Source organism: Cupressus sempervirens, chromosome 4 (assembly GCF_028749045.1).
Source record: "Cupressus sempervirens isolate cs-2001-9-10 chromosome 4, ASM2874904v1, whole genome shotgun sequence".
NCBI lineage: Eukaryota > Viridiplantae > Streptophyta > Pinopsida > Cupressales > Cupressaceae > Cupressus > Cupressus sempervirens.
Window position 1 is genome coordinate 704,221,347 of NC_143121.1, and position 72,089 is coordinate 704,293,435.

The window sequence follows — 72,089 nt, forward strand, 5'->3', positions numbered from 1 at the left end:
AACCTATGATTGGGTCTATGTGGAATGGTTTTATTGATAATGGTTGCAACTTCATGCTAAATTGAGTGATGGAGATGGGTCACCATAGATAGATGGTGAGAAATTATGAAGAGGGTTCTCCCAATTATAAAGATGTGAGGTTCAAGAGGGAAATAAAATCAAAGTACGATTTGGTTTTATTTTTTTATTTCCCTTATTATGAGATCATACTAGATGTCAAGTAATAATTCAAATTTCAAATGACATTAGTATTATGATGATGATGAGAGAAAGTGCAAAAGGGGTAGTGGCAGTTGGCACATGCTAACTAGATCGAGAAAAGACATGGGTATTCTTGACATTAAAGGAATTTATGGGTTTAATTTTGTGCAACTTCTTTTTTTACATAAGAGTGTCCATAATTTCAAAATTTGACCCTGGTCTAAAATTATGAACAGTGTGAGTAGTGTTGCGAAGATGGGGGGTGACCTACTGCATATTGAACTGTCAAAGATTGAGGACAATGCTCAGAAACCCCTTACCTAATATATGTTAAAGGAGGGTTGTTTGGTTCCACTCATGGAGGTGATGAATGGTTATGACAAGAGTTATTCACTTCAATTTGTGAATTCCTAGGAGGAAAGAAGGGTGATGGTGAATGGCATCTTGTTCCAGGTGTCTGAGGAAGTTATTGCATTGGTGATGAGACTTTTGTTGAAGGGAAGAAAATGGTACAAAGTGACAAGGGTTGAGGATGAGGATAGTTTGTGTCACTTCTTCTAGGAAGGTGAGGAACCCATTCACCACCGTGGTGGGTTTCTAAGGGAAAATGTTTCAAAACCATGAAATGAAGTGTGCTTGGTGTTGATGAAGTATATAATGCTTGAAGAGAGGTACAATGTGTAAGAATTTTCCTTAGGAAAAAATCCCCAAGATCAAGGAACTCAAGCACACACACAATAGTAGACCAACAAGGTATGAGCAGAATAACAATATCCAAAATTGATTTATTGTCATTCAATGTTCAGTACATACACACTAAGAGCGCCTAAATATAAAGGCCTCTGGAATGCTTCTAGAATTTCTAGGAGTAAACACTTGATAAGTCTTACAACAAGGCACATGTCCACCAAGAGTGGATTATCCTCCATTAAGCATAGGAGTAAGTGCAATGATGAGAGGATAAGCCTACAAAGGTGTAGCACAAAAAAAATGTTGTAGACACCATGTGCTTAATTAAGAGTGCATATAATTGTGTTGTCAACATGACAACTCAGTTAATTATGCAAACTCTAGTGTTGTAGACACCATGTGTTGAATTAGAGTTGGTAACTCCTATGTTGTCAACATGACAACTCACAAGAGTATGCATACTCCTAGGTGACTAACTAATAAATAATTAAAATAATGCATTGACCTAAGTAAACTTAAGTAAATTGTAAATAGTGAATACTTATTTACACCAACACCCCCCCTTAAGTGCAACTTAGGGGAATGCACTTAAGCTTACGAAAGCTAGGATGAAAAATGCAAGATGGGTCTTGACTACTAGGCCATGTTAGGTACCCATGTATAAATGCAATGAAATCTCTCATAAAGTAGAGAAAAAGAGAAAACCTCGTGGGAAAAACCCTCCCCCAAAAAGAGAGATGAAAAAAAAAGATGCATGGATGGATGGAGTAATCAAGACCCCCCCATTATGACATACATCAAGTATATACAAAAGAGAAGTAGAAGGACAAAACCCCATAAGAGGAAAAAGTCACCCCCATAAAAGAGAAGAAGGAAACAAGGTAGTCCCCCCCCCCCAATGTAGAATGTCGATCAGTGACAGCTGCTCCAATGCTACTGAATAATGTTCCTCCCCTTTGGAAGAAACAATGCCAAAGGTACAAATGAGATGCTTCCCTATGTGTAGAAATAATCCCAATGATGAATGGCATCTTTGAAACATGCTCAACTATCCTTGTGTCAATACTAACTATCACCTCTTCTAATACTGGTGAAAAGAACAATGTCAGATCGAGCAAGGATGAATGTAGAACCTGTCCCAAAGAACTAACTATCTCCTTGAATGATAAAGAGACCTCTTGCAACTGTTGTACATAAGGATCCACAACCATATCAACCTAGAAAGACTAATCATATAGAGAATGGATAGGAGGGTCAGAGTGAGCCCTCATAATAACTGAAGAAGATTTTACTTCACCAAAGAGAAGATGTAGATCATCAAAGATGTCTCCCAAATCTGCTATGTGTGACTCCACGAAAAAACTTGAAATATCTGTCAAGACGTCATCCACTGATGCTGAGCTGGAAGACAAGGTGTACCCTACTATGCTGGACCTATCACTATGGAAATGGCTAAAGTATTCTCCTCAACAAAGAGAACACGAATATCATTGATGATGTCTCCCACATTTTCAATGTGAGACTCCACGAACAAACCTGCAATATCTGGAAGGAAGTCATCCCATGAAATTGAAGTAGTAAGACATAGTGTTTTCTACTGCACTGAATCAGAAGCATCTATGGATGAAACTAGATCAGTAGTAGCAACATGAGCATCAGGAGGTGTGATTTCATCTGGAAAGGATGCAACTATAGCTAGAGGTAAAAGATCTTTTGGGAATGGAGGAATGTGTGGATCTCCATACATCTCCCAAAGATAGATCCAAATATCATATAAATCAGTTGACTTCATGTCATCAAGTGAATCCATAATCTCCATATCCTTATGTAAAAAGAGGGCACAACAAATGATGGAACCAGTGTCACCATTGTATGAAAGTCCTTTCGCATATGGCAATGCATTATGCTGACTAAGATAAGTGAGAACCAATTGACTCCACTGCTTATAGTTTTGTGTTGTCAAGGTAATTAAATCTTTCTCATCCTTTATGTACTAATCAATGTAGCCCCCAAAATGCAAAAAAAATGAATCAACCCCCCTGTAATGTATGATTTAGGCATTTTATAGGTAGTGCATGTACAATAGGCCACTAGTCAAAAAGTACAAGGTGGACTTCTAATTTTTCTATTTACAACTGCCTTTTGAGGTTCAAATCTTCTACTACGCACTGTAGCTTAGATTTACAACAATTTTGAAAGGTAATCAAAGCAATACAATGTAGAAAAGGCCCCAAGCCTGATTTTGTCCACAAAATCCTATAATTTGATTGCAAATCTAGAAAGTAGATGAAAAATTAAGCACTTTCAAAAAAATGGAACCTAAAAATGTGTCTAGATGAGCCTGTACAAAGCATTTCAAGTTGCAAAATATAGGATTGGATAGGTACAGTCACCAAAAGATGTAATTTCTAAAAAATCCATGTACTAGCATCACCATTGAAAAGTTTAGAAAATTCTACCCAAAATAAAAAACATCCCACCTGATTTGGAGTCCAGATGACTGAGTTATGGCATCCCAAAGTTGGATTGTCAAATCAAAACTAAATCTAGAGAGGGGTCTAGGTAGCAAACTGTGAGGTTAAGTTTGACAATCAAACAACTATTGCAGCAGTTCAAATTTGGTTGGAAATGATGGTCATACAACCATCAAATTTAATGTCATAAATTGATGACATCAGCAAAAATGGGTCCCCCATGGGTGATGTTAGGATGATGTCAGCATGGTCAAACATATATGGCCTGTGACTGGGACACCACGTGTCACTTGTGTTTTCTATAGACATGGCAGAGGGAGCCATGTGTCTGGCTAATGTGTTGACTGCATCGCAATGTGTCTTGTTGACATGGTGCATCCACATGGAGGGTTGGGACTATGTGTTGTATGCCTACATGGTTGGGCCCCTATGAAGGATGCATGGTAGGAGGAGTTTTTGCTACGTGGACCCTTACTCTGTGTGATAGGGAGAAAGTGACCAATGCATGGCAAAGTTTCTTCGGTGGTCAGGAATGTTATAGGCATCAAACTTGAAAGCTGCTGGAAGACTGGAACGTGTCAAGAAGTATTGGATGGCTAGAACGACATTGGAACTCCAAAAAACTTTGTTGGGCATTGGGGACAGACGACGAGAAATTGGCCAGAGCTAGAAATTGAAGACCCATCGATGGGTAATGCACTAGATGTAGAAAAATGGTGTTGCAGAAGGGTTTAAGGCCACTGGGAAATGAGGGTTTAGTCCCACATGCTAGGTGGGGGTGAACGCTACAATATTTAAAAAGAAAAGACCATTGATCTTAAAAAAAAGATAGGCCACTGGTAGATGGTAGTCGCAAGTTGTTGTCAGACTGTGCTGGCCAGATTTGGATGCTTCTTGCGGTGTGTCCATCAGATTTAGTGTGTGGAAACTAGAATTTGAGCTACCAAAATATATAGAGGAATATTCCAAATTCACAGTAAATATTCCTTGTGGGGGTCGGGGTTTCACCACTCGATTCGTGCAAATAAATTTCTTTGCAAGCCCTACTAGGCAAATTTTTTTTGAAAATGTGTAAAGAAAAAATAAAATACTGGTCTGAATTAAAAATAAATTATAGATCTAATAGATCATACCATACTTGAAAATTGGGCCTTTGAGTGTTGGTTTGCAAAACATTTTTGCCTCAAATTCGACCATGGCATAGGGTAGGCAAATTTATAGTCAAATTTCACCAAATCGACATTCCAAACACAATGGCGAGGTCTTCTTTAGCTCTAGACACTCCCAATGACTGCAATACTCTGAATTTGGGTCGAGGTGTCATCAAAGAGGTGTAGCAAGACTGGTTTCAAATGGCTATGTGAAGAGAAATTCCCTCAGCTTTGATACCATGTAAGAATTTTCCTTAGGGAAAAATCACCCAAGATCAAGGAACTCAAGCATAAGCACAATAGTAGACGAACAAGGTATGATAAGAATAACAATATCCAAAATTGATTTATTGTCATTCAATGTTTAGTATATACACACTAGGAGTGCCTGAATATAAAGGCCTTTGGAATGCTTCTAGAATGTCTAGGAATCAACACTTGATAAGTCTTACAACAAGACACATGTCTACTAGGAGTGGATTATCCTCCTTTAAACACATGAGTAAGTATGATCATGAGAGGATAAGCCTACAAAGGTTAGCACAAAAAATAATTTTGTAGACACCATGTGCTTAATTAAGAGTGCCTATAACTGTGTTGTCAACATGACAACTCGGTTAATTATGCAAACTCCAGTTATGTAGACACCATGTGATGAATTAGAGTTGGTAACTCCTATGTTGTCAACATGAAAACTCACAAGAGTGTGCATACTCCTAGGTGACTAACTAATAAATAATTAAAATAATGCATTGACCTAAGTAAACTTAAGTAAAGTATAAATAGTGAATACTTATTTACACCAACACAGTGTTTGCTATTACTATCATTTTCCTCTCCTAAACCATTTTAGACATTGTGATAGCCTTTTCATTCCTTTCTTTTTGTTGCATGAATTGGTTGATAGTGTTGTGGATGTGAGGGAGAAAATGACAAAAAGGTGCTAATTATACTATCCTTCACTAGGGGTTAATGTTTTGCCTATACCTTTTTCATTTGTCCCTATTACCTCCTATAATTATGGAGGTTGATATCCCTGCTATCCATAATCCTTGTCCCCTTCAAGTCCCTCCGAGAATTACTGGACCAAGGGCACCCACCCCCCAACCCTCACCTAGCAGGTCCCCTAAGGAGAGAAAGAAAAGCCCACCTGACAAAAAGGTGAATTTGGAGAAAGGGAAAGAGAAGGAACTGGTCGATTCAAAGGAGGAATTTGGAGAGGGTAGAAGGAGTTCTAAAAGATATGCAAAATTGAATGCCAAACAAAAAATGAGAACAACTACCTCACAAGAGGAGGATGAGTTAGGCTCAGAGGATATTGCGCGCGCCCCCCCCCCCCCCCACCGGTCGATTTAGAGGAAGTTGGAGAGGGTAGAAGGAGTTCTAGGAGATTGGCGAAATTGAATGCCAAATGAAAAATGAGAACAACTACCTCACAAGAGGAGGATGAGTTAGGCTCAGAGGATATCACCCACCCCCCCCCCCCGCCCACCAAAGAAGTGGATGAAACATAAGACATTAAAGTATAGTTGGGGAAAGGATGATGGTAGAGCCATGGAGGTGGGGGTTTTGGATTCGTCCATGTCAGGCTCGAGAGGGGAGGATAAGGAGGTGGTCCACATCTCTGAGTCCCTCATGATGAATATAGTGGACCTCACATAAAATTAGTTCTTAGATACGGTAGATAAGGCCCCCTCTCCTACGACGGTGTCCTCCTCGAATTGGGTGACTCCCATTGGTAAATTTATTTCTGACTCTCTGGTTTTGTAGGTTGACAACGTGGGTAGGGAGACACACAAGTTGGGAGGAAATGGTGGAAGCCCTAAATTTGGGGGTTAAGGAGCTGAGAGACAAAGTGCAGGTTCTAGAGGATAGGTTCATCCTATTGTGTAAGTTCACTATCAAGATGACTCATGTTGCAACTACTATCCTGCATTTGCTGAAGGACAACCAAGAGGAGGACTTGAGCCAAGAGGACACCAAGTTTTTGTTTGGGTTCTGGCTAAAGATTGGGAAAGAATCCTCCTCAATGGAAAAAATGAGGGAAAGCCTAATTAGTACTCTATTTCCTTATGGTTTTGTGTTTCTAGTTTTGCTTGTATTTGGACTTTTTTAGGTTTAAGGCTATAATGCCTTTGTTTAAAAAGCTCTTTACTTTTAGTAGTTTGGTTAAAGGTTATCTTAGATGGATGTCTATTAGTTTCTTTACTTATTCGTATGTTGTTACGCTGCTGTTAGTTTCTATTTTGGAGTGTTAATGTAGGTTAGGGGGTGATCCTTTATGTGGATGGTAATATGCTGGTAGTCTGCCAATTTTTTTTGCAAGGGCCAACCCCTTGTTTTGGTTGCTTAATATTTCAAAAACAAAAACAAGCATTACAAGAAGTCATTGATAAATTAGCTTTCTAACATTTATATATTTTTAAGAATGAAAGCCAAGGTTGAGATGCAACATAGAGAAAACAAAATATATTAATAAGTTGCATGATTCAACACTTCCAAGAGACATATGTTCAACATGTGAGTAACAACATGTTACTTAAGGGAGTCTTCGAGGCAACTCTAAAGAAAGTCAAAATTTTGGCAAATTTATAAATTTCCTTGCGATCAAATAAGGAATAAAAGTTGTTAGCAATTTGAGCATGTAAGAATGGAAGAAGGAGAACAAACCAAAACCAAGGAGGAGCCCAAAGTTGAGATTTAAGTGATTTAACTATTAATAACTTTTTTTTGTGCTTAGGTGTAAATCTTGTTAGTTGCTAATATGATTTTCATCATAATATAAGTTATTTGAGACAAGAAAAATGAGTTGGCATGTGGGAAAGAAGATAGAGATTTTTTTTAGGCCCAAGATAAATCTTGAAAATGCTTGCATTGTAGATGAGGGGCATAGATTGTACATTATTATAAGGTCCGAGTCTAGAGATAGAGAGGAATAGGAAAAGAAATCCTTTGGAAAAGAGTGTGCTTTATAGAAATACAAAATTAGTGACAATCTAATTATTATTGATGTACAAATGTAGTCTTTGTAGAATAAAGGTAGAGTAGCATTAAGATTTTTGGGAGAGCCCGAAAACTTGTAGAGTGCACCTTCTCAACACAGATTCCTTAGAAGGGAAATTTGATTTACAACTAAAAACCTAAACAAGTATAAGTCCACTAAAAAAGATTAAAGCTCACTATGGAGGAACATTGATTATGAAGTAGGACTTTTGAACATGACATGGCTAAGACCATGCTTTGCATGAGTGTGAATACCCTATATGATTCAATATCCAATTAGAGTACTAGTATCATGTTTATAGACCAAAAAATTGTCCTCAATATCCTTAAGAAGGTTATGTTGTTCCCTCTTGTAATGGTGGTTTTGTGCCTCTTCTCATTATGTTTAATCTATTCTTGCTTGTGTCTTAGCCACTCAATGTCTGATTTTTTAGGATAAAAGCTACCTTGTCCAAGCCTGGACAATGATTTTAGGAGATGCAACATAGAATAGAGAGTGGGATTTTTGAGAAAGAAAAATTGAAGAAGCAATATGGTAACCATATTGAAATTATGCTTGAGCCAATGAGAAGGATCAAATATAGCATCAAGGAAAGCCAATACAAAAAATAGTGGAAAGCTCTTAAATCTATACTAAAACAACCTACAATTATAGCATCCCATGAGGTGAAATCATTTTGCAATAATTTTTTCAAACAATTGATGTGCCTTGTCTATGCTTCCACATTTTTCATACATGTCTATTAGGGAAGTTGTAAAGACAATAAGTTATTTATCGCTTATCTAATAAAGTTGTAATATTGTTTCAAATCTCTTTGGCTTAGGCATGGAGGATGTTCGTGAGGTTGCAAAGACAAAATTGTAGTTGTAGAGATAGAAAAAGGGACAAATACTACCATTATGACAACATATTAATAGAGGAAATTATTAATTGTTATAGTTGAAACAAACTTGTTAGACATGTACGCCAAATGTGAAGGCACAAACATAATACATGATTTTTTTATTTTTTTCAGAATACCTCAAGGAGATGTGAACACATTGAGTGAAACATTTGCATAAAATGGATTTATGAAGAGGCCTTCAAAACTTTCCAACAATAAAATTTTTGTATGTATAAATTCAAGTTATTTTCCAATGTTTTTTGTGTGCCTCAAATGAGAGCTTGGAAAGGGTATTGATATGTGCCAAAGCATAATGGAAGGTAGATTTTGTAAAGAATTACAGTTGTAAATGCATAACAACTCTTAAACATCACACACTAAGTGAAAAATTAAGCTTGAAAAAAGTAAGTTAACTATTCAACACTTTAGCATAGGAATGAAGCTTTAGTGTGTGATGTTTAAGCTGTTTGAAAATGCACTAGTAAACATGCATCCTAGACAAAATGACTTAAAAAGTGAAATCCACTTACATAAAAACTTTTTAGGATGAAGATAAATAATCAACAAAAAGGGAAGATAAAATATCAATGGATGTAGCATCTGCAATAGGGGAAATGACCCAGTAACCACCTAGACTAAGTTTGCACACCTACAGTTCCTAATCCATAAGTCAAAATTTGCCATTTTGTTCAGTAAAGCCTATGTAGGTAAGTGAAGAGCTTAAAGCTAACCTTTCAGCTTTCTTGCATTTACGTAGCTCTCTGTATAACTCGTAGAGTGTGAGGTGCTCTAAAAGTGCCATTTTAGAACATTCGCCAAAACCTGCCACTAAGACCCCCTAAAGCCGCTCATCGAACAAATAGTTGTTTTTGCACAAATGGACCAATCAGCAACCAAGAAAACTAAAACATGATCAATAATTAGTAAATGTGCGATTGACTATTAGTATATGTGCAATCATTTTTTGGGGCTTTTTATGAGTGGTAATTGGGGGGGAAAGGTAGTAGTAGATGTGGTAGTAATACAAACATGAGCGACAATTGGCTTGTTTTCCCTAGTCTTGCATTGATACTCATATGACATAACAAGACAGTTATTGATACTTTGTGGTAGTTCTAGCTTTTCAAGATATCCAAACATTTTAAGAAAATTGTTCCATCCACACAAGTCTTTGAAATTTGAACATATTAAAATTTAGAATTCATAATAATTAAATTAAAAAAGTATTAGTGAAAATAGATTGTTATAAAGTCGATAGGCTTATTACTAGGAGAGTTGCCACTAGATTGTTCTGACTATCCAACTTAGTTGGATGCTGTAAAAATAGCTAAACAACAAAATTTCTAGTTTGCGGTGCTTGTCTTATGCTGTGAAAAGTAGAAACCATAGTAAAGAGAAAAATGTGGTGCGAAATCAATCCTCTGTTCTTCGTTGACACATGTATGTTATAGTCACATGTTATGAGACATTCATAAGAGAGAAGTACCTTATAAAAAAGTCTATTTAAGGTGTTATTGTTTGATAAAATGTTGTCTGCTACAATGGTGGTTTGTTAACTTTATTCTCATTGTCAAAAATGTCATTTTTTATTTTTTGGCTTGTTTTTAGCCCACCTCAACAATATTGGACATTCACTACTGCCATCACACCAAAACTATGAACAAGAGAATTTATTAATTAAACTAATTAAAAGTTTTGACATAAAGGAAATTGGGCTCTTCACTAGAAAGTTGTCACCTAACATTGGCAACAACAAGGTCATTTTTAGTGGGAAGGTGGTAAATATAAGAACACTAGGGAGGAGATCAATAAAATTTAAAAAATAATTGTAAAAATTATACATAGTTTGACACCACAATGTGTATGCGTGACAGAGATGTACTATGTGGGGGAGAACATTAATTAGAAAGAACTTTGTGTGTTTCTTATAGAGGATTCTAACCAAGGCATGCAAGTTTAAGTTTAGAATTTTAGAGATTCAGCTCCTCTTTCTTTTTTTATTCATATTAGTTGTCCATCTAGTTATACTTTAAGCTCTTCATTTTCACTACACTATTATTACTAAATTATTATTATAATATTTTGCAACCATATTTTATTTGATACCTAATTTAAAGATTTTTAATAGTATTTAAATTAATTCTATTGATAATGTTGGTATTAGAAGTGGTCACTCTATAGTTAACCTCATGTTCGACTGTTGTATTTAAGAAACAATACCATAGTTTTGTTACTTCTAATATTAAAAAAAAATTATAAAAGAAAATTATATTTTTTATTAAATATAGAAATAAAAAGTCTTATTTTTTTATTTTTACAATATTTAATTAAAAAAATATATGAATAAATATATATTAGAACATCATTCATCTATCATAACAAAATTTGAAATAGATCAATAGAATAACAAGTTCTCTAAACTTTTATATTTTTTGTACAACTATTGAATGTGAAAAAAATAGGACAATACTTTTATTTAACTGTAATAGTCTTTTACAAAATTGGTAGCAGTATTGCCCTCATATGAGTACCATCAGGGTTACCCCACCCATTGATTACATTGAGCTTTTAGGGAGACAAGAAAACAACCCTCATAATTTCATACTTAATGTATTTATGAGAACGTACATTGAGGAGTAATACTGCCTAATTATTGACCTAAAAATGCTTGTAAATGATGGACAACTTGCACACTAGACTCTACAACAATTTTGAATTGAATCCATCGTTGAGGATATACTTACTCTTGGTATTCTTCAACAATTTTGTTTGCATTGTCTCTGGTGTACCCATTTTATGATTTTACATTAGCACATAGAATTATTTTTTATCAATGTCTTTATTCAAATTATATATCTATTATTAGAATAAAAATTAAATTGCATATGGTGTAATCTAAAATTCTGAATTACTACATTAATTCAATCTCATATTTTCTATTAGATATTAAAACATGTGAATGCCTTGTAAATTTCAAATAAAAGATAATATTTATTTTTCTTACATATTAATATTATTACACTACATTCAATTATGAAATCTTTGGGACATTAATAATGATGTCACTAAAAAATATTTTAAAGTGGTTATATAAAAATGAACAAGGTCAATCATAAGTGTACCTTGGCATTGAAGGAGTGAAAGAGCGTCTTCTATGGTTGTAATATTAGGGTCTACATTACAATGAAGATTTAGTGTCAAGTTAGAATTTTTTCCACATTATTTCTATTAGGGTTAGGTTTAAGGATTAGGATTTGTGTCATGTCTAGGTTAAGAGGTAGAACTTGGATTAGCAATAGACTTAGAGTTGCAATTAATTTAGAGATAAGATTTTAGAATTACAGTTAGATGTAAGGTATTGTGGTTGGAGTTGGTATCATAAGTACACCATAACTCTTTTTTTAAGTATATCATTTACCTTAATTAAACTATATTCTTAGATACATATGAACAAAACCATAATAGTAATTAAATTATAACACTTGGGTTATTTTAAACCTAGCACTATTATATTTTTAATTCTAAATATAATATTTCTCTTATAGCTATAATTGAATCCACCCCTAATTCAGTTATGACATTTATTTTATATTAATTCTAAACCTATAAATTATACTACTATTTATTTTTATATTTAATTTAGATATAATGAATAGTCCTAACTTATTTATTTACTTAAGATATTTCTTAATGGAATCACATTAAACTTTTATTTACTTTAAGTTAAAATATATCTCTATGTTCATTTTTGCTAACCCAACTTATACCATATATAAGTCTAGTTCCATTATAATTCATATTTTAAAGCTTTTCTAGGGTTATATTGATAGTTTTGTATATATTAAATTACAATATTTATAATGATTTGAGGAGCCTAGGATTTTTTTTATTGCTATTATTATGTTAATGTTGAATATTTTTCACTCACATACATAGACACTCATTTCTCTATTCCTATCTCTAACTAATCTTACCCATCTCTTTACCTTTCACCTCTCTTTGTCTATATCATATTTCCTTCATCTCTCTTTCAGTTACCTACATACCTACCTACCTACATACATACCTACCTACTAACTTTATATTTCACCTTTCTATGTCTATATCCCATCATAACTTTATATTTCACCTTTCTCAGTATATACTCTATTTCCTCAATTTCTCTTTGAGCTACTTACCTACCTATCTATTTATCCCCTGTCCATCTATCACCTCATATATCTTCATCATTTTATAATTATTTATAATTGCAACAAAGAGATTGAATTGAGTTATTTTCTAAGTTATTTTCTACAATTTATTTATGATAAGTACAAAAGATGCAACCCTTAAAGATATTGATATAGTTTATTAATGAATTTGACGTAAAATGATACAAAAAGAATTACTCAACCCTTAAAGATATTTATATGGCTTATTGATTAATTTGACTAAAACTCACAACTATTAGAAAAGAAAATTTCAAAGTAAATGAAGGTTGAAGTGCATAATTATTATTATATTTCATAATTATATTCTTCACTCTAATCAATAGAAATAAAAAAATAGAGAATCACCTTTTCTATTGAAAACTCACACATCAACATTACATACCTTCATTTATATCATTTATTATTGGTAGATCATTTTTTTGATTTTATAGGGAAAAAATATCTATTTAGACAATCAATTTTTAAAAACAATTAATCGAAAGAGACAACCAATCTAATCTTGAAGAATATTCTAATTTAATATCTTGATATTTCTTATTTGATCTTCCTACTGTATAAAATCCTATATGGATTTAATTCATTTCATATAAGCTCTTTCATTTATTTCAAATTAGGATATCATTTTGATAGAAATTTTGATTGCAGAAATGGAATGGTTGACGAGATAAAAGGAGGTAATCACATTGAAGAACATAAATTTTCAAATTAGGATATCATTTTGATAGAAATTTTGATTGCAGAAGTGGAATGGTCGACGAGATAAAAGGAGGTAAATCACATTAAAGAACATAAATTTTTGAATGGAGAAATCTATGTACAAGAATTTCACTTGTTTTTTAATTGAGGCACTTACCAAATGGCGCAGCTACAATACATGTACTTGACATGCAAGCAAGATTCATAGTTTTGAAGAATATATCTAGATGTGACATAAAAATAAGCTTCAAATTGTTCTTTAATGTACTACTTGATTTTTCTATATCCAAAATTAAATAGATTTAGAGAAAATAAGATAAAAGTCCAAAGTAGAAAGTCATTCTTATTCTTTGAATAGATTATCTTTTCAAAATAACATATCCATTCAACTTTCCCTAATTTTACATCTTCAATCCCTCAATTTTTAATCTTCCACTATGCATTAATTAAAGTGGGCGCATGAGACATTCAATTTTTTTTTTTTCTCTTTTTTAAATAGAATTTATTAATCTCAGATTTTTCAAAATGTTTCATTAATTTTCACTATTCATATTTTTCTTCTTATTTTACTTAAAAAATAAAGATAAAGCTAATATATTTGTAGAAATGACTAACATCCATGTAGAACTTAGTCCAGTTTGAGGACATCTTTGCGTTTGTTGATAAACTTTTTTAGTATGAGTAGAGTAGAACTGTTACAGGCAATATTAGTTTGATGCCTGGTAAGACTTTTATTATGTTACTTCATATGTTGTTTTTGGATTGATTGCTTTTTAATTCAAAAACATCCATATATTTTGTAAGTATTGAAAAATCAAGGTATACAAATTGCTATACTTGAAAATAAAAATATTTAATGTATAATATTTACAATAGTAAATAAAATAAATGTGTAAGTTTTTAATACATAAAGAAAAAATGGAAAAAAAATTCTCTCTTCTCAGGATCTATAATGGGCACCTTGGGGATGCCCAAGAACTACTCTGATACCACTGTGATGGGCGCTGATACCACTATAATAGGCTCTGATACCATTGTAATGGGCACCGTGAAAATGCTGAAAAACTAAACCAACTGCTAATAAAGATTTTAATGTTTTTTTTACATAAATTTGAAACCATATAACATATACAAAAAGGAATTTATACAAATTGGAGATTGAACTATTGTGATGGAGAATTCCATTGATCAAAAAGTACAATGAACACAATTATAGGGTTTTAATGCAATATTGAGTGCACTCCTAAAGATCTCTCTTGTAGTCGATCATTCCCTAATTTCTTGGCACAATTTCTGGGTAGTTATATCAGATTTTGTATTTTTCGGTTTTGAACGTGTGAAAAAGGCTCTGACGATTTAACTCTGTTCGTTCACCTACAACTTATCCGCTTCTTATTTTATTATTTTTTATAACTCATCTTTTTCATCGACCCTCGTCTACTCTGATTTGTTCATCTTTTTATTGATTTTTGAAATTGTTTAATTTAATATATTATTATATTTCAATTATTACATAATTATGTTATACAATCATGAGTATTATCCTAATTTTTTTACATTACATTGTATTATAATATATTTTTTAGAAGAAAAAATAATAAATTAACTTATGTTTCATTATTTTAAATTAATATTCAAATTTATAATCTTTTGAACAATTTACAATATGATAAGTATACTGTAATTCTTAATATTTGAAAAATTGTAATTAATCCTTTAATTTAAAATATCTTTAAATTAGAATTTAGTTATAAAATCATCTTTATATTCTATATTATAATATCATATTTGATTTTTTTAGAAAAAAAAATATAGATTTTAATTTCTTTTCTCAAATATATTTTATTATTTTATTATAAAATTTCTTAATTAACTTTTAAATATTACAAGAATTCTTTTAAAATAAAATTAAATCTAAAGTAAATAAAAATTTCAAATTTATTTTTATATATGATGTATATAAATCTATAAATAAAATAAATTACAAATAAAACTAAATATATATTTTATTATTATCATTCTTTTCTATAAATTTAAAAATTATCAATTGATTTTTATGTATTATTGAATAATAATATTTAAAATAAAATTAAAAATCAATTAATAACTCGTAAACTATTTTTTATTATTGAAAAATATTTTATATAAAAATTCTATTTAATTTTTTTCAAAATATCATTAAATAAAAATAAATCTACATTTAAATATTGAATAAAAACTAAGTACTATTGTAAACATACTACAAATTAAATAAAAATACATACTACTTAAATAATCTTATAAGTAAATTAATTAAAACATGGTAGAGTGTTTGTGCAATAATAGATTAATAAAAAAAAATGTTAAACCAAGCCTCTTGACTCTTTATGGAAGAAAAAATGGTGGGACCTACAATTGACAACCACACTAAGTCAAAGCTTAGTGTATGATGTTTAAGACTACTCAAGTTTAAGGAACAAAAAAACAATATTTTGAATAGTCCATAGGTAAATGGTCATTTTATAATAAATAATAAAAAACATACTACTTAAATTTATTAATAAACTATCAAAAACTTGTTATATAAAAGAAAAAAAGAAAAAAAGAAATTATATATATATATATATATATATAACGAATTTAATTATTAAATTCTTCATTATATATGTGTGTGTGTGTGTGTGTGTGTGTGTGTGTGTAAGAATTTGATGACTGTATAAATAATTAAATTTACTAATAAACCATCATATGTAAATATATATGTTTTTTTTGCTTTTAAATTCATAATCTTTTTCAAATAATTTTTTTTTCTAATTTTCAATATTAATTTATTATATTATATATTAATATAATTTAGAATTTTCTTAAAATAAAACATATCAACTTAAGTGTTACATATATTATTAATTTATAATCATTCTTTTTATCACAAATATTTTTTATAAGATTTATTGTATATATATTGTTGATATTTGAAATTCTTTCAATTATGAATTTAGAAGAAAATCTTGAACCCCCTCCTCTCTCTATCTATCTATCTATCTATCTATATATATAATTATAAATTATTTATTAAATTATTTATAATTTCATTTTTCAATGTTAAATGGAAGGTATTAAAATGACTAAACATAATTATGACAAGGAGGGATGGATTCTAGATTTGTTTTCATCTCTCTTTTTCTTCATAAAATCAACCATAGTATGCAAAATTCCTCCTACACTAGTTTATATGTTAAACAAAACATTCTTTAATAACTAATCTTAGAAAGAGGTTTGTGAATATATAACCATATTATTATTATATCTTTGATTAAAAAAAATATTAAAAAATACTACTTGTATAGTTGGTTCACAATGTAAGTCGACTATGTTGTACTTAACTATAAGATTTCTAGAGTTCTATGATATATTGTTTGTATTTAGTACACATACTACTTTTCAAATGATATGGTGATCTTGGAGTTCCCTAGGTCTACGACTCTTGTAAAAGGTGTTAGGAAAGTAATGGTACAGAAAACACTTTTCGAAAACCAAATTGACAAGGGAATAAGCAAATAATTTTTTTTAGAAATATGCAAATAAATGAGACATAAAACATTAGACACAAGAGATGGAGAAACACAAGATTTAACGTGAGAAACCCTTCCAGGAAAAAAATCACTACCCAAAAACCTCGAGAAACTCTTATATTACAGTAAACAAAATTTACACACAACACTCTGGATTTTTCATAGGCTCCTATTGCCTTACAATCAACCTGATTTTCTTCACCACATTCTTTATGAATCTTGCAACCATTTATGCACATTGCAATTCATTGTAGAATTCGGTATAAAAATGGTTACATTACAAAATAGTCTACCAACCCAACCACCGGTAACTGACTGCAAGTATCATTGCACAAAGCACCAAACCATCTTTGTCATACCATTTTACTTGTACTCGTACTCGCTATTACCATCTAGTGGAATTAGTACAACAAAAAACACATAGTCTAGGAGTGCAAACACTTTGTACTCCATGTGCAAGTAGAGAAGACTTTTTGCACGATCCATTGTTGATGGACTCACTGTACATAGTTACGTGACTTCGTACTCCATTGGACGTTCACATTCACTATGCATGGAAGCTTCACCATATGCAAATGTGGAGTGTCTTACAATACGTTCCTCACCATACACAATTACATGACTCTGTACTCCATTAGACACTCACCTTCATTGTACACGCAAGCTTCCTTATACCCAAATGTGGATTGTGTCTTACCATATGCCCCTCACCATACACAATTACATGACTCCATACTCCATCAAGCACACCTTCATAGTATACACAAATTCATCATAAACAAATACAAATTGCATCTTACCATATGTCCCAAAGTGAAGTACATCATACAAGCTTCATTTTAGTGCATCTAGGGAAGATAGGTACTGTAGGCTCACTATATGATGAGCTCACCTCCATGGTTTAGTGGTCTCACCATATAGTGAGAATTCCCATACTTCATTATTCCAACGATCTCCCACTTAACAAAGTACGAAGTTACTCAACAAGACTAACAAGAGTTAGGGGCTTTAAGCCCCATGGAGCTTGTGCACCATTTAAAACTTAACTGTGTTCATCGACTTTGTCAATACATTTGCAACATTGTCCTGAGTACCAACCTTTTCTAGATTTACCTTTCCATCTTCAACCATTTAATGTACAAAATGATATTGTACGTCAATATGCTTTTTCCTAACATGGAAAGTAGGATCCTTTGCCAAACATATTGCACTTTGACAATAACAACAAATTGTAATTCTTCTAGCATCAGAACGAACATCAAAAAATAAACACTTAAGCCAAACTGCTTCCCAACACACGCGAGTAGGTGCCATGTACTTTTCCTTAGTTGTCAATAATGCAACTACACTTTGTCGTTTGCTCATCCAACTGATAGCACCACCATTTACCATGAATACATATGCACTGGTAGATCTTCTGTCAATGTCCCTAACCCTATCAATGTTCACATAGCCTTGAATGCTAACCGATCTATTTGATCCAACTGAGTACCTCGATAGAAAAATGCTTACTATGACATACCCTTCAAATATTTTCAAGGTTTTTAAACCTTTCTCGCCAATATGACCAAGCCTATAATGCTAGAGCATTATTTTCTTAGTAGGTAGTTTAACTTCCACCATATTTACACCATGTGTTTCTATATTAGTTTTATCAAACTTGATAGAGAAGTTATTACAACATACAAGTTCGGCATTTAACTTATAAAAAGTTTCAACGTGTTCACCCTTATCTAAAATAATAGAACACCTACTCATCTCATAACCACCATGGACAAATGTTACCTGGACTCCGACATCATTCAACTTGTTAACATCTCTCCAATCGGCTTGAATTTAACTAGTCTCTTGACAACTGGTCTAAAGTTAACTCTTTGCTTAACAGTCAAGCTTAAGTTAACTCTATGTTTCCTAAGTCGGCCTTTGATTGTTTTCCCATTAGAAAATTAGTATAAAAGGAGGTTCGAGGCCTTCATTTCATCAACTTGTCATGCATTCATAAGATCAAGCACTCAAGCATTCAAATCTTGAAGCATTCATTCAAGAAATCCCTCCATTGAAGCTCAAGGATTCAAGAATTCAAGCATTTGAAGGAGTTTATCTATTGAGATCTTATTTGATATCCTTTGTTGCACCTTCCAAGTCCATTCATCTTCATCTTCTTGATCCAAACCAATTGGTGAAGTAAGCACACTACATTTGATTAAAAAAGTCATACTAATATAAGATGAATTCATACGTCTACTTTACATTTTTGCAATTCAAGGTTAATTCCTACATTGCAATTTGCCCAAGTCAAACCCTCCATAAACAAAAAAAAAAAACCTTTTTTTATTGCAATTCATTAGGATCTCAGATTGGCGAACAAGTTGTATATTGAGTACTATTTTCATCTTTTTATGGAACTACAAAACCAGAATCAATGTTGCACAACATCTATCAAGGTCGTTGTTTGCCCAAGATTGGTGCAATTTGCCCCTGATTAGTGCAACTCACCCCTAATTGGCTCTAGGTCGGCCTTGATTTCTCTATTCAACCCTATCATTTTGACCCTGATGAGGGAGGTATCCCATGACATATTGTCAAATGATTTATGGGTTTTGTCCGCAGCGCAATTTTCAATCCAGATCATAACAATCAACCCTTTCGGAGATCATTTGACAACTCATTTTTTAGGTTTTTCACAAGGTATATCATTTCCCCTCTTTCATTTCAATACACTTTATCATTTCTTAGTTGTACATTGCACATCTACTTAATTTCTCTTCATAGTTCTTGTTAAATTAGGGTATTAAGGACCTATGTATCCTTTCTCCAACCCTATAACTATTAGATCTTTATTTGCGTTAGTGCTCCTTTATCACTCAGTTGGCACTAATCCTCTTAGATCTAGTTACCTTAGAATTGAATTGAAATGATCAATCTCTTTGACTCTCTCTTTGAGTTGGGTAAGTGTGGTTATGCAATGAACTTAGGGTTTTATTTCCTTGGTTCACATTTCCCCCTTTACATTAAGTTATTTTTTTATTCTAACAAATTGATCATAAGCTTCTTTCATTGATCAAATAATGAAGATTTAAGATATTTAATTGATCAAATTAAGAAGAATTACGATAATTTAAATCTCTTGTCCATACCAATGACCCACAATCACACTTTATACTCTAGAATGGATTAAAAAATCTAGCTAACTCAAAAATAGGCAATAGCTCTAGAAGAAATAGAAAAAGACAAAGTTTAAAATGAGTTAAAAATTTAAACAACTATCTAAGAGAATCAATTGAGAGTTTATATGGTAGTTCATATGAGTTCAAATATAGTGAGTTCCACCATATTTGAAAATTGTTGATGTAAATATTAAGAGATTATAATCTAGATCCAAAGAATGGACAATGATGCATTACATATATAGACCCAATAGTAGGGTTGATTTTAATGGCATTGGTGTTTATGATGTTTCCTTGAACCATCTATTGTATATTTTAAGTGATTAGCCATCAACCATACATGGAACACCATGGGAAAATGGTATAATATTAGGGCTCGTTTGGATCATGGATTTAGACAGGAATTATAATTTGGAGTTTGCAAAAATTTCGAATCCATTGTTTGGGTTTGCAAAATGGGAATGGGAATTTAGAAAAAATAGAATTTGGTATCCTCATTTACCCTCCAAAACAAGGATTTGGTCTTCCATCTAAATATGTGGAATTGCTCAATACCCATTCTAATTCTAATTTGTCAAAACTAAGCATTCCAAATTAATTGAAATAAATTTGATTTTTTGGCATCCACTTGTGTACAAGACTCACTTTTGCTATGCAAACATGAGCTTTCTTTATCGCTGCCATCTTTGCTCATATTTTTGTTTCCATTGTTTGCTCCCAGGTATGGTCCATTTACTAACGAACACTGCTGGGATGACATTATACTAGGGGGGTTTGGGCCTTTGTTTGATCATTTTCGACAAAACCAATAAGATATTTCAAATGTCATTGTCATTTATATAAGTTTCCAGGTTCACACCAATTTGCAAATAACATAGGGGAGACGACCCAGTAGTTGAGCATCCTCACTTCTCGCTTTTCAAAATCCTATGTGGAAATTTCAAATCATTCCCATTTTTTGATAGTAGCTTACTTGGAATGTCCCTTGCTTATAACTAAGGTTTCAGAGCCATGTCATCAAATATGATGCCACATTAGCATGCTTTTTGTCAAGGTCTCTAAAACAACCCAAAACAAAAGTAGTGCATTGGAGACTCCCAAACTTGTGCAACTGATGTGGCATCACACTATTGGTTGTTTTTTGGTAAAAGGGACACTTTTCATTCATCTATGGGTAGTCATCATTAGCAAGAACAACTTTAAAGTAACAACTATTGGTACAATCTTGTCAAAAATGTTGGATATTAAATCAACAAGTGTGGGTGTTAAGTTAACAACTCCTATCACAACTACTGAAATGTGCTCAACTACTAGATCCTCTCCCCTATAAAGAAATTGATATTTGGAACTTGATTCAGGCCAAACAATTTGAATATTCTCATGATGAACCCATCTCATGAGCACATTTATTGCAATTGAGAAATAATCTTACTGACTAGTTATATTACAGTCCTCAACAACATATATTGAAACAGAATATGCACTTTAGTTTAGTTATGCAAGGAATAATTCCAATTTAAGCAATGACTCGATCATTTGGCCTTGTATATTGAAAAAAAATCTCTACACCATAAAAACATATGGACTAGTCTAAATATTGATCTCAAAATAGAAAAATATGCATATAATCTAACAGAAAGTGAAGGATGACAAAATTTTGTATTTCCTAGGCATTTTAAACAATTTTGGACTACCTATTTCTAAGAGTTTAATGGTGGCTAGTTCGTTACATTTCTATGTACACTCTCTTGTAGCTAATTGGAGCTTGAGGAGTACTTTAATAACAGATCAAAGGGAAAGAGTGATAGTCCAAGCCAATTGGAGCTTGGGAATGGCAAAATTAGTACGCCAAGAACAGAGGGTGGAGAAGCTACAAGTTCTGCAAAGAATTAAAAAATGTTTATTCTGGTTGGTACTCCAATTCTAAAAATGTGCAACAAAATGGAGGAAATATTTTCTGACATTATGAATCCTTGATGAACCAAACAGTCTCAAATCAAATTTGCAAAACCATAATCTGGACTTCAAGTTCAAGAATCTCAAATCGAGGATTTCAAATGCCAATTCTCAAATCATATTCCCAACCAAACAGGCCCTTCAAGATTTAGAAAAGTGGAGAGGTGTTTTAACCACTACTCATGGTGTTGATTATAATCTAGTAAAAATCAAAGTGTTAATTTGAATAACTCATCAATTGAAAAAGATTTATTATCCCAATAATAATTATTCATCTTTATTCACATCAAAGAGTAAGTTCTACAAAAATCTTTTATAATTTGTGGTTCGAATAATAAACTCAATTTATCAAAATGACTCGATAACTAAATACAATAGCTTCTTAATTTTGCCAATATCATATTCTATTCAAGCTTCAAAATTTTGCCAATATCATATTCTATTGAAGCTTCAACAAATCATATACTATTGAAGCTTTGACAAATAAAATTGCAAATTTGAGTGCCGCTCCATGTTAATCACCATATTAATCCATTTCCACCCAATAATATGAAGCTAACGAGATAGCGGAGTAATAGACTAATGATAAAACTAGGTTTTTCTCAACTAAATACATTGGCGGGAAGCGAAAAGTGTGTAAGGCTTTTAAAGTTCTTGTTTAATGTTCTCTTTATTTAAAAAAGAAAGGTGAGGAAAGAGGCTACCCAATAAAGAATTCAAAACACCTTATAAAGAGCACTAAGTTTGATTAAGTTTGTGTTGGTCTTCGAAGAAATGTACCAATGACTAAGTGTACTCCATATAATTCTACATTATCTAGAGCGCTACCACTTGCATCAATTTTTCCTAATCATAAAAACTGAACAAGTGATGCTTGCTGCCATCGTGTGTTATATTGTTACATAGAATGCATGGTAGAACTTTTAGGGCCCGTTTGGTGAGCGGAATAGGAATACGTATTCTGGAATAGAACGTATTCTTGTTCTCCGTTTGGTTCAGCGAATATTTGATGGAAATTCGCGGACCCGAAAATTTATGTTTTCTAAAATTAAAAAAAATACAATAGGAATACGTATTCCAATACCACCTATTTTGGTGGAATTGCAAAACCTCATTTTTGGATCAAAAATGGAATACCTATTCCATTTTTGCTTCGTATTCCAATCCCGTTTTGGTGCATCCAAACAAGGAATTCACAATTTTTGAAATACGTATTCTAGAATACTTATTCCTATTCCGCTCACCAAACGGGCCCCCTATGAAATTGACCAAGCCAATATTTGAGTGATTTTATCACCTCATCAAACAATCTGGCCAGACGACTTTCTTTTTTTCTAGAAGAAGCTACAATTGCAATGTAATGAGAAATTGTTTCAAAGGCTATTGAAATTGACTAATTTTTTGTCATAGGGAAAATCAAATATTTCAAATGACCAGGAAGTGATGAACAAACATGCATCAAAGTTGAATTTATATAAAGTAACTAGTAATTTGATTCAAATGTATGGGGGAAAATATATATACAATGACCATACAATCTAAAACATACATAATTTAAAAAAAAAGTAAAATGAATATGCAACCTTTTCACTTAGAAAGTCCTTTTCAAGAAAAAATAAATCTAACTTAATAATGATCTTATTTTACTATTTAATACCTATGGATTAAATAGAAAGTAAATAGACACAGATCATTTTTCTGTTTATACCAACATTCATACAAATAATTTAATGGAAGCTCTCACCATTTGGTATGCTATTAAATTTAATTGTGCTCTTAGACACTAGAAAGTGTCTTTCTCTATATGACTCTTCAGAATCTGTTATTTTCGCACACATTCGTAGGCACTGGAATGACATAGTGGATTTGATTGGCAATGGGCCTCTAATATAGTGGATAGAGGACAATTACCTCCAAAAATGCTACATATGTTGGATCATTTGGTAGGAAGTGACAGGATTCTATTATGATTTTTCTTTGTTGGGTAGACTGCCCTCATTATTTGCATCTCTGTGTTTGAATCATTTGCACTAATACCTACTTTAGTTAGTTAGTTAGTTTGTTTTTTCAATATACAGAAAAAAATTACAGAGAAATAATTGAATGTTAAAGAAACAAAAAAGACATCCAACAAATAAAGAAATCACCAATCCCAACTATTAAACATAAAGAGTATACAACTTAACCAACATAAAGAGAGTTGTGACATTTCAATACATAAGCTCAACATGCACAGAACAAGGTGACCAATTCAAAAAGATGAAGAGATTTCCACAATCAGTCATAGAATTAGAGAGATGCATATCTATTCTGGATATTCTGGATTTGATTGTGTGCCCAATTTTCACATCAAACATTTCGAATCACACTCAGTGATCCATCAAACATTTCGAATCACACTCAGTGATCCATCACCAAGATGAGAAGAGCTGGAGGAGAAAAACGATATGCATCTCTCTAATACAATTCAAAAAGGTTATTCATTTACCTATAAATCCAAGATCACGTATCATCCTAGCTTACATTCTTTCTCTTTCCATAACAATAAATCTCTTACTGTCTTTCTTTTTCTTTGCTTACCAATCAATCTCAAACACGAACAGAAAATTACATACCTCAAGCTGACTGTGAGTGTCAACTGATATACTCTTTCATATCTATTCTCTGCCATACTTCTCTCTGTCATTGACAAATGTGTGGATAATAGGTTTCGTGAACATATGAATAAGCTAAATGCAGAGATTTTAGGCTTTCTTAAAATTTTATAGAGATTTTAGGGTTTCTGGATGTGTCAGCTGGACTTCCTACTGCCGTACTTGTGTGCAACCGTACCTATTGCATCCACACGTTCTTGCAATTATGGAAGTAAATGAAATAGCACACAGAATAACTCATCAAGTTCATGACTATTACAAAAAATTATGGACTTTTCAACTTCAAGGTGAACGTTATAAAGTTTATTGTTGCGGAGCTCGTAAGGTAACATTTTCAGGTAGCAAGAAAACCATATTCCTTAGTACTTGTCCAACCATACACTTAAAACTTGTCTTACTGATCCTTGTAGCAAATAGACATTGAAAATGCTGAGATGTTTGTGGACTATTGGGGAAAATATACAAGTCTACTTCAGGGCACCCTCTAAACAGCTTATATTAAATTGTAAACGTGAAAACCAAGGATAGTGTTGTTTCAATTAAGGAGCTTGTGACTCCAAGCTTCTTTGATTAGTCTCAAACTTATGTAAACAACAGGAGTTATATTAGTGATTATTATTTTAAAAGAACGAACTAATTGAAAGGTGGATACACGTTATTTTCACCACTGCATTTTAGTTCACAAACCACATTTTAATTCACAAACCAGGGGTAATCTATGACATCAATATCAGAAAATTCAGAAGCACCACACACCAACTCAATGATTGGTGCTCTTTGGTGGCCTTCTTGGTCAAGTTTGGATATCCCCCAATGACCCTTCATTGGGAGGAGGCATATATAAACTGGAGTCAGTTGAGTGCCTATATGTCCTCAACACAGTGTAAATATTCATGCAATATAACACAAATAGAGTAAGCATGATCTCTGATTTATCTAACACAGATATCTAGACTAAAACTCATATCTAGATTTATCTGTCAAATTTGCTTGGATGAATATCTTATTTCCACGGAAAAAGCATAAGCATACTCCGTGACACTATTCTGCTAAGACATGCTAGTAAGAATATTCGCTCTGTTGATTCTTTCCGGGCCCGATGGAGATATGATGCACATAGTGATTTCTTATGTCTTCTAGTGTTGCATTTTTCTGGCATGTTGGGCACTGTATAAAATTGGAACAATATTAAATTTAGAGATTTAATAGAAAATTATGCCATCCTAACAGATTCCCAAAGCAAAACAAATGTAGAGTGTAAACTGGAGGAGTCTTACCTTGGATGAATTCCCATCCCATTGTTGCTTAATCCATTTCGTAATGCATGATCTGCCAAAAAAGTGCCCACAAGCAAGGGAGCTGCAACTCCACAATTATGAAAGTTACACATCTTCCTTTGACCTTTCTTTCAAACTTGAATTGGTATAAAAGAGGATGGTCACATAGAAGGAGATAGGCTGCTTCTTTCGTATTTCCTTTATGTGTCAGTTTTGAATACGCAATTTTACATACAAAAATCACTTCTCTATAACATTTATTGCATCATGCTATTATTTTGCAAGCTTTACATCACTACATACGAAAATCCTTAACAGGGTGAAAGAACATCGAATTCTAAACTAATTCATAATACGGCAACTGAGATACATATGAAAAAGAAAAATATATACCATTCGAGATGCTTGTTATGCTTTTGTAACATAGGAAACAATAGGGTTTTTGACAAATACATGTAAGGAGAGGAGCAGAGGACTTGACCAGCTATGTCATAAGCCTATCAAAACAATGATTTCCTGATTTCAAAAAAGAACACAGGGTTTTATGAGCTTTGAATCCTTCCTCCCATGATTATATGAATAAGTCAGATGAAATGATAGAATGTCTATACTTATTGCTAAATATTCAAATATGTAAAGGACTTACACATATTTCAAGGTATCATCAGAACTATTATTTTCCATTAATCAGCTAGCACTTGAACCTAGGACCTCACATGTGCATGCTGAAGGTATTGACCACTAAGCTAGCAACCATCTTTGTGACTTGCGATTTTCGGTAGCCTCCTTATCATGGTTCAAGCATGGCTCATTTCTCCAACAAGCCACTATGTGGTGCTCGGGTTCTAATATGGCTTTGATACCATTTTATTTTTCATGGACTAGCTAGGACTTAAAACCTAGGACCTACCATGTGCATACTGGGGTGTGAACCCATTGAGCTATCAACCATCTTCCTGACCAAGCTTTTTGCAAAACTATTTATGATGGCCCCAATGTGGAGCATTTCTCCAACAAGAAGGAAGAAAGATCAAGTAAAACATATAAACTCCACAAAAGTCTCAACTCTCAAGTACTCTTTTTTAGTACTAAGATTGGAAGACAGATTCAGATTAATAATGATATCGATAACACTTGAAATCTACTTGACAGTTGATACCTAAGTATCTCTCTCTTCTAGAAAGGGTCGCTAAAATCATTGGGTATGACATAACTGGTAGACATAGAATGAAAATCATAGGATGGCACAGAAAAGTGCTATCCACTCTAGCAATACAACTCCAATTCATCATACAAGTTTTGCCAACCTACTTCAATTCTTTCCTCCTGCCAGAGTCATTAAAACAAGTACCTCTTTACAGTGTTATTTCCTTTGGAAGGAGCTTGAGGAAAGGCACCATGTCCAGGCTTTTGTAACATATAATCAAGTATGCCTCTACATGTATTGATTAAGTTATAGAATCATAAAGTTAGAGACGTGAATATAGGTAATTTCCTATGGGCTCTGAGAAAGGAAAAGGTTTCCACCATGTTGCCTAGGCTTTTTCTCCCTCCCCTATGGCTTTGGAGGTTTTAGTCTCATCAATGTTTAGTTGTACGGTTTGGCTATTTGTGCTAAAGCGATATAGTTCAAGTCCTTGATGGAAATGATGCTTGGAAGGTTGTTTCATCATTGTATTTCTATTAGCATTTCCTTTAGCTGCAAAGCCTAGACATATTAGATTTTCACTCCTATGAAGCAACCTATTCAAATTCAATGCATTTTTGTGATTGAAAGCATATGGAGGCTATCAAGTCATGGTTGATGTAGAATAATAATGAATTTCAAAATGTACTTTTTATCAACCAACAATCTCTTTGGTGGTCTCTTGATCACTTTTTATAATAGACTTTTAGCCAATGTTCCTAGGGTTCATAACCCTAAGTTTTCTTAGGGAGGTGCATAGACCATTTCTGACATTTGTCTGAGACTACTAGGAATTGTTTATATTGTTGTGAAGCAAAGATAAATTTAGAATTGGGAACCAATATTTTCTAGTATTTTCAAATCGTTGTGGAATCTATCAGTCTAGAGATATTTTGATGAAATTACTTGCACAAGCAAGAATATAATTGGAAATGTTTAAGAATTTAATTGAAATTATTTGCCAATACTTAATAATAATAAGTCAAATTGAGTGGAAAACCTCCAAAAGTCTTCAAGACAAATATAACTTGCAATATGATGATAATATACTAATCATTACATTCTATATAGACCCTAATTATGTCATTGAAACTACCCAAGCTGACCTCACAACCAATATAAAGTTATAGACATTATCATATTAATTAATTAATGGTTATGCTAACCATAAGTCAGCCACATCTATACCAATTAATACTATAGGTTAAGGGCATAGCATGCCTCTCTCCTCATAACCAATGTTGGTGATCTATTGGTGCTCCTACTTGAACACTACATCCTCTCATGATGCATTCATGTTCTCCAACTTGATTAGATACTCTATGATCATCCATGTCCATAACCTCTTACCATGTGTTTCAAAGCTTTTCTCAAGTTCTAAAAAAAATCTTCTCTCCTCATCAACCTCTAGCAGCTCTATCTAGGTAGAAAAATTTGTTTAATGACCACGTTGAAGTAGGAAGCATGCAAGACTGGATGCATTTTTATCAACCTAAATAACTCTACCTTTTGGCTACATTACTAATCTTTTATTTAAAATTTGATAAGGGTCATAAAACATAATTGAAATCTTCTTATTCTTCTCCATTTTTTTTGGGTGAAATAAATATACTTAGCTGAAAAATTTGCAATCACATAAAGATCCACACTTCTACTTCATTATGATGTTCACTAGGTTGTGCCTCATTTTGTACTATGTATTGCCTAGTTCTTCCTATTACTAGAAAGTAATTGTCACTATTGTTTATACCCTCAAGGAAGAAGTGGTGAATGGTGGAGGTACTCATATATGCAGATGATAGAGATATTTTAGATAAAATGTTTCTTTTAGCGGCACCATTACACCCACCTCTCTTATTTGTCTCAAGGAAAACAATGGAGATGGCCCTCTAAACTCTTATTCACCACCCTAATTTGACCATCTAATTGAGGATGAAAAGATGAGATCAAGTGAGTTGAGCACCCAAACAAGAGAATAAATCAATCCAAAATAACTAGTAAATCTAGAATCACAATTAATTACTACGATTTTTGGGTTCCATGCAACTTCTAAATGGTATCCATAATGTTTGTTGCTATAGCGATTGCTACAAATGGATGTGAATAATAAAAAATAATGCAAACTTCTTGAGTCTATCTGCAACAAACATGATGACATTTTAAAATATTTTCCTTCTAACTTGACCAAACCATGATAGATCTGAAACTGATCCACTAAAAATTTCTCAAATGGGAGAAGCCCAGAAGGATAATCCTAAAGTTAAACTTGATTGGATTGAGCAGAGAACAAAGAAAACAAGGGCAAGAGGAGTTTACAGAAATCATAATGGAGAGTTGTTGCACATGTACTTGGAAAATATCTATGTTTAAGTACTAGGAATAGGGCTGAGATGGATTAACTCTACGCTAGTCTAGCTTAAGAAAGGACCATTAGGAACGGGCATTGAAGGTAAAATATTTTCACAAAATTATCCTAGCTTATGATAAGCTACTTGTAACAGTGACATCTGAGAGCCGCTCCTATACAGAGAGACAAGCATAGCATAAACTGAGACTGACAATGAAATATAGAATTGGAAACCAGAAAAGGGTTTTGATGGTATGGGGAGAGAAAAATGCCTTCTACCTTTAAAAAAGCCTCCTACAAAAACATGCAATTTCAAACACTGAAAGCACCATAATTCTACTTAATGCCATTGGGAAGACCAACGTAAGAGATCAAAAGTTCACCTCTTGTGTATGACTAGTGACAACAACAAAAGAGGATGGCACCAAGTTTATTAAGAAGGTGAGGAAAAATGGAGGAAACCATTGTATGTCTTCAGATTAAAATATTGATAAATACAAACCAAGGTTACATTATCATGCAATGCCAACATACCAGATATTATGTTTTCCAGAGGAAGATTAAGTCCACGGTTCCATGGAAACAAGGCAATTAAAAGCATCAGGATCATCTGCATCGAAATACTTTGGGTAATGCCCATGGGCCTTTTTTAGTTCATCTGACATTTTGTCCTTCTATGATATTCAATTCAATACAGCTTTGAATTTTGTGAACTTCTTAGACTCCTTGAACTCTATCTGTGATTCCCACAATTCGGAAGCCTTTCCTATATACTAGTGAACCATCTGCTCTCTCTCTCTCTCTCTCTCTCTCTCTCTCTCTCTCTCTCACACACACACACACACACACACACACACACACACACAGTATCCTACCTTTCTCTTCAGCCAAATGTTTCATCTGACCTTTCATTGTGCCAAAACCCTTCATTAGCTGTTCCGGTTTTTGCTTGTATTTGTCAATATCCTGCCAAACGTTTCATCTGACCTTTCATTGTGCCAAAATCCTTCATTATAATGCTCCAATTCTTGAGCAAGCTGCTTCTCTCTGCAATCAATTGTTTTGTTCCTTTGTCAGCCATGATCAAATGTGATTCAATGAATTTCAACTGATATTCTCCCTTCTTTTTATAAGATGACTGGGCTACCACATCATGTTCTGAAGAATCCAAAATGGGGAATTTCAAATTATCAGATTCAACGAGGTGTGGATTGGAAATTTGGAAGCAAAAAGTTTTGAGTTTTTTTTGCTGTGAATCGCTGCTCTGCATCTGTGACGGGCAATCTTTAACCATTTGGCATATCAACAGTTTTGCCTTAAAAGTCACTATCCTTTGATGAGGGAACTTTATGAGCAGCAGAGGCAACAACCAAAGTTGCATGGGGGCACGGATACTTGGTTACTTTGGGTACAGGTATGGCTATTTTTCAAATAGGGGACGGGTACTTGGGCACATCAATATTTTTTATATAATATAATATTTATAGAATTTCTGAAAAAATTGAGTCATAACAATGGTTTTTCAAAACAAGAACGGGGATAAAGTTTGCAGATGTAATGTATTGTTTTCAGTTTCAGATTTGCAATATTTTTGTAATAATAATATGTGCTAAACGTTTAGATCCACAACAGAGAAGGAAGACTTGAAACATGAACAAGAAGATCATAAATCATATAACAATGACATATTGCAAATGATAAACTTCTGAACAGTGACAAAGTTTACTGTTAATCAGTATTGTATCAAAGTTTCAAACTGATTACGTATTGAATTAAGCTTGATAAATTAAAAAGCTGATATGCAAACAAAAAACCATCACAAAAATAAGAAATCTTAATCAAGGTTCTTAGCTATGATGCTCTCCACTAAGTACCCAGTACTTAGGTACTGGGTACATGTATTTGGTACTTGGCTATGTGGGTACATGTCCTAGGGATGTGGGTGTTGAGAAAGTTAGCCTCATAGTAAATTGAAGAAAATTCTATAAGTATATATTATATGTTAATATATATGTTGATGAAATTCTAATATGAAAGTCTGATATTTAGATATTATATACACACATACACACACACACATATATAAATATATATAAATATATAAATATATATATAAATATTAAAATATATATATCATTATCATAAACTTATATATTTACATATATCATACGTTATTGAAATCATAATATGTATTGATTGTTTTAAAGACCAAGTGCGGATCATGAATGCCGATCAAGTATTAGCTATTGGTTATAATACATTGAAACGATGTGACTTGGAACATGACCACGTAGGGTCATGACTCTACGTGGTCATGCCACATAGGATCATGCCCCTACATGGGCATTTTACAATGTATGTATATATATATGCCTTGTCAAAACCGTAGATACACATCAATCACAGCGGTAATGTAAATCTCAGTTAAAAGTTAAAACAAATACAGTCTTCTATTTATATCACAAGTTTGATCTGCCATACTCCTTCAGTATAGTCTAAAAGAGATCTGCACTTATCAAGACACAGTCATTGTTCATCAGCACAATTGATGTATAAAAGAAAATCAATTAAACTTATATCAGAATTTAGAAACAGAATTGAATACTGCTCTGATCATTATATTATTCTGCAAATTCAATTTAGTTTAGTCTCCATCAACAACGATCTATATAAGTTAACATGGTATCAAAGCCAAATTGGTAGAGAAATTGCTAAACTACTTAGAATCAATTTTTCAAATCACAAAGTAAAAGTGATATCATGGCAAGCAATGTTAAAGTCGAGGATAGGCTTGAAGGAGCAACAAATTTCTTCTCATGGAAAATTCGAATTACAAAAATCCTCGAAGAATTGGAATTAGAATCATTCACTGAAAAAGACATTTCAATACCTGAAGCCAAGGCATAAAAATCCACTTGGAAAAGGTAAAATAATAAAGCCAGAAAAAACATTGTTGATTTAGTAAAAGATCACATTCTTCTTTCCATATCAAAACTCAAAAAAGCATTTTAAGTATTTAAAACAATTAAGGATACATTTAAGATTAACAACTCAAGTAGATTGCTCACATTAAAAAATCAACTTATGAATATAAAAATGAATAAAGTAGAGTCAATCTCATCCTATTTTGGAAGAATTTCCGAAATAAAGAATCAATTATCGTCTATTGGAAATAAAGTTGAAGATCAAGAATTATCCATAATAGCACTCAAAAGGCTACCTATATCTTGGGAAGAGCATTCATCCAAGTCGTCAGCAGACCTTCAATACCAGCTTTTGATCAACTAAACAATGATTGCACCTCAAAAGAATCAAGACTAATTTCTAGAGGGATCATTTCAAACCAAGAGGGAGAAAATCAAGCCCTTTTCTCAATCTCTAATAACAAAGGGAAGAAGAGGAAATTTAGACATAAGGGGAAGAAAAATGACCAAAGAAAAGGAAGAAATAATCACAATAGGAAAAACTTCTCCAAAGTTCAATGTTACAAGTGTGAGAAATTTGGACATAGCTATAGATTTTGTCCAAGAAGGGAAACAATTCTACCCACCATAGCCAAAGCTAAAAAGGAAGAAAACCTATTATTCTACTCAGCTCTATCAAGTAAAATGAATTTCAACAAAAATGTGTGGATAATCGACAGTGGTTCATCCCGTCAAATAACAGGATTCAGAGATAAGTTTGAAACTTTTGAAAATTATCTCATTGAAAGAGTCACCGTTGGAGATAACTCCACCTATCCAGTAAAAGGAATTGGGACTTGTTCTATACAACTAAGAATTGGGATCACTCTAAAATTGAAAGATGTTATTTTTGTACCTGACATAAAAAGGAATCTAGTATCCATCTCCGGATTTGCAGATGAAGGGTATCATGTTACCTTTAATGAAGACAAAGTATTGTACTAGCCTAAAAATTCTAAACTTAAGAATGCCATCACCATAGGGTCTAGAGATGGAACTCTATATAAACTGTCTAACATTCAAAAGCAAGCCCTAAATCATGAAGTACCAAACCCTAATAAAATATGGCATAGAAGCCTCAGACATCTTGGATTCAGTACACTACTGAATATAGGAAAAATCACCACTGGAACACCTAGCTTAAATTCAAATCATAGAGGCATTTGTAAAGGATGTGCTCTAGGAAAGAATGTAAAAAGATTTTTTCCCCCAAGTGAACACAAATCTAAATCAATTCTGAAACTAGTTCACACTGATTTGTGTGGACCTATGCCAACACTTTCTCTAAGAGGATACACATACTACATAATCTTTATTGATGACCTTTCTAGGAAAACTTGGATTTACTTCCTAGAGGTCAAAGAATCAAATGAAGTTCTATTGAAATTTAAAGAGTTCAAAGCAATTGTGGAAAATCAAACGTCAAAAAGAATAAAAACTCTAAGATCAGACAATGGGAGCGAATACACCCGTGAAAATTTCAAAGAATTACACACATCTGTTGGGATTAGGAGGGAGTATACTCTACCTTATAATCTTGAATAGAATGGAGTGGCAAAAAGGAAAAACAAAGCATTGTTGAATCAGCAAAAGCCATGTTACATGTTCAAAATTTACACTTCTCATTCTGGGTTGAGGCCACTAATACTGATGTATATATTCAAAACAGATGCCCACACTCAATCCTAGAAAACATAACCCTTGAAGAAGCCTTTACAGGACGTAAACCTGACCTAAGTCATCTTAGAATATTTGGCTGCCCCATTTACATTCCTATACCTAAAGAAAAGAGAACCAAGTTGGAACCATCTGGGAAGAAAAGTATATTTGTTGGGTACAGTGAAAACACTAAAGGGTATAGAGTATATATACCTAGGCAGAGACCAGCTGACACCAGCAAAGATGTCAAATTTGAAGAAGACACTGCCTTCAAACTATCCACAAGTATAGAAGATGAGCCCATCACAAAATTGGATGAAAATCAACAAACTGAAAATCAAAAGGAGAACATATCAGAAGAGAATGAACTATTATCTGACACTGAAGATAGGGACATCTCTAATATCAAGAAAAGGCCATTATAGGCAGGAAAATGATTGAAGAAAATAATATTGAACTGGATGAAATCTCCAGAGAGAGTAAGAAAACCAAAAATAAATCATGCTACACTGCACTAGTAATCGAGCTTACAAAATCTAAACCATCAATTGTTGCAGAAGCCCTATCATATCAAGCATGGAAAGATACTATGGTCGAAGAATATCAATCTATATTGCAAAATGATGTTTGGGATATCGTACCTAGGCCAAAAGACAAATCAGTTGTTTCATCAAAGTGCTTATACAAAATCAAGTATGCTTCAGATGGTAGTATTCAAAAACATAAAACAAGATTTTTTGCTCAAAGTTTCTCTCAAAAGGCAGGTATTGATTAAGAGGAAACATTTTCTCCAGTTGCTCGATATACTTCAGTAAGGACAATTATTGCAATTGCAGCATCCAAAGGATGGAAGATACATCAAATGGATGTCAAGACCGCATTTCTGAATGGTGTCATTAATAAAGAAGTATATATCGAACAACTTGAAGGTTTTACTATAAAAGGCAAGAACCTATATGTATGTAAACTAAAGAAAACTCTTTATGGCCTTAAACAAGCACCACGAGATTGGTATGAAATGATAGATAGCTATCTCTCTAAACCAAGATACTCCAAAAATGAAGTTGATCCTAACATATATTCCAAAATATCTAATGGTGACATGTTAATTCTTGTTCTCTATGTTGATGACTTATTAGTAATAGGTGACGATCATCTTTTTGAAAGATGCAAGAAAGATCTTGTGGCTGAATTTGAAATGAAGAATCTAGGCCTACTACACAATTTTCTAGGTCTAGAAGTATGTCAAAAGAAAGATCATATATTTCTAAATCAAGGGAAGTACACCCATGACATCTCAACTGGATTTGGTATGATGGACTGCAAGCCCCTAGAGACTCCTATGATAACAAATCTACTCAAGCTAAAAGAAGAAACAGTGAATTTAGAATCTATTGATAACACTCTCTACAGACAGATCATTGGATCACTTATGTATTTAGTAAACACTAGGTCTGATATCCGCTATGCCACCAATGTTTTAAGCCATTTCATGTGTGAACCAAAGAAGATTCATTTGATGGCTGCTAAACATATCTTGAGATATCTACAAGGTACTATTGGTCTTGGTTTGAAGTACAAAAATGTTGAGATTAAACTTGAAGGATATACTGATTTTGATTGGGTTGGTTGTTTCATAAACCGCAAGAGTACTACAATTTGTTGCTTTAGTCTTGGATCAGCAGTGATATCTTGGTTCAGTAGAAAACAATCAACAGTTGCCTTGGGTTCGAACTAAGCTAAATAAATGGCAGCCTCCATGGGAACTCGCGAAGTAGTATGGTTGAGAAAGCTATTATTTGGACTTTTTGGAAAGCAACTAAGTTCCACAGTGATTCATTGTGATAACCAAATCTGCATCAAACTTTTTGCTAATACTGTCTTCCACACTCAATCAAAGCATATTGAGACTCCATATCATTACGTAAGAGACATGGTTGACAAAAATGTCATCAAACTAATTTATATCAGCACTAATGAGCAAAATGCTAACATTTTCACCAAGCCTCTTGCAAGGATGAAAATAGAGTACTTCAGAGGTAAACTTGGCATGGCAAGTTTGTAAATACATTTGTAACTTAATATATTCATGAATAATTGAAAATTAAATTTTTTGCATTTGTGTGTTATGAAAGGTAACTATTTTTCATATGTGTGAGGTCACTATTGTAAGGTGACAACCTTATCAATAGTTTGACCTATCTCGTAGATATGCTACATTAACTTGTAGCACCAAAATGTGTTGGATGTCTAGGAGCAAGTATTATCATGGTTCTTTGGTTCGGACTTTGCCAGACACCATGATAACCAACTCATCATGGTTCTTTGGGTTGGATTTTTTCGAACACCATGATAATCAAATTGTTATGGTTCTTTGGGCAGGATCTTGCCAAAAACCATAATGTAGTATCAATCATAGACCACACTTAAAGTGGTGTTTAAGCTTATATTAAAAGTTATGAAAATTGCTTCAATTCCCTCCTTGCTAAAGAGGGAGTGTTGAGAAAGTTAGCCCCATAGTAAATTGAAATATATGTTAATATATATGTTGATGAAATTCTAATATGTGAAAGTCTGATTAAATGTGTGTGTGTGTGTGTGTGTGTGTGTGTGTAGCATAAGCTTATATATTTACATATATTATACATTATTGAAATCATAATATGTATTGGTTGTTTTAAAGACCAAGTGCCGATCAAGTATCAGCTATCGGTAATAATACATTGAAATGATGTGACTTGGAATATGACCACGTAGGGTCATGCCCCTACATGGGCATGTTACAATGTATGTATATGTGTGTGTGTGTGTGTGTGTGTGTGTGCCTTGTCAAAACTGCAGATACACATCAATCACAGTGGTAATGTAAATCTCAGTTAAAACAAATACAGTCTGCTATATATATCACAAGTTTAATCTGCCATACTCATTCAGTTTAGTCCAAAAGAGATCTGCACTTATCAAGACAGCGTCATTGTTCATCAGCACAATTGATATATAAAAGAAAATTAATTAAACTTATATAGAATTCAGAAACAGAATTGAATGTTGCTCTGATCATTATATTATTCTGCAAATACAATTTTGTTTAGTCTCCACCAACAACGATCTATATAAGTTAACAGTGGGTACGTGTACCCATGCAACCTTGGCAACGGCCAAAATCTCAATGGTCCAAATCGGTAGTGAAGCAGAATTTCTATGGAGTACTAGGTGCTTGTGCTCACAATACTTATACCTCAATGCGCTTGAACATAACCTTGGTTAACAGGTGTATTTTTTTCAACTTTTACAATAGGATTCTTTTTTGCTTGCTCGCAGAGATAGTTTCTAGGTTCAAATCTTACTTTATTATTTCAAAAGTACAATGCACTGGCCAGTAGGTCTCTATAACACTATAATAAATATTGTATAATACTATTATATATGGATTATGATCTAATATAAAAATATATCATATTATGACCTATTTATGGGATTTGTGCTAGGATTCATCTGGATTCGGGCAGATCCTTGTTTTGGATTGTCAATCCGTCTAGATCCACGGACCGTGAATCCGGACAAATCCACAATCCAAAACAAAGATCCTGCATGAATCCACGCAGCTCCTCACAAATCCAACAAAAATCCGTCACGAATCTTAATGGGCAAAATAGAAAACTCATGAATCCACGAATCCAATTCATGTTTCTGAAGCGGATTCGTATCCCAAATCGATAACTAGGTATTATGATCATATATATAATTTATAAACTATTTATATTAAAAGTTATTATATATAATAACAAGATTAATATCAATATTTGTCAATCCATATCTATCTTATGCTTTCTAACAACACATAAAAATGAAGCTAATTTGGAGCGTCTCATCAATAAATTTCTTGGGGAAGGCTCAAAGGAAGAAAAGAAAATCCCACTAAGGTACTGGGATACAAAATGTATGCCTTAGGAGATTCGGGGTGTTGGGATGGGAATAATGAAGATGCAAAATATAGAACTTGGAGTGAAACTCTCATGGAGAGTTTTTTTAGTGCAAAATATTCCAATACAAATACTTGGACAGCCCTGAGCCGAATAGAATTTTAGTTGTTAGCAATTCAATATGAGGATTGGCAATCTGGGAATTATGTGGAATTGTAGACATCTAATTGGTAACCATCTAACATGGTGAACCAATGATGGTAAAAATGCTCACTTCTGGAGGGACCTATGTTGTGTTTGCTCTTAATTTCATGTACCCTATTTTTTGGGTGGAGTTCTTGCACAAGTAAACTAGGATTATTTGTTATAATATTGCCTTTGGTTTCCATGAGATTTTCCAACTTTTGTTCTAAGTCAAAGGAGATAATGAGGCCATCTCTTGAATAAAATGGTGGCATAGGAAGGAGTTCCATATTGAGTGCTTACTGTGAAGGATCAATTGCAACCTCTCCATAACCCACAGATTCTCAGTGTCAAACGCAATGCTTTTTGTCTCTAGTAGATGTAACCATTGGATTGTATTTCCATGCCTTAAATGTTCAAGGTCATTTGTTTCTTGGGTATCTCGGGTTATTTCCACGATTCTTCATCTCACTAGAGATTGAAAGCACTGAACAAATTTGACACAAAGGGAGTTTTTCTACCTCTGTGGTGACATGAGGAAGTGGTATCATTGAGATTAAGCGTAGAGCAAGGCAAGGAAAGATAATGAGACATAGTGAAATCCACTGTGAATGGATGCATTACCACAAAAAGCTCTCTTAATTGTCATTTGAGATCATCCCGTGCTAAAAGAGTCAAAGTCTCTTGCCTCAATCATCATTTTCCTATGCAAAGAAAGAGCAATACCAATCAAGTTGTGCCCCTGAGTTGTTACTCAAGCTGCAAAAGTTCAATAATAATGTGTAGCACACAAGGAACATTTTATACATTACTTGATGATAAGGTTTTTCTATTTTTTAGCTTGTAATAGTCAAATTAGACACTTCATATCTTTGTTTGTTGGCTAATTAGTATTTAGACATAATATCTTTGAAAATTTTTGAGGATTCTCTTATAAGTACTTAAAAATAGTGATGTAATAAGGGGAGAATGTTGGCATATTCATCATTGCCTGCTCATATAACTGGTTTGTTATAGGTTATCTTAGTTTGTTACCATTTATTAGTAATATATGGTTCTATTTGTTATTTTATTAAAATCATGAATGCACATTTATTCTTTTCCTTCAAATATAAATCAAACCCATAATGCAAATCAAGGTATGAGATTACTTTGCAAAATCCAATAGTTTGTTGGGCTCTAAAATTGCATAACAATGATGTTTGCTAGAGGTACTTGGGCATAGTTCCATGATTTTTTTTTTTACTAATTCATGTGTAGCTTCAGAGTTAAAGTTTTTAATTGGTTACATGATTATTTAGATGAACATGTATGAATCATGTTTCAAGGAAAGTTGTGCTTCCATTCTTTTCCTTCAAATATAAATCAAACCCATAATGCAAATCAAGGTATGAGATTACTTTGCAAAATCCAATAGTTTGTTGGGCTCTAAAATTGCATAACAATGATGTTTGCTAGAGGTACTTGGGCATAGTTCCATGATTTTTTTTTTTACTAATTCATGTGTAGCTTCAGAGTTAAAGTTTTTAATTGGTTACATGATTATTTAGATGAACATGTATGAATCATGTTTCAAGGAAAGTTGTGCTTCCATTCTTTAGGAGTGAAATATTGTTTTAGTAATTTTGAACTCCTGTGCATGCTTCTTCACTAGAAGATTAACCCAAATCAAACAATTCTTAAACATTTAATCAATGGTTAGGTTCAAACATTCAAAAAAGAAAAAAAAAAGGTTATGGGTTGTTGAGTGAGGATGACTTATAGTTTTGGTTTAAAGGGAAAGTGGCCTTGTGACATTTCTTGTCTAGCAATGCCTATGCCACAAGCCTTATATTGAGCATTCCATGGGGATGCATCACCTCAAAAAACATGAAGTTTTCAAGTTGTGGATGTCTTGAGAACAGAGACACACCTCCAAAATGTTTTTCCATCACAAATCTAACTTTGTCACATTTATCAATCGACCTAGAGAGGTTTCCCACATTGACCATGGAGGAAGAGACATTTCTCTCAATTGGAGATGTCATTGGAGGGCTGTGGGATGTCTCAAAGATGCCAAGATTTCCCTCAACAAGGAAGCAGACTTGTTGGTATTTCTCGTAGTGGAAAGGAGAAAAAGTCACATTTAAAAATAAAAACAAAAGACTAGAGTGTAAGCACCCTAATCCTAAGTTTCCTAAAGCTAATAAAAGAGACATTTAGTCTAATTTGCAACCACAAAGTCATGTGGTCAGGTTGAAAGCAAGAGGTGGACTATAAGTGGAAAGTCGGGAGATTAAATCAGCAAGCATGGAAGAGGATTAGCGTTGCAAGATTGAAGGTAAGCATTTGAAAGATTTAAATCTTTCAAAAGAAAAATTGTTCACTGCTCACAATTTAAGACTCAAAGTTCAAAAATTATTGCAGCTATTAGAAAATAGTTAGAAACTTAAAACTTAGAAAATTTGTTGTTTTCTTTAATAATGAGCATCCTTATCATTATTAGATATTAGAAACTTAGAAACTAAGAAACATTGAAAAAAAATTGTTTGCTTGAATTTTTTTGGAGTTTTTTCCAACATTGCTTGTTGTAGATCATTATCACAATGAGCTCTAACAGCATCAGAGAGGATTAGGATGTTGAAATTCATAGTGAAAATGAGTAATTTGATGAACCTAGCACAAAAGGAGTGGGAGGTGAGGCAAGTCAAACTGAAACAAGTTCTATTGCGAGTGAAAATTTCAGCTGCCCTTATGAAATCCTCAAAAAATGGGCCAAGGTCCCCTTTGATCCAAAATCACCCTTAAAACAATTTGCATCTGAAGTATCAGCAAGGCTTAGGATAGCTGGTGGCATTAGAAAGTGGAAGCACCAGATATGTAAGGTTGAACAGTTTGGCAGTATTACCAGAAATAATGCTAACTTCCTTCTTATTTGAGGCAAAGGTATATAAGTATACAAAAGGGTGTGTAAGACATTGAAGTGCAAGGCTGAAATGTTAAAATCATGGGGTTACAATGAAGATGAAGAATTTGTATCATGTACATTATCATATAGGAATAGGGCTGATCAGATTTCCACTATTGCTTTCACCAAATCCATCCAGTTCAAGGACTGCAGGGGGTAGAAGAAAACATAAGATGAGTAGTCCATTTTCACAACCATTAAAGAAATTATTTAATGTGCAAGAAAAGGATGAAGCAGATGGTGCCATTAGAAAATTCTTCTTTGTCAACCACATTCCATTCCATGCCCTGCCCTTCTTATTATAAGCAAGTTGTAGGAAAGATAATAAGGGCAGGGCCATCATATGTGCCACCTGGTCAGACTAAATTGAGGACAGCAATCTTGGATCAAAACTATTCCAGAATTAATATTTTGATGGAGAAGATGAAGAAAACCTAAGTTACAGGTGGTTGCAACATAGTCATGAATGGGCGGACAATAATTGGGCATTGTCCACTCACAGTATCATGATTACATCTACAAAAAGTCCTTATCTTCATAGGGCTATTGATTGTTTATGGCATACAAAGGAGGCTCATTTTCAATTCTAAATCCTCAAGGATTCTATAGAGGAGGTCGGGCCAAAAAATGTGGTGCAACTAGTGAAAAATGCAGCCCATGTGTGTAGAGCAGTAGGGAAGATGATTAGGGAGCCTATAGACATATTTCGTGGACTCCTTGTTGTATACATGCCATGAATAATGCATTCAAGGACATGGGTAAAATAAGCTGGACCAAAACAATTGTTAGTGATGCTAGAGATGAGCATATGTTTATCTGCAACCACCACTCTTCACATGCACTCTTTAGGGCCTTCTCTAGGGACGAATTCCCAAGACATGTAGAGACTCACTATGCATCATATGCTATTCTCTAGGGAGAGGATGCTTGAGATGCATGTCAAGTAATGGTTATGAAAGAAAAATGGAACAATTGATCTGAGTCAAAGACATAGTAGGGGTTGAGGGTGAAGAAGGTGGGGAAGAATGATCTCTTTTGGATTGATGCCAAATACATTGTATCCATCACTGCTCCAGTCTTCATAGTTATTAGATTTGGAGATTGTAATGTGCCTTCCCTTAGAGAGGTGTACGAGTGCATTTACTCTATGCTTAGTCAAATGAAGGATGTTTTGTGAGATAACAACCCTACATTGCAATTCTACACTAAGCATATTTTGCTAATCAATCATCATAGATGGGACAACCTCAACATTCTCCTACACATGGTTGCCTATGCATTGAATCCAAAGTGGTACATGCGAAGGACAAACAGAGTTACATCTATAGAGGATCATAAGGTGAAACTTCAAAAAAGTATTCATTAGTGCAATTAGAAAAATGTATGTTCCTATAGAGGCTAGCTAGATTCATACTAAGTGGACAAATTTTCTGACTTTATGGGGATATTCAATGGCAACAAAGATAGATCTAGATATTATTTCACAAGACGAACCCAAGTTGTGGTGGGCTATGCATGGACCTAAGTCTTTGACAACTACTCTAGACATTCTTTGTTGCCCCAAGTTCCTAGTTCTTATACTTTTAAGAGGAACTGGCCTACTTACACCTTCATCCACTGTATTGAGAGCAACATGCTTACTTCTAGGAGTGCAAAGAATCTTGTGGCAATACATAGTCTGTTGCATCTCCTTGACTGCAACAAATCTATATACAAGGAGAGTCCAACTATATGGGATGTAGAGCTACGAGAGCCAACACAAATTGATCATAATACTACGTGGACAAGGCTGGTTAGTATTGGCATAGTTGAGCTTGAGAATGAGGAGTCCAAGAGTTTGAGTGATGAGGTCATTGAGGAGTTAGGTGAGGAGCTTGGGGATGATTAGAGTCAATAGACTCTACTTCTAGAGTTTACATTTCTTATATCTAGCATTTAGTATTTTATTTTTGTTTTTAAAGTTTGAAGTTTAAAAATTGTTAAATCTTGATAACTCGGTCAATTGATTATAATTTTGATGAAAATTGAATCATTATTAATATGATGATGCAATGAAATTTTTTTAATTTTAATTTTTTTGTTCCAATGTCTATATTTGATATTTTCAGTTTTGGCATTTGTCATTTGAATACTCCTACTAGACTCTAGTTATTATGTTATACATATTTATCTTTTTTAAATACTAATACTATTATATTATTTCAGCACCGCTCCCCACCGTCCCTCCTCTGTTAGCCCCCTGTTGCCCCCACAACATTCCCAAAGTTATGCCCAAATACCCTTGTCCTAAATATGCATCCTATCGTACCCTTGAGGAAACATCCCCAAACTCGATGAAACATTGCTTACTTTTGTTATATTTTTCCACAAAGATACATGACAGCTTCCAAGGAAGTATGTTTTGTAAACATGTAAACAAAATTAACTATGATAGGTAACAATTCATAAAAATATAATTATTGGGGCTTGTGAAGATGCCTAGTAGTACAAGAACCTTCAACAAGTTCCTATTACCCTTTGTCTCTCTGATGAATTTTCATACACTGTTTTGAAGGCTTCCATTTAAGCTCATCATAAGGATAAAAAGTCATGGAATTCAACTTTACAGGTACTCATTGCATTTCCTTGAAAGCCTCCATTTTGTACATATATTGGAATCATGCCATGCCCTAAAGCCACATTGTTTTGAGGCATCCATACCAAACAACATTTAATCAGACCATATTTCTATGAGGTAGTCAACCAAATAGTTTCAATTATTTAGCATGCGATGAGACCATATTTCTTTATGATTTTTTATCAAACATTTTACACACCTTGATTATGTTTCCACATTTTGTAGTTATCTTTACTAGAGCAATAACAATTCAAATATCTCACAAAAATTCCCATTTCATTATGCTAGGAAGGGACAATGCTCTAAGGGTCTGTTTGGTTGCTGGAATTGCAGAATGCTCGAATTCTCAATACCAGAGTCAGCCAATTCTAGAATTTCTAAATCCGGAAAATAGTTTCTAGGATTGGGCAAGAGCCGTTTGGTTCACTTGGAAGATGAGTGGGAAGATTGGATTGTCCTTCCCTCAGAATACACAAGAGCTGCTAAGAATAAGATGGGTGATGTTGGCTCAGAAGTGAAGGAGAAAGCTCAACAAACCACGCAGGCCACTATCAAGACTGCGAAGAATGCAAAGGCCAAAGCGCGGGAGACTGCAAAGAATATGAAGGATAAAATGTAGGAGAAGTGGGTTCTTTATCATTTGTAAAATATCCATTTATTTGTAAATAGTTGTGTCTTTGCTAGTAGGTATAGGCTCGGTTTGTTACTTCACTTGCATTTTTCTTCAGATTACACTTAGCAAAGGACAACATCTACGATGTAGTAAACAAGGCAAAGGAAAGCCTTGTGCAAAACTATAACAAATCAAAGGTAACTGTTGGGTAGGTTGCCCTAACAAATCAAAGGTAACTGTTGGGTAGGTTGACCAACAAGGTGGTGAAAAGGCTACAAAAATGAAAGATTGGGTGAAGGAGACTACCCGCCTGAGCTTGCCTTTCCCTTACCGCTAATCCAAAATCTACCACTAATAATCTACACCTCAATCCATAAATCTGCATACTCAATGACAAAGCACTTCTTCATTCTCTTCATGGCAATCCTTGACGTCACTTTAGGGAAAATGCAAGCACAGAGTTGAAATCTTTATAAAACTTGATTTATAAAAAAGTGGAATTGGATATGGTTTTCCAATTCCACCTTTTCATGTGAAAGATTGGTATGCTCATATTTTGGGAAAGAAATAGAATTTGGGAATTCCAATTCCATTTTTCTTCTTTGGAAACAAACTACGAATTTGAGAACTCGGGTATTTGCGTTTCCCAATTCTACCTCAATTGTAGCAACCAAACGAGTGCTTTGGAAGGTATTAGAATTGGAATTGAACCTAGTTGACACATTTTCTTAAAAAATTCCAAAGATTTCTTGTGTCTTGTCTATGGATCATTTGCCTTTTTTTGAAATGTTGGGGTATGGGCAAGTTTTGCAAATTACATTGATTCCTAACACTACTTGAGCTCCCAATATGCATCTGGTTCTGGTTGCTATAAAAGTGTTGATAAAATGATTTTGAGTGCCCATTGAAAAGATGTTGAGAGTTTTGGAAGATTAAGAACTGTTGACGGATAGTCATCATTTAAGAGCTTTTAGGGGTTGGATACCCTTTTAGAACTTTTGAAAAAGAAAGATGACCAAGAACCACCAATTTAGAGTTCGTTATTATTTGTATAATTAGCCGATAGGCTATTTGTGGGAGCTTTTCTCCCTGAAAAATAATTTTTATGCCAGTATTTTTTTTTGGTCATGCAGATATTTTCAGCTCAATACTATCCTCTTACATGTTTTTCCCACATTTTTTCCTTTTTTTCCCTTATCTCTTTATTTTTGTCCTTTATTTAATGGATCATCCACAGCTGATATCTTTAATCTAATTTATGTTTGTCCATAGCCATAGTCACTATAATATATAATACATGGTATTGCGCAATTTTTTGTTGAGCTATAAGAGTGTTTTGAAACAACAAAACTATGGGCACATCATATCCTGACATGCAAGCGATCAGATTATTTGGAAGCCTATGGAATGGAAATAGTTGGGCCACTAGAGATAGCTTGGTGGAGATTGACTAGACCAAAGATTCATTCATTTCAGCAATTTGGGTATGGATGAATGCATCCCTACTTCCCCTTCTGCTAATTTTTGTGCTACTAAATCATGGTGGAGTGAACTGAATATAGCACATAGATGAAACAGCTTAGCTGGGTGGGCAAGAATTACATGATTTATAATTATTGTTCAGACACTCAAAGTTTCCACTGGCAAATCCTTGGAATATAGAGGATTTTTGTGAAATTTATATAAGGCTTTGGTAATATTGTTTTGTATTTATTGGTATTAGTGTTTTCAGGTTGTTTTTGAGCTGCTTGTAAACATCTTCTAAAACTTTGCAAGTGTCAGTTTCGACTTTGGTATGGTATATTTGTGAAGTCTACTTATTTATTATTTAACCAGTGTAGGCTATTAAGGTCCAAGTTTATTCGCAGTATAGATAAATAGAAAATTAAAAACAAATATAGGCAATGGTATTTTTAGATTTTAGTAGAATTTCCAAGCATTTGTAAATTAATTTAGTCAGTTTTAATAATATATTTTTTATTGGGTATAATTTATATTAATTTATTATTTTTTCATTTCAGATTTCTAATGTACAACATTATTGATCTACTTTGTGTGTAAACTAATTTTACTCCTTTGAAAATTAAATCTCCTATCAGCTCACTGTTGCATACACAAAAGCATGTGATTGCCACTATACACATAGTATATTATATTATAAACTCTTGGTGCACCTTATCACTATTACCTCCAAAAATGTTATCATCAATATAGAACATAACACTCAAAAAGTGATCTTCGTTCTTGATATAAAACTTTTTGTCTGTGATTCCTCTTTTGGAGTTAAAGAAAGTTGTCTAGTCTTTAACACCAAGCCCCCAAGGCCTGTTTTAGCCCATAAATTGCTTTCTTTAGCCTGCAAACATAGTCCTTGTTCTCTTAAAGGATGAAACCTTCAAGATGTGCATTATGCACATCTTCCTCCAAATTTCCTTTAAAAAGGCTGATTTCACATCCATTTGATAGAATTCAAAATCCTTAACATTGACAAGGGCTAAAAGTATCTTTATAGCCTCTACATGAGCAATAAGGGAAAAAATTTCTTCTAAATAAATTCTTTTGGTTTAAGAATTACTCCTAGTTACCTAACCATTTAACCATTTCTCCTACAAGGGTTGCCAATTTCCTAAAAATAGTGAATTTCCTTGGCTTGTCCTAGCCATTTTTCCCATTAGGATTGCTAGTCAACCTCCTAAGGAAGTGCAAACTAGTGAGGATAACCCTGATGACACCAACTGGTTAGGATAATCCTAATGAGTCCAACTGGTTAGGACTGTTACACACCTCTTTGTTACCAGTAGCTCAATCTAATTAGCAGCTTTGTCCTTCTCTTGGATAAGATGCATAAAACACTATCCTCCTTAGACATTGAAGTGGGACTACTTTGGCCAACTCTTTTTGTGTAATATAATGTATTTTAAAAGAATTTTATATTAATATAAATACCTATGTCATAAAACATAAAAAAATATAAATGAAGAAATAATATGATGTTTGTGCAAGGATCACCACAAAAATGTTGAGCTGAAGCTTGAGGGAAAAATAATTGGATTCCATCATACTTCAAAGGAATATTTACTGTTGCAAATAGTTTTAAAATGGTTAACACTCATGAAAGGCCTTTTAACCCTGCAAAAATATGATATTGAGAATCAGTATGGCAGGTGAGAAAAGGAGACTAAGATCATATCTAGGACAATCTTGGAATTCTGTGTACTCCCATCTTGAAGATTGAAGTGGCTGATGGAATTAAAAGGCACTTTGAGAAGTTTAAAGACACAGTTCTCCAGTAGAGCACACTGATATAAGGAATTCTAAACATATGGTTAATGTGTGTAATCGTAGAGAATCAAAGCTCAACATGAAGATGCTCTCTATTGACATCAAATCCCTTTGCAGAAAGAAAGGACATGTTGGGCTTGGAAGTGGTCAAATCCATAGTTTTACCATCGAAGTATGCCGCTCACATTTCATGAAGGTTTTCATCATTGACATAGAGAACCGTCTTTTACCGATGATATGGAGATCAGGTGGGTTGCCAAAGGTTTTCACTTTGTGACCAGAGATAGGATAGTAATCTAGCGCAATTCAACCTTGAATGTCTTGGTCCCTTCTGTGTTCTTTGGGGGGATACTTCTGAAGATGCAAATCATCTCCTAGGTCCATGTTTGTCTGAACAGAAACATTGATAGTCTTCTCAGAATGCGGAACATTTATGCATTATGAGCCATCATGGAAACATTGAGAGGGTATGTATAGATATTAGACACTGGATAGTTTCATAATGAGGAAGATGCTAAAGATCGTGTAGAGACAATCTGACAGGAGATAAATAGTCTACTTTTCATGAACCACCCAAAAGCATAGACGGAGTTTAGAATTGTTTCATAACTTAAATATAACAACTTGTAAGAATTGAACCCTAAACTGAAAGCTCAAGACAGATCTGAAGGTCATCCAGTAAGAATTTCTCAAATGGAAGCAACCAAAAAGGGTAGTCCTAAACTTAAACTTAATTGGGTTGAATGGAGAAATCCAGAAAACAAGGGCAAAGGGTGTTTTTAGAGAAATCATAATGGAGACTTGTTCTACATCTACTCAAAAAAATTCTCTGTTTAAATAATAAAAATAGCGCCAAGATGGAAGACTTGTATACCAATCTAGCTTAACAAAGGAACATTAGGAATGGGCATTGAAGGTTACTTAAAGACCGTAAACTAAAGCTGTTCAGAACAGAATTATCCTAACTTGGCATCAATATATTATGCTTGTTGTCATTGGATCCTCTGAGAGCGTCTCCATTACACATGAGTACGAAGAGAAAAGCATTGCATAAAATGAAACTGGCAATGAAGATATAGAATGGGAAATCGGAAAGGACTGTGGTGATATGGAGGGTTTGGAAGGCTTCTGTTCGACTGTGTACTTTAAGAAGACACAAATACGATTGGAAGAAAGCCCAAATCAAGAATAATATATATTTGTCCATGAAAGAATCACCCAATATTGTACCTTTAAAAGAGTCTACTACAAAAAAGCAATTTCAAATTCTGAAAGTTTTCAAAATTCAACTTAGGCCATTGGGAAGACTGGTATGAGGGGTAAGACATTCATATAACTAGCGGTAACCACAAAAGAGGATTGCACTGAGTATATTCAGGAGGCGAGGTAAAGTGAATGAAACCATTTGTATGTTTTCATATAAAAAAAATCCAAAGTACGATCACATAATTGATGTTGCTAACATACCAGATGTTATGCTCTCCAGAGTGAGATTCAGTCCATGGTTCCATGCAAATAAGGCAATTAGAAGCATCATCATCTGGATCAGAATCTTTTGGGGAATGCTCACGGGTTTTCTTCAGTTCATCTGCTATTTTATCCTTCTCTTCTGATATTCTATTCTTCTCTTCAATGGCAAATTTCAACACAGCTTTGAACTTCTCAAATTTTGTCTGCATTTCCCTCAACTGGGCACCCTTGTGTGTGTAGTATTCAACCATCTGCTCCGACTTTTGCAAGCTGTCAGCTATTTGATCTCTCTCTTTTAGTATCCGGCCTTGCTCTTCAGCCAAATATTTCATCTCATCTTTCATGACGTCAAAATCCTTCACGCTCTGTTCAGTTTTTTGCTTGCATTTCACAATCTCCTCCTTGGTGATTTGAAGTTCATCAGCTATCTTATCCTTCTCTCCTATCAGTTGATCAGATACTTGTTTGTAATTTTCCAATTCTTGAGCAGTCCGGTGCAATTCACCTTCAAGTTGTCTTTTCTCTGCAATCAATTTTTTTGTTTCCTTATTTGCTATGATCAACTGTGATTCAATGAACTTGAACTGATCGTCTCTCTTCTTTTTATAAGAAGACTGGTTTACTGCATAGTGTTCTAAAGAATCCAAAAGGGAAGATTTTAAATTATCAGATTTGAGGGGGTGCGAATTGGAAATTTGGAGGGAAAAAGGTTTGGGTTTCTTGGCTGTGAATCGTTGGTCTGCAACAGGCCATCTTTTGGGCGTTTGCAGCGCAGCTTGCTTTTCCCATTGTCCGCTAGCCATCTTCTGATTCCTCAAATTCGTTGTTAATACTCTTATTCAATTGACCTGCTCTACAAATCCATATAGTCCAGTTATTTGACCTGTTATACACATCCTTATTACCTACACTGTTTCTTTAATGATTCGTCTCCTGCAAAAGGTGTGCAGTTGTGCTTGCCATGCATCTTGATTTACCCATATTCAAAGACGTGCTGAATACTGGTAATGGCATGTGGCAAATCAACTGGTTTGGCTTAAACAGTATCGTCGTTTTTCACATAAACGTTATGAGCTGGAGGGACAACTTTCAAAACCTCGGTACTCAAAACTGCAGTGTAGCAGCATCTACTTTTTTAATTGATTGAGCTCCCCGGATTGTAGCATTTGTAGCTGGTGGCACTGGATCATCACCTCACGCAATGATTTATTTGTTTGTTTTGGAGTAGTGATTTTTTGGGGTTGGAGAAGTTTCGATCCACAACATGTTTTTTCGTGATTTTTACAAGCGACATGTAGTGGGAGGACTGCTGTCACTTCGTAATAATATACTAAAATTATTAACAATGAATAGTTATGAGTTCTAATGAAGTTGTACAAGGAATAATCATCAAAATTACAGCTGAGTTATGATTAGTCGTCCATGGACTAAATACTATTACAATCACTTTTCATATTTAAAAATATTATTTCCATCAATCACAATATGATATGTCTTTAAGTTTTTCAAATTTTATAAGAATTTTTTTGAAGTCTATATGTAATTTTTTGAACTTATAAAACTATCAAAATTAGGCTAAAAGATATAAGATCTTATAGACAAGACAAGAACCCAATCTTTTAGAAAACACTAGCCTATATTTTTAGAGCTTGTTATGTGGAGTGTGATGGTGTGAGTGTAATGTTAACAATTATGTTTTTAACTTAAATTTGACAATTATTTAGACGTCAAAATTTTAATATTTATTATAAGCATAATGTACTTTTCAAAATAATTTAATAAATACCACATAAAAATAAAAATAAAGATATTAGTTGCTAAAACTATTAGTTTTATCAATAATATTTTTTGGACATTAAAATAAAAACTAAAGTTAGTCCCGAAAAAAGAATATATATACAATGAAATATAAATATTTTTAGTTGTAATGAATTAAATTTTGAACATTTCTTTAGATAGATTTATTTAAAATATATATACTAGTTCTTAAATATATTCATTTTACTTATAGCACCATGAGGAATATATATATATATAACCATATTAAAAATACTTTGAAATCCAACAACAATTTCACTTACAATCTTAATATTTCAATCATAAACTTTAAATTTTAATGTTTTCAATTTTTTCATTGGAATTAGTAATAGAAGAATTAGATGAATAAGGAGTGAATAAAGAGTGAATAGTAATTGGAATATGGATGATAACTATGTGCCCTTCTTCTATTATATTGTATAAGATCTATAAGATAGTAGATTCAACATAAAAATAGCATATAGCTTGAAAAAAAAATGTTGGAAAGTAAATGAAATTTGTTTCTTATTCATCTTTTTCAAATATAGAATTCAAAGTCTTTTATAAAAAATAATAATAAAATGTGTATGAAAGAATTTCTAGAATTAAAGTCTTTAATTTGTTAATTTGTGGTAATCAAATGTCAACATAAATGTCCAAAAGATCATGCTCGTGGGATTGCCCTTTACTTTTTGCCTGAAAATTGTGTCTCACATTGTGAAACTAATGAGTAAAATGATTATTACTAAAAAAAATTATTAATCATTTTGAAAATTAAAATAAACAATAACATAATGGTTGAAAATAATTGTATAAAACCTAAAAATTATATTTTTAGGTAAAATCAATATGTTGTTTTTTTGATAAATTATACTATAACATTTTTATTTCTTCTTTAATTTAATTATTCTTTTAACAATAAAAGTCAAAAATTAAAATTAAAATAATTATTACAAATTTTTTTATTAATTAAAAATAATAATATTCTTGACTAAATTATATATATATGCAATGATAACATTTAAAAAAATAAAAAATAAATAATATCTTCAACACTTTAAATAGTAAATTTAAGATTAATTTTTATATTAAGAGTTAAATAAATACTTTCACTAAATTTTATTTTTTATATAAAAAATTATCACATGTTTAATTAATTTAAATAAATTTAGTACACTAAAGTTAAGATTGCATTTTTTATCAAAAATTAAATCAATATTTTTTCAATATTTTTATTATCATAAAAAATAAATAATGTGTATTTAATTAATTGAAAAAAAATCCATATAAAAATTATTAATAGAAAAGGTATGTTGTCGTTTTTAACTTTTTTGTTAATCATTTTGGAAATTAAAATAAACAATAATATTATATAAAATAATAATAAAATAGATAAAAATAATTGTTAAAAACTTAAAACTTTTTTTTTAAAGGTAAAAAAGATATCTATTAATCAATAAAGTATTAAAATTGTAAATTTTTTTTTTTTTTAATAAAAAAAATTGATAAACGGTTGAAGCCTTTATATTAATTTTAGATGTTAAAAAGACAGTTACAATGTTCTCTGTTCAAACAAGCACTGGTAGGAAAGAATGAAGTAAGAAAACCTCTAGTCTTGCCTGAGATCGAGGTCCTAAATTATACATAGTTTAAAAGGGGCATTCCCTAGTATATTCCTAATTAATGAGATCTTACAATGCTCAATTATTAGATCTAATATTGACGGTAATAATTTCCTTTGCATTGTCCAGCTTGTCTTCCAAATTTAGACTTATGATGCTATTCATGATTGCTTATACCTCCTGAGATAATCTTTCTACTAACTTGCATATCAATGACACCTTTCTTTCCACAAGTATTAGTGGTATTAGACCAAGAAGAATAAATGAAGAGATTCAACAAGATTGGATAGAACCTTTTTTATAACAAATTTAACACTTTTCTCCTTAGCTATATGTAGTTTATTATGAGTTGGTAGACTACCATCTGATTTATCAAATTTTTAATGTTTATATGTGCTTGTAGTGTCTAGATTAGTGAATAATCTATGCATGTTATGATGTACTATATTGGGAAAGATTAGGAGTGATAGACATTTTCCATTAAATTATTTTATTGCCTTTTTTCTGTTGCTTACTATAGATGGTTGATTTATTTCTTTATATGTTTCTATCACATTTTGAACTTAATTTGAATATGAGTGTTCCTACATGAATTGTAGTGTGTGGAATGAAAGCTTGCAGATTGTTATTACCAATTTCTAAAGTTACTACCAAGATTCTAACATTATTCATACATATATAATAAGATCGAGTTGTAGAGCCTAAAATCATTATACAGATATAGCAAAAACTAAAAGAATAGATTTTCAAGGATTGGATATAGGTATAAGGAAACTTATAGGATTCAAAAATATGTTCCCATATAGCCATATTGAATTCCTTTTATATTTGAAAGTATTTGAAAGTACTATTGTCTTAACTCTTTTGATTTTAAATTCAAAAACCTTTATTATTATTATTATTTGAAAATTATATTTTAAATCTGTCAAAATCTTGATTCATTCCTAAAATTATCCTTCATCTACCCCCTTTGTTTGCTACGAGGAGCCAATCAGGGCTAATTTAGCTAATACAATTAAGAGTTACATTATCCAGTTTTGTTTAAGACAGTTATTCAATTTCTGATTAATTTACTTATAATTATAGATTAAAATATTTTCACCATCAACACCCTTATTTGCTAATTGATCTACCTCTTTATTACCTTCCCGAAAAATATGCAGAATCTGAATATCTTCAAAGAGGTCAAGAGATTTAGAACTTCTTCCAATTTAGAATTTAAATCTCGATTTGGTATCTCCCTTTTCCTAATGACATTTAGGACAATCTGCAAATTTGCTTCAATAATAAGTTTAGATATACTTAGATCTTGGCAAATTTGGATACCCTCTTGAAGGGTGTCTAATTCAGTGAGGTTGTTAGTGGTCGACCCTATAGATTTAGCCCTTTTAGCAATTCAAAATCATTGTTAATGATGCATCCTATTTCGACAGTACCAAGATTACCTCTCAAGGCTCCATCAAGATTTGATTTGGTCCATCCACTAGGGAGTGGAATCCAACTACATTTTTTCCTTGCCTCTTTATTCTTTTTTTTATACATAATCAGGGAGTTAATTAGGTTTTCCCAACTTTTTTTCATTAGACCATCCCATTCTGAAAATGATCCTCCTCTTTTAGTATTTTGGTAAGGTGAGAGTTTAAGGTTTCAACAATACATGCCTCAATTTTATTAGTAATCTCACATAACGTCATATCTTGATTGTGAAATATTCTTTTGTACCTTTCTTTCCATACTTTCCAAACAAGGATAGATGGACAAATATTCTGAAGTTTACCATAGATACATCTACTATTATCAGTTAGCCAACCCCTAAGTAGATTGTCCAGAGATTCTAACAAGGGTGTGGTCCAATCTAGCATATGTCAGAGTCATTCTCAACAATATTGTGTATATGAACACTTATATAATAGATGATCAGTATCTTCACTATCATTCTTACATACCACACATCTTGAAGGTCCCTCAATGCCCATGTTTCTCAATCTGTTAGCAGATTGAATCCTATTCTGAGAGGCAATCCATAGAAAGAAGAGGAATCACAAAAAAGTTTTAGAGGAGTATTAACTTCTTCCCATCTTTGGGAATGAGTGATTACTCTATATCTATTTTTTACATTATATCTGTCATCTTTTGATGTTGCCCATTTGAGTTTATCATTTCTCACTAATTGTTTTATTTTCCTCTTATGAATGATGTTTTCATACACCTTTTTTTATTGCTGGTTCCACGTCAATATTATCCAAGATTTTCTATTCCCAACTTATATTACCATTAATATATTTTTTGATTTTATAATTGCTGACCTTACACCCCCAGAGTTTGACTAATTGGTCTTTAAGACTAGCTAGGATACCCATTCTATCTAAAGGGGGGTGACCATCCCAAGAGTCCTCCTAGAATAGAGCTTCATCACATTACCAACATCCCAAGTGAGATATTTACTAATTAGGGCTCTACTTTGAACTATAAAATTCCAACTGTCGAATCCTTTAGGGAGGATCCTCATTCTAAACAAGGAGTAAGGATCGACTGCATTTAGGTATTTTTTATACAGAAATTTTGCCCATTTTTTATTTCTTTCTATGAATAGTCTCCACGTCAGTTTGGCCCCTAATGCTTCATTTTCCCAACTTAATTTTTTGATACCAAGACCTTCTAGTTCCTTTGGTTTACATAATTTCTCCCATTTTATAAGAGCCAATTTTTTTTTGATCTTTAGTGTCATTCCAAAAGAAGCTTATGAGTTTTTCCTCAATCTTCTTATTAAGACTTTTAGACAGAGGTAAACAAAAAAGATGGTAGGTTGGAAGGGATGATAATATTGCTTTGATATTTTATCACTTTATCGAATTTTGTTAGTCATTTATCTTTCCAACCTCCTATCTTCTTATCCATTCTATCAAGTATATTATGTCATCCCTTGTTAGTTTTACCACCTTTTTCTAACTCTATTCCCAAGTATTTACATGGGAATGTTCCTCTTTTATATCCCAAAATATTACAAATTTGTTTTCCTCTTTCAGGTTTAGTGTTAATGACAATTTTTTTTGATTTTTCAGCATTCACTCTCTGCCCCAAAGCTTCCATATATTGTTGAATGATTGATTTGAATTTTAGGGCCTCCTTTATTGAACTTTGTCCTGGTAGAATGGTACCATATGCATATTTTTGATGTGTTATATTAAGAATATTCTTAGTTACTATAATTCTACTAATTTTATCATCAGAGTGGGCTTTTGAAATTGCTCTACTAAAGGTTTATGCCATGATGATGTATAGGAACAGAGATAGGGGATCTCCTTGTCTTATACCTCTTGATGTGTCAAAGAAGCCTTCAGGAGTTCCATTAATGAGAATTGAAATTTTATTTGTTGAGATGCATTGGTATATAAGGTTAATCCATTGGTGTGAGAATCTAAAGGCTTCTAATGTTTTGCATAGAAACCTCCAATCAACCATGTCATATGCTTTCTAAATATCCAGTTTCATGAACATGCTTGCCTTTTTATTCTTATTGGTTGTGTGTAATGTTTCTTGTATAATGAGTATCTCATCTAGAATTTATCTTCTTGGTACAAAACCAGTTTGTTCTTCTAATATAATCTTATGGAGAATTGGTTTCATTCAATTTGTTAAAATTTTGGATATAATTTTATAAGTGGTGTTGTAGAGAGCTATAGATCTAAAATACCCTAGGATTTTAGGATCATCTTTTTTGGGTATCAAGGTGAGAAAGGTATTATTGATTTATGAAAGTAATGACCCACCATTTCTTGATACTTCAATGGCTTTCCAAAGATCAATTCCAATAATATCCCAACATTTTTGGAAAAAGAAAGCCTAGAATCCGTCTAGACCTAGAGAACTATGAGGATTCATGTTGAATAGCACAGATCTTAATTCTTCCAACGATATGGGTGAATTTAATCCTTTATTTTCTTCTATAAACACCACTTTTGGTATGTTTTCAAGCATTTTTGCTTGCGCCGTCATATTCCAACTATCAAAATTATTTAATAGTTTATTGAAATGATCTACAAAAATCTTTGCTATATTCTCAGGATTTTCAGTGATAGATCCTAACGCGTCTTTAATTTTTATAATTTTTCTTTTATCTCTATTGTACATAGTGTTATTATGAAAATATTTTGTATTACAGTCTCCTTCTTCTAGCCATCTTTCTCTTGATTTTTGCCTCCAAAAGACTTCTTCCTTTGCTAGAATATTTTCTTGCTTGGTGAGTAGTTATTTTTCTTTAAAAAGGTCTTGTTATTCATACCTTTTTTAATTACTTATGTGTTTAATTCTTTTAGGCTTTCTTCGATATCTATTTTTTCTTTAAATATGTTGTTGAGTTATTCTTTATTCCACTTAACTATATTTTCTTTAATCATTTTTATCTTAGATACAAATATGTACATTTTGGAGCCTTTATACTTGCCTTGATTCCACCATTCTCTTATGAGTTCCATAAAAAATTTGTCTAAAAACCACATTTTTTCACATTTAAAAGGATTTCTGATAGGTTTAATAGGTTCAATAAAATCAATTCTAATAGGATAGTGGTCAGATCCTGTTATAGTTAAAATTGAGGCTTGTAAATCTAAATCTAATTCACTTAGTTCTCCTTTGAACAAGATTCTGTCCATTTTCCCGGCTATAAATGAAAAATCTTTCCTTCTATTATTCCAAGTGTATTTATTGTTGTTAATAGGAATATCAATTAGGTTGTTAAGATCTATCCATTTTAAAAATTCCATAGGTGCTTGGGAACTTTGTTGGACGCCTCCAAATTTTTCATCTATATTCATGGTAGTACTAAAATCTCCACCTATAAGAATGCATTCATTTTACTATGGTTTTTTATAAATAAACTTATTTCTTCCCATAGAAGTTTTTTATCTATGTTATGGGTTGGTCCATATATGTTTATTAAAATTAGCTGTAAGTTAGTAATTATGCTTTTAATTATGCTACTCATCCATAAATTATTTTAATTTAGTCCATATAGAATTATTTTCCTAGGATTCCAAATCATTCCTAATCCCCGTGAGGCTCCTCTCAATTCATGGAAGTTAATGTTCCAACTACTTAGTATCTTTTCTAGCTTAATTCCTTCTTCCTTATTCAGTTTTGTTTCTTGTAACATTATAATTTCATAATCAAATTATTTTAAATTATGTTTTAGTAATTGTTTCTTGCTAGGCACATTTAAGCCCCTAGCATTACAAGTAGTGATCTTCATGCTACCTTGGGAAGGTTCTTCCCCTTCCCTATGTTAAGTAATTGACTAATCTTTTGTTGTTCTTTTGCCTGCCCATCTACTACTCTGAGTTCTTTAAGTGACTTCCTTCCTCTTTTAGCTTTCAATCTGCCATATTTAAGAGTATTTATTCGTTCTTGATTCATCAAAATACCCAATTGCTCTATGTTCTCCTATGAATTTAAAGCACTCTCATATTGTTTTCCTTCTTTCTCACATTTTTCTTTGTTTTCTAATTATTTCATTATCTATTCTACAAGTCTTATTCGATTATCTATATGTATATCATCTGCTAAGTCTACTCTACTCCATGTTCTACCTAAATCATTACCATCTCCTTGACTTGTTATTGTTCTAGATTTATTTGTCTGTAAATCTTTATTTCTCTTATCTTCATCCTCAATGATTAACATATCTCTTCTCAAATCTTCAAAGGTGTAATTATGTCTGCCTATTGTCAGTACTCACTGTATTAAATCCTCTTTTTGTAAGTCCCTACTTTTATCAAGATTGTCGAAGTTAAGAACTTAGATCAATTCATCAATTAATAGTTCTAGGTTCTCTTTCTATGTCTCATTTGAAATTATCATTTCCATATTTTCATTCTTTGATGAATCATTATTTAGGAAGTCATGAAAATCATGTATTGTAATTCCTTTTGTCTTACTCTGATCCTTCTCCCTTGCATTGTGCTCACTCATCTTATAAATGGGTGATTCTTGTGTTGTAGTTGGTGTCTGCCAAAATTTGGTGCATCAATTTATTGCCTCTTTTTTGGAATCTATGCTCTTTTTCATGAGCTCTTCCATCTTTTGCAGTGGATTTTCCATTATTTCTTTTATGTTTTTAGCATTTCTTCGCTCTGGAGACTCATCAAAGAAAAGACGTTTGTTTTCTATTTCTTCAAGAGTCTTATTGTTATTCACCAAGATCTTTTTGTCCTACAATCTAAATTCCTTTTCTAATAGTTTTTCTTTTGCACTTATTGCTCTTATATTCTTAGCTTTTTGTATTTTCTTCTATTTTTTGTTTAGTCTTTTGCTACTGTTGACTGTCCTTAACTTCTATATATTATAAATATTATATTTTTTTATTCCTTCTTTTATCATGTTGATTTCTTTATAGTTTTGATCTTAGCACATAAGATATAAAGTCATTTCTAGGGCAGTGTCTTTATAGTCTTTCAAATCTAACAATGGAATAATTTCTTCACTATTTTCTGGAGTTAAAACATTTTCCTTTTCTTTGCTTTGGGATTCCTTTTCTTTTGAATCTTGTAGTGTCTCCATTTATTTCTTTTGATCTTCCTTGGCATTAGGTATGAAACCATTTCCCATCCCTATAGTTGTAGTTGTAGATGTTGTTTTTTTCTGATCTGATTTCACCATCCTCCAATTGTGTAGCTAATTTTCCTACTGTAACCTTACTAGGCTCAAATGTTCGTCATAGGGAAGGCATCTTTAAGATTTGACGTAAGTTGAATAGTTTTAAATGAGATCTTTCTCTCATTATCTAATCTAATTATTTCTGAGATTTTGCCTTCAAATCTATAATATTTTAATTTATATATAAAGTTGTTTGAAATTAACTAAATAGTATTGAGCTCCATATTTTTATTCTTATCATTTCCAATTTTCCTAAGAATCTCTAAATGCATAAGTTTAGGAGGGAGGTATTGAATGGAAATCCATGTTGGTGTAGGGAATTTTAACTATTCTTCCTTACAATTTGGAATCCATTCAAATAATTTAATAGCACAACCTTTATAATAACAACCAGAGACAAAGAGGAAATCTTTTTTCACATATTCATTACTGCAATGTATATATGTCAATCTATTAGAATGGTGAGATATACTTACCTATTTTTTACAAAATTCCTTTAACCAACTAATGAGATTGGTCATTTCTTGTCTTGGCCCATTCCAAAATGAAAATTCACCAACATTCTAACATTCTGGCCAGCAATCTTCGCTAACCTGATTGTTGATAATGAGGATTTGTTCTTCAGTTTTGTCATTAAAGGTTCGAGGATTTGTGAGGGTTTGATTGAGGGAATAATGAGGAGACTTGAGAGAACCATTCCTGTAATGTGGGGGCATATATGCAGGGTTAAGAGGTGATATGGGCCTTGAATTTTCTATCTTTCAGAGATTGGCTTCATGAATATTGATTGGCCTTACCACGAGTTCAAATAGAAATCCTATCTACTCGAAATATAGGGGTAATCTATTTTGGGCTACATATCTAGTATGATTAAAGAATAAAATTTGTTTACATCTAAGCTTGTTGTGGGAAAAATGATATTAGGGAAAAAGCCTTTCCAAGTTGATGAGTTGCCTAATTTGTGTAAATTGTCTCCTTTAATGATTTGAGGAGGTAACATAATCTCACTTGCCTTCTTATGATCCGATGAGAGCTAGAGTGTATTGGTCTGGTTCATTTCCAATTTGGTTCTCTCTCTATTTTTCTTATTGAATTTTCCCACTAACTCAAACCCTAACCTTTCCATAGATTTCGTTGATAACTCTTGAATAGTAGCGACTATGTTTTTATTACTAATCTGATGATTGCAATTTACCTATAGTGTAAAATTATGCTCAAGATCATCATGCCCAATTAGGGCCACAAATGGATTCGACATCTTCACTGAAAATTAAAAATCTATTTCGACAACTTCCTTAGAAGAAGTTGAGTAAAGCTTAGCCTTTTTTATCATTTCCAATCCCAGTAGTTGTGGTAGGAGGAGGAATTAAGAATCTATGTTTGCAACTACCTTATCTAAATTTCCTTCACTTAATGTATATCCTTCTTCAAAATTTTGGAGCCATCGACATTAGGGTTTCATAGTAGAGAAAAAACAAGACAGTAAATCTTTTTTGATTTCGTAGCTTGAGTGTTATAGAAGGATTTTATTGATCTAATCTAAAATATTTAAACTAGACAATTCTTCAAACCTAAATTTTTCTATTGTTTGTGAGTGAATTTGTGTGTTGCAGAAGGATTTAATTGACTTGACAATCGACGAGATCATAAATGTTCTGAAGGCATGCAGTAAGGTGAAAACTATAAAGCACATGGTGGTCACTTTGTCAACTGCATCAGTTTCCCTTAACGAATCCCTGAGAAAAATTAGTACATCGACGAGTGCTGGTCAAATATCGATTTCCTACGATTAATGTCCCTTGATGAAATGGAGATTGCATTGCACTTCAAATTGAAAAGTATTATTAGTGCAAAAAAATCATATTTTAATTAAAATAATATCTTTGAATGAATAAAATATAAAAAATCTAAATGAAATGATAATATCTTTACATTTTTTTTAAAAAAATGAAAAAATATTATATTAAAAGTTTAAGATTTTTTTAAAAAAAATCGGTAAGAGGCTAAAGCCAAGATTAATTATTGTGTTATTATTAATTATTATTTTATTAAACACAGGTAGATTCAAACCCAAGACCTCTTCGATAAGAGGCTCACAATTTACCGTTGTGTTGTAGGCTCTTGCCTATATTAAAAGTTTAAGATTACTTTTTATATGAATAATTAAATAGAAAGTTTCTCAAAAAAAAAAATTAATAAAACAAATAACTACCATCTATATAATTAATTTAAACAAAATTAAATTTAAGATTATTATTTTGTATCTATAAAAGGTCTAAGCCCTATATTTTATAAATAGAATTAATAAAAAGAAATCTTCATTCAAATGGGCACTGGTAGGAAAGGATAGAGAAGAAAACCTTCAATCTTGCCCAAGACCAAAGTCTTATATTATTACATAAGTAAAAGGGGCATACCCCATTTTTCAATGTCACAACACATGAATTCATTTTCATTAAATACAAATGAGTTCGAGAAGAGCATAATATTAATAGAAGGTTACACTTGACAACACTTCGGTAAGGAATTGATCTATGTGAGTATCATTGTCTCTCATGTGTTTTAGTTAATGATAAGAAAGTGAAATCTAGAATGGTTCTCTATGAACTTCAACTTCCCTTTCCATTCTGCAAACTCATATACAAACACTTCTTAAGAGCAATATGTTAGCAAAATTTTAGAGAAAAAATGATTTGTTATCAATCCTTTGGATATAATGAATCCATTAACAATTATGACAAGAATATTCTTATGTTATAATCATCAATCTAGATTTGATGCAGATTTGGTACTACACAAAATACATAATCATAAAAAGGTAAAAAGAGACCAATCAAATCTAGAAGAAAAATATAAACCATGATCCAAAAATATTGTCCATCTTGAAGAAACTAAATATAATCTTCCTATTAGTTTTCTCAATGTCAAACAATAATAGAATTTCGATTGCTTATTATATTATCTGAGGTTAACCATCCAACATACCAACTTCTCATTATTCATGTTGGTGACCTACTTTAATGTTTGTTACTATTGTTGATTATTTTGAGAATACCAAATTTATCACCATGAAAACCATGATTTAGATAAGGGATTATGTACCTCAAATGATAATTGATGATTCATTTTGATTATCGAGGGACTAACAGATTAAGGGCAAGGGTTAAAACCATATTTTTGTGAGTTATAGACGACCCATAGGAATATCCTAGAAATAAACTCTTAATGTGCAAAACAAATCTAAGTGTGCTCTACAAAAAACTAAAAAAGGTGGCACCAGGGCATAAAATTGCCAACATTTGGACCAAAATGTAGTTAGCAAATGTTAGGATTTAAGAATCAGGTTGATATATTTGTTTTATATACATATTTTTGTTTTATATAATTGCTTCCTACTTCCTGATATATAAAAAAAAATTCTTTATATCTCTGAGTTGTTTTCATGAAAAGGGTGAATGTTTAATGATATCTTCGTGTCAATTCTAAATCCTTTTAATAATAAAGCGGCAATCATGTTATACTTAGGCTAAAAATATGAGCTAAATGTTAGAGGAGGCTACTTATGTAATGGGAATGATAAAGCAAGTCCTTTTTGTGTTTGAGATTAGATATAGGTGTAAAACGTGTAATATTTTGATGGGAATAAAATTAGCAAGAAATAGGAAAGGAAACTAATTAATTAAGAGATGGATTATGATAAGAGTAATAAATGTTCTAAATTAGTGTTAAGTATCAATTGGAGAAAGCATGATTATTAGAGGCTTCATGCAACTAGAGTAGAATCTACACCATTCACTCCATTGTTGGCTAATTGGTCGGCCTCTCTATTTCCCTCTTGATAAATATGTTGGAGTTTGATATCTTTGAATGATTCTAATAGAGGCAAGATAATTTCAATTTTAGAATTGATGTACCAATTTGGAGTAGATCTCTTTCTTAAATAATTGATAAAAATTTGTGAGTCCCTTTCAATTATGAGCTTCTGTATATCTTGTTCTAGACTTAGCTTTAGCTCTTCTTTAAAAGCTTCTAGTTTTGCCATGCTAGTAGAATATTTACCAATAGGTTTCAATCCTTTTACTATCCAGTTACCATTATTTGTGTGTAAGATACATCATATTCCTGCTTTGCCCAAATTCCCTTTCGAAGCTCCATCCAAGTTGAGTTTTGTCTAGCCCATTGGAGGTGGTTCCCACTTACAATCCTTACATTCTTGTAGGTTTTTCTTAGCATATAATAGAAGGGGGTTGATCAAATTAGACCAATTTTTCTTCATTTCCACATCCCAATCCAAAAAAGATCCTTCTTACTATGTTGATTTTCTTAGATAACTATTCATGACTTCTTGGATACTCGCCTCCACTTTATTGAGAAATCAAGGGATGTCCATATCTACATTATTGAAGAGCCTCTTGATTCTCTCCTTTTTTTCCATAAAAGAATAGATGGAAATATGTTTCACAATTTACTATATACTCTTTTTTTTAAAGTTATTGGACCAACTTTTAAGATGTATCTATAAATTTTTATGAAGGGGAGCATACCAGCTCGGGTTCTATCTAAGTCACTCCCAACATTGCCATAGAGAAAGAGCATTGATAAAGAAGATGTTTTGAGTCTTCTAACTAGGATTTTCATAATAAGCATCTTGATGGTCCTTCATAACCTAATTTGGTGAATCTATCTACAATAAGAATCCTTATTTGGATAGAAGCCCATAAGAAAAAACCTTCTTTAGGTAGGTAGGCAGAATCCCACATAGGTTGAGGGGAATATAGGTATCCTCCCCATGGAATTTGTTTAGGATTTCATGGTCTTTCCTAACTCTATAGGTCCCATCCTTAAAAGGTCCTCAAATTAACCTATCTTGTCTATCCTTATAAGAAGTTGATTTTAGGTTTAGAAAACTTGAGAACTCTTATTTTTCTTCCTAAGATAGATCGACTTCTATTAAGGATCTCCATTCACATAAGATTTCTCCATTAAATACTGAAATACATCTATAGTTAGCTACCTGAGTCCCCCAGAGTTGGGAAAGATTGTTTTTGATATTGGCAAATCACTGATAATAGTTTGGGGGGGCGGGGGGGGCGGGGAGGGGGGGGGGGGGGGGGGGGAGACTGGCTCAAGAGTCTTCCCAAAGTAGAGTCTCTTCTCCTCTCCCAATATCCCAAGCAATATTTTTACATATTAGAAGTGAGATTTTAACATGAAATTCCATGTATTGGAACCACATGGAGGAATTTTGACTTAGAAAAGTGAGATAGGGTCATTGCCTCCTAAATAGTTATGGTAAAGGATATTTTCCCACTTACTACCCTTTTCCTAATACATACACCAAATGAGCTTTGCTTCAAAGGCTTCATTTTTCTAACTTATATTTTTGAATACTTAGCCACCTTGTTCTTTTGGTCTACACATGTTATCCCGTTTTATTAAGGCTAATTTCTTGTTTTCATGAACGTACTATTCTAGAAAAAACTTTTTAGTTTATTCTCAAGTTTTTAATTAATACCTTTAGGAACAAGGAAGCAAGAGATTTGATAAGAGGGTATATAGTTGAGAGAACTACCTTGATTTTAGTAGCTCTACCTATTTTGGTTAGCCACTTCCCTTTCAAGTTGGCTATTTGGTAATCTATTTTTCCAAAAGTCTAATCCCAAGCTTTGTGATTCCTAGAATGCTTTTCTAGATGAATACCCAAATATTTGCATGGGAATTCACCTTTCTTATAACCCATAATATTGCAAATATCAGTTTCTAAATCAGACCTAGTATTGATGAAGATGATTTCATATTTTTCTACATTAACCTTCTGTCCTGATGCTTCTGTATAGTCTAAAATGTTTTGTTTGAAATTTTGGACTTCTACTAAGGAGCTACTACCTAGTAAAATAATATTGTTTGCAAATTGTTGATGGTTTATATTAGGTATGTTTTCAGTTACCTTTATAGCTTTAATTAATCCTTCTTCTCGTAATTTTTTTATAGATCTTCCAAAAGCTTCCACTATGATGATAAATAAGAAGGATGAAATAAGATCCCCGTATCTTATACCTCTTGAAATATTCAAAGAAACCCTCAAGAGTGCCACTGATAAGGATAGAGATCTTAGGGGTGCAAATAAAATTAAAGATGAGGTTTACCCATTGATGTGAAATCTAAATGCTTCTAAGGATTTACATACAAATCTCCAATCTACCATATTGTATTATTTTTGGATGTATAATTTCATGAGCGTGCATGCTTCTTTATTACATTGTGTTGAATGGATGGTTTCTTTAATGGTGATAATACCATTTAGGATTAATCTAGTAGGAACAAAACCTGTTTGTTCTTTTGATATGAGTTTGGGAAGAACTTTTTAATTCTAAGGGCTAGGGCTTTTGATAAGATTTTATAAATAGTGTTTCATAAAGCTATAGGTCTAAAATGGCTAGGTTCATCAAAATTTGATTTTTTGGGGATGAGGTTAGAAAAGTATGATTAATTTCTTTTAGTAGTGAACTCAATTTTCGTGTTGTCTCTATTTCTATACATTGGTCTTCTCTGATTATATCCCAACATTGCTAGAGAAAGAAATCTTGAAAGTCATTGAGGCCTGGCAATTTATCTGGATTCATTTTAAATAGGGTTGATTTAACTTGGACCATTGATAAAATTTTGTTTAGTATTTTTTCTATCTTCATTCGTCATAATTTTAGGGATAATGTGAAGCATTTGATTTGTGTTATCCACTTAGAATAGTCATGATTATTAAGGATGTTCTTTTAGTAGTCAACCAATATTTTTGCAATTCTTTTTAGTTCTTCTTCAACGATTCCTTGAGTATTTCTAATTTTAGTAATTCTATTGATGTTACAATTTTTTTAAGTGCTATTATGGAAGAATTTGATATTTCGGTCTCCTTAAGATAGACATGTCTCTCTTGATTTCTGTTTCGAGAATATCTCTTCTTTTGCTAGTTTGTTCTCTTGTTTTCTAATAGCTCTTTTTCTTTTAGATATTGTCATTATCCATACCGATCTTAATAATTTCTTCATTTAGTGTTTTAAGCTCTTCTTCGTTATCTATTTTTTCTTTAAATATATTGTTAAAATGAGTTTTATTCCATTTTAGGATATTTTCTTTAAGCCTTTCAATTTTGACACAAACAAAACATTTTGGAACCTTTGAATGATGATTCATTCCACCATTTTTTTATGTTTTCAATAAAAATATCATTTAAAAACCACATCTTTTCACATTTAAAAGGATTTCTAGAGGGTTTATCTGAGACCATAAATTCTAACCTAATAAGGTAATTTGATCTAATCTAGCAAAAGGGAGAATATGGACATGGTAGACTAGGTCTACAGTACTAATATCTCCTTTAAATAAAAATTTGTCTAGTATTTCAGCTATGTTATAGAAGCCTACTCTCCTATTTTTCCAAGTAAAAACTCCATTGTTGGTAGGGATGTCCATAAGATTATTTCTTTCCAACCATTCCCTAAAGTCAATAGTTTCTTGGGAAACATTCAATTTTTTCTTCTAGGTTGATAATTGCATTAAATTCTCCTACTAGTAAAAAATTCCCTTCCTATATACCTTCCATAAATCTGCTAATTTTTTACCATACTTCTTTTTTGTCTGTGGTACTTGTAGGACCGACATTGATGAGTGTTAATTGGATATTGTGTCTAAAACTTTTGATTTTGTGTCCCATCCAATTTATGCTTGAAGTTATTTTACTACATTCAATTTTCCTTGGATCCCAAATAATCCCAAGTCCTCCTGATGTGTCGACTAATTCAATAAAATCTTCTCTCTAGTTTCTTAATTTCTTTTCCAACTTTGTTCCTTCTTCTTTATTTAGTTTGGTCTCTTGAATTAGTATTAATTCATATTAGAATAAGGTTAGATTACACTTTAGTAAGCACTTCTTGCTAGGGGCATTGAGACCTCTCACATTCCATGAAATAATTCTCATTTCTTTATGGGAAGGCTCTTTCCCTTCCCTGCATCTAGGATTTCATTTATCTTTTTCTTATTTTAAGCTTGCCTTGTTGCATTTCTTAGTTCTTTTAAAGACTTTCTACCACTCTTCATTTTCTAGTTGCCACAAATTGGGACTTTAAGACCACTTGATTCATTAAAATACCTAGTTTATTTATATTCTCATTAGTATTTCAATTAATTGAAGGTGATATTTCTGCTCCCATCCTTTCTTCTTCATCTACCTATTCTTGATTAATTTATTCTCCCACCTCTATTTCAAAGGTTTCTGATATAATTCCTCATGACTAGTGATCCATAATTTCATTGATATTATCATCCTCTAATTCTTGTCCTGATGCTCCTACCACTCTAAATTCTTCCTAGCTATGGGTATTTTCTAATTCATATCCTTCTTTTGATATTGATGCTTTTATGTTTTCTTGATTTTTTGTTTTTGTTGAACTTTTCTTGTTTAATATGGGAATATTAAGATTATCACAATCCCCTTTGCAATCCTTTTCCTGGTGATTTTCCCATTCTAGATCTTCAAAAGGATTTTTTTCCATTCTTTGGTGTTTGCCAAAATTTTAGTGATCTTTTCTTATCTTTTTTTTGAATGGTGATATTGCTCCATTGCTATGTTGTAGCTGGGGGGATATTTAAATATGGATATAGATAATCTTTGCTACAATTTGGAGATTGATTTAGTGGTTGCCCGTCTTATCAAAAGTATTTGAATTCTCAGTTACAAGGTTTTGGCCTTCTACCCTATCCTTGTTAGATTCTACATTTTCAATCTTATTGTCTTTTTAAATTTTTCCTTTAGTGTGGATTGCATAAAATTGTTGTGTATGTTTCTATTTGAGATATCAATCACTTTATTTTGTGAGTCCATCAGTTTGATTTGAAATGTATAAATTGCTTGCCTTCTGAGATTCTACTAAGTAATGTCAATTTTGAGTCTTCTTGCTAAAGATTTCTTCCACTGCTGAACCTTGAATTTGGATGTGATGTACCATATGCTCCTCATTTCCAAGAGATATTTGGTCATATATGTCATTTTGAATTAAAAGCATATCAAGCCATAGTTTATGATAGCTTTTTAGACTGGAGTTTAAGTCGATGATGAAATTCTTATTGTTTTAACATAGGTAAGATTTCTTAAAGGCATTAACAGAGTTGGTTAATTCCTCTTTATGCTTAATAGGCTCACTTCCTTTCCATATCTCCAAATTCTCCAAAAGTGATGTATTAATATGAGGCAAATTTTGTTTTGGTAGTTTTTTGAGGACGTTTGAAACCACTAACTCCCCTATCTCAATGTTTATATCCTGATGTTGATTTGTATTGTTTGTGCCTTCCCTCCTTGTTTCCTTTATCTTAGATATTTTATCTACCGAACTTGATCTATATTTCTTCTTTAAGAAATTATTAAAATTAGATATCCTTTTTATTTGATTTGAAACCCTGAAGTGTTAGAAGCTCTTAATCTTATTAATTTTCCCCTTATGCCTATTGAAAGTGAGCTTGTATATGGATCTATTGGTGATGATCTTTTCAGTTTTGGATTCCTTACATCCAAATTATGTGTTTATGAGAAAACTGATGTAGTTGGATGGGTTGTGATCAATTCCTAAACCTATAAGTTCACCAAGTTCTAAACCAATTTTATACAGAATCTGACCGTTGTTTAATTTAGGTGGTATGTTTTTGTATTCATACCAAGAAGGGACTATAAATTTTCCCAAATTTTGTTCGTTAAAATTGGGTTAGCAAGATAAAACTTAACAGGATGTCCTTTATAAAGTAAATATGGGACCGCAATTAAATTATTTCCAATTACTGAATTTTGACAAGGCAAATACAATACATTATTGGAATGGATAGAGATACTTACATGTTCTTCATAGTGGTCCCTTAACCATCTAATGCAATTCTAATATATGTCTTGAGGACCATTCCAATTTGCAAAGATGCCTAATTCTTAGCACTCCATCCATCTATCTTCCATATCCTCATTGATAATGATCAAGACATCTTTAAAGTCAATATGCTTTGGTTCATAAGGATTATTATTTGAATTTCATATAGGATTTGTCAAGGATGAGATAATAACTTTGTGAGAAATTTGTATGTAATCAAGTTTCCTATGAGGAGGGATGCAAGCTATAGTACATCTGGATAGAGAGGCAAGGTTAGAGGGGAAGAAAGGTAACGAGGAGGGCTTCCTAGGGACAATAGGGATTCTATTATCTTTGGAAACTTTCGATTGCTTATATGAGCTCGGATGATCTAACATGGAAGAGCTAAGGTTGTTGGCATATTTGGTTAATGCAAACATTTCAATTTGTTTACTAAATAGGTGATCATCAGACCTATGAGACAACTTCGTACGGGTCCTAGGTTTCAAATTTCCTTGATCTTGGTAATTTTTGTGACTTTGTACCTAAATTCATCCTTCCTTCGATTGTTTGGATCCACAAGGTGTTAGGGCTACCTTTTAAATAGTTTATTTATCTTTGATGCTATGTGATTTGACCAAGGAAACAAAGGAAACATGAGTTTGCTTTGATTGACGATCTGTGCCTACTTGTCAAACCTAAAATTTGGATTTTGCGATGATTTTGGATTCCTTCTTTGATCTTTGATGGAATGGTATTCTTCCATCCTGAACTTCTACATGCTTGAGGTTCGAGTAGATTAATCCTAAAGGCCGGATTTGCTAGAGAAGGATTCTTGTTATTTTTTGGATTATGATTATGAGTGCTATCACATTTTAGGGTTAGTTCTTCCGTAGATAGCTACTATAGAATATTAAATTTGTTTGTAATAGGCAATAGAAAAGATTGGGCATTTTTCATTTTTGAAAAATGTTGCTCTTGCTTTTTTGTTATTATTTTTGCTTTTCATGGCAGAGCCATTTTTTCATAATTATAAACCATTTTCCACCTCTAGTCAAACTTAAATTTAAGATTATTTTACATTAAAAATTAATTAAATATTTTCTCAATATTTTTTTCTTAATATTCAATTTTTTCTCTATTTGTTAATAAATAAAATAATCAAAATAAAGTGTTTTTTATTAAATAAAAAATAAGAATTAAAATAAACTAATAAGATTTCTAAATCTCTAAAATACTAAATAAAATATATTTGTATTAAATAAAAGAGATTTATATTGATTGAAAAAATGTTTTTTTTTTCTTTTAATTTTAATATTTGCAATAAAAATATTTATTATTAATAATTAAAATAATCAATATAAATTATCTACTTTATTAAATAAAAGTACAAAATTAGAATAAATAATATAAGACTCGTAAATATCAAAAATAATAAATAAAACAAAAAACATATACTTTTTAATTATTTTAAATTTTCCTAAAAACTATGCATAAATCTTGTCTGTGTTGAACTTCTGCCTATAAATATAGGGTCAGGGCATTTCAAATGACTACAAATTTGAGAAGACTAACATACTTAAAGGTATTTGACATATTTGTATGAATGAAGTTCAAATTAGGTTTTTAAATGTTAGTATTTTGGTAGTTTTCTAATTTGTATAGTGTTAAGTATCAATTGTTCATTCAATATACTAATTACTGTTAAAAATGATTTGTTGCAACCACTGATATTCAGGATTTGTGAGTTTGTGTTTCAAGACCCTTTGAATAGACCCAAGGTATTTTGATAGAGACAACTTGTCACTTGGTAATATCTACCTATGTTTTAGATTTTAATGATTTTTTGGTTTACTATGTGGTATGATTTTAGGTTCAAATTGGTCCTCTAAAGAATCTTGCCATTGTTTTGTATTTAGTTTTAGTAAGTAATTATACATGGATGGTTAATTTTTTTGGGTGTACTAACCTTTACTTTTCTTTCTTTTCGAGCCTTTTGATCATGATTTAATGACTTTGTATGCAAAATGTTTCTTTAGCATCTCTATAATTGATATCAAAAGTAGATTGTGATAGACACTTGGTTTAATTGAGTTAATTTCGATAAGAATTATTTTTTGGCAAATGAGAGTCTTTAAGAAGTGTTACTCTAATTTTCTCTTCTTATTACATTTGCAAGTTTGCAATTATGTGGAGAGATTATGGTAGTCAGTAATCAAAATGTTTTTCATACCTCCTTTGGGATGAAGGGGGTTCTATGTCCAAGATTGGATAGCAATATGTCGGAAGGGTTCACTTGATAGTTCTCAAAATATTAAACCATCATCAAGAAACTACAAAACATGAAAGGTTGCTTGGGGTTATGCTTGAAATCATTTTTTTTAACCCAAATAGTTTGTCACTTCCAATCATTAGGTTTCCTATGAAAAAAGTAAAGAATGTTGAAGATTTAAAAGGAAAATCACTCTTGCTTCAATACAACCATGAAAAATGGCAAGTGACACAACAAGGCTTTGTCTTAGAGGAATCCTTCAATGTCGCAATGAAGGAGAATGGACTTGATGCTCCCTATAAATTTGAGAAGCAAGATAGTTCATGGTGGTTTTGCCTGGAATTTTCACTAGTCAAGCAAGTTGAGATACCTATCCTTTTCTTATTTCTTGAGCTATTGGGTTCGTTTTCCATGATAAGAATCTGTGACAGAGTAACCTATCTATTGGGAAACTCTATTTTTAATGACATGACTGTAGGAGCCAAGAAATCTCTTTGATTAAAGTGAATGATGTATGCAGTAGGAATTAAATAGATAATCTATTCAATTTTACATAGTTGGGCATATAGGTAGTTAAGTTAAACCATGTAAAAAATTTCCTATCGGCTATTCCCTTACACCTCCTATGGTGCAAGTACTACTATATATCAAAATAATATAAAAATATCCTTATAATTAATCTTGATAATAGGAAAAGAAAAACTTATATCAAATAAAAATAATGATAAAGTTGTTTAATGAAATTTTTGCCTATTAGAAGA

At 32.5% G+C, this 72,089-nt stretch overlaps 1 protein-coding gene across 3 annotated transcripts; it reads right to left on the reverse strand.

Annotated features, from left to right (window-relative positions):
• Positions 1–25,310: 25,310 nt before the first annotated feature.
• LOC149563204 (uncharacterized) lies at positions 25,311–50,399 on the reverse strand. 3 transcript variants are annotated; one of them, XM_089826577.1, is made up of 4 exons: positions 50,015–50,399; positions 49,103–49,911; positions 25,916–25,997; positions 25,311–25,805 (listed from the first exon to the last, which is right to left on the reverse strand). In XM_089826577.1, exons 2-4 carry the CDS (start codon positions 49,906–49,908, stop codon positions 25,698–25,700), a joined length of 996 nt encoding a protein of 331 aa, XP_089682703.1. In that variant the 5' UTR covers positions 49,909–49,911; positions 50,015–50,399; the 3' UTR covers positions 25,311–25,697. The 3 variants fall into 3 exon arrangements, with proteins under 3 accessions (XP_089682703.1, XP_089682701.1, XP_089682702.1); XM_089826575.1 differs by having other exon boundaries at positions 49,103–49,908; positions 50,011–50,399; XM_089826576.1 differs by having other exon boundaries at positions 50,011–50,399.
• Positions 50,400–72,089: the final 21,690 nt, after the last annotated feature.

Coding starts and splice junctions, on each gene's coding strand:
- LOC149563204 (XM_089826577.1), bottom strand. CDS start 49,908: ATGGCTAGCGGACAATGGGAAAAGCAAGCTGCGCTGCAAACGCCCAAA. Junction 25,998..49,102: donor TCTGGAGAGCATAACATCTG/GTATGTTAGCAA, acceptor GTGGAGTTGCAG/CTCCCTTGCTTGTGGGCACT. Junction 25,806..25,915: donor GGGATGGGAATTCATCCAAG/GTAAGACTCCTC, acceptor AATTTTATACAG/TGCCCAACATGCCAGAAAAA.